The following is a 72,089-nucleotide window of genomic DNA, read 5'->3' on the forward strand; positions in this document are numbered from 1 at the left end:
TAGAAAAAAGGCGCCCTGTGGGGTGGGTGCAGCCCCAGGAGGCATGGCTTGCGAACAGACAGCACTTTTGTATAAAGGAACGGGAGCCCTTTCCTTGAGTGCACCCAGGCACTCAAATTGTCAGGGAAAGTGAAGGGTGGACTTCTGCCTCCTGGTTGGGCATCGCTGTGCACCTGTGACTACGCTGAGCTCATAAGAGAAAGTGCCCCCTCCACATAACAGCAGGTGAGGCAGAGAGACCTGCGGGGCTTCTGAGTTGGGCACAAGTACAATTCAGTCCCAGCTCTGTGACACCACTGACCAGCATTGCAGCTGTGGGCAACCCACCATTCCTGCGTCTGTAGACTAAGGTGGAAAATACCTACTTCATGGGGCTTGGCAAAGATTGAAGAGTAGATGGCTGTTCTTATTATTCCAATGCCACAAGAGTAGAAGCTGAAGGATCCCCAGAGCCTTGGATGTTTTCCTTCCTTCCTCACTTAGAGAAATGCCTTAGTTATTTGTTTCCTGCCAGAGTATAATTACAGTGCAAGGACCTCATTCTCCAGTCCTGTTTTAGTGAAGAAGGAAGGAAGTCCAGGCCTTTTTACCTCGAACTCCCTGCTCAGAGATGCCATCTGGGAGTTTGACTAATCTGCTGTTGCAGCCAACAACTCCTCTGGGTTCCAGATTGAGGTGCTGTGCAGGCCACTCAGGACTGCCCTTGTCGCCATCAGTCAGCCACTGTTCTCAGCCCTGACCTGCAGGACACCCATCTTCTCCCATGGCCCTGCGAGTTCATGGCTGGAGAGGAAGGGAGGTCTATCCACACACTCTGAGAAGCACATCGGGGCATTTTGGCTGACGGCCACTCCCACCATGAGTGTATCTGCGAAAATAGCCATTTTGTGTCTCTCTTTGGAGGGCCAGTGCAGAGCCCTGCACCAGAAAAACACTTGCAAAAGCCTCGGAATGACTGTGAACCCATCGTAACAGGGGGCCCTGAACTTGTCCACCTGCTTTAGAGCCCAGCTTGGTGGCTCACCGTATCCAAGGAGGACCGCCAGCTTTGCTCCAGAGAAGTGCCGGGAGAGTTGTTTTCATCAAGTTGAAGGAAGGACACATAACTCTAAGACCAGCCCTGATCTATGACCTGCAGCAAGTTCCTCTGCACTCTGCAGCAAACTCATCTGTAAAATAAAGGAATAAGAATATGTGACCTCCAAGGGCCGTTTCAGACCTGTGGTCCTGGGAGTTACAAAGGATCCTTGCCTAATCTGTGGTGTGAATTGAAAGAGAATATTATTTGTGAAGACTCAGCTGCTAGGGAAGAAATTTCCTTTTCAGTGAGATGACCACTGGAGTCCTTCAGCTTTTACAGAAAGAGCCATAAAGTTATTTTGCAAACAAAGTTGACCTTTAATGAAGCATCTTCTGCAGGTTCAAAGAAGAGAGCCCTGGTCAGTGCACCATGAGGTTGGATTCATGTGTAAGGTGTGAACAGAGCAGGAAGATCCTGATGAATGTTGTATTTCAGCTAAGATTTAAGAGATTGACTCCCACACTCACAAGGGCCCATGTGCTGTCTGCCAGGCCTGTGCTGAAGACAGAGACACAGACACTCCTGCCCTCTAAAAGGGCCTACTCTAGGGGGAGTCATAATGAAGACTCTCCACACACCTGTTTACCAGGGACCTTTGAGAATATCACAGGCCCATGAGGTAGACTGAGCAAGAATGGTCACCTGTATCTTACCAAATAGTTAACTAAGGCTCAGAGATGCACTCATTTGTCTAAGGCCACACTGCCAGGGAGTGGAAAGTTTGTGAATTCCAATCTTCTGTGTCATAGGCCAACTCTCCTGCAGCCTCTCTCTCCACTGCACCTTGGTGTCTACATGTAACAGAGGACTTAAGACTGAGAGGTTGGCCAAGTATGGTGGCTCATACCTGTAATCCCAGCACTTTGGGAGGCCAGGAGTTCTGGCAAGAATCACTTGAGTCCAGGAGTTCAAGTCCAGCCTGGTTAACATAGCGAGAACCCATCCCTATTTAAAGGAAAAAAGAAAAAAGACTGAGAGGTTATCATCTCTCAGGGTCTCCTACACAGAGTAGGTGCTCAGTGAATACCTGTTGAGTAAAGCCACCAGGTTCTTGGCTCCACTACTCTAGACAAAGACTTGATTTGCATCTTTCCAATCCTTTAATTTGCTTCTCTCTGGCTCTTTCATCTTGAGTTTTTGTTGTAGGGGTGTTTGTTACAGGATTGTGGCTTTTGCAAATGGAAAATTCTGAAAGGTATCAGTCCTGCAATTTTCTTAATCCTGCTGGTATTCCAAGCACAAACTACACAGCATAGTGCTAATTTCCTCTAAAAATGTCACACACTTCTGTCCATCCACAGTGGCAGGAAGAGAAAGCAGAGCCTTAGAATTAGGCAGATCCGAGATCTTGTCCCTGTATCACTGGGGTCAAGTATTGGCCTTTCTGAGCCTCAGTGGTCTATTCTGTAGAATGGAGTGAATCTTCACTTTGAAAAGATATCAGAGGGACAAATGAAATTCCTAAAATCCCCAGTACACCATGGGTTGGGTCGGGTTTTTGGCAATGTGAGCTCCCTTCTCTTTCCCACTCCCTAAGGAAGACTTAGGCAAGTCCCATCTATGGCCTATTTTCTTCTCGGGAAGAGTTTTTCCACCATCAAGTTCTCTGTCTCATTGGTGTTTCAAAGCCATGAGCCTCCAGAATTATTTGGTAATCATCCCTGCCCAATGTGTTCCATGTACGGAGCAGCAGCAGAGCAGTGTACGCGACACACTTGAAAAGATAATTGGTAATGGGGAGTGATTTCTTTATGTGGCTTCCACTTTGCCACTTTGGAGACACAACTATAGAGACTTTGGGGCTCTTCATATCAAGGAAATACCAGCATCATTACAATCAGAATCATCTTATCTGTGAGGCCCTAGAGCTACAGGACCGGGCTATCAGCTCTTTAGAGTCCTGCAAAATTATTTGAGATCTGAAAACAAAAAATAATTGGCCCTGGGCTGGGCGCGGTGGCTCACACTTGTAATCCTAGCACTTTGGGAGGCCTAGGCAGGCGGATCACTTGAGGTCAGGAGTTTGAGACCAGCCTGGCCAACATGGTGAAACCCCGTCTCTACTAAAAATATAAAAATTAGCTGGACGTGGTGGTTGGTGCCTGTAGTCCCAGCTACTCAGGAGGCTGAAGCAGGATAATTATTTGAACCTGGGAGGTGGAGGTTGTAGTGAGCCGAGATGGCACCACTGCACTCCAGCCTGGGTGACAAAGAAAGACTCTACCAAAAAAAAAAAAAAAAGATTGGCCCTACAATACAAAATGAAAACTGCAAGGTCAAAGCAGATGGATGGTAAGTCAAATGTCTGAGAAATGTAAAGTTCTTTCATATGCCACTTCCTGAATTGATGAATTTATAATTCATGAAAATTTCATTACATTCAAAAACAGTTTGTTGATTATATTTCATTACTTTGCATGAGTACCCAAATAGGCTGAGAAAATTTTTTAAACTTTCTGTGAAAGTAAAGTATCTATAGCCAAATAATTTCAAAGGCAAAGTTACAAAATTTCTTTTAAACTTAAAAAAAAAAATAGAGATGATGTCTCTCTCTTGTCACCCAGGAGGCAGCACAGTGGCACAATCATAGCTCACTGCCGCCTCCAACTTCTGGGCTCAAGCGATCCTCCCACTTTAGCCTCTTGAGTAGCTGGGACTAACAGTATGTGCCAACACACCAGGCTTAAGCTTTTTCTAAAGCAAAAATAAATAAATAACATGATGTGCGATGTAAGTATATCATAACATATTTGATGTGATGTTGGTCAGGGTCTCCAAAAATAAGAATGCTAGGCCAGGCACAGTGGCTCAAGCCTGTAATCCCAGCACTTTGGGAGGCCAAGGCAGGTGGATCACCTGAGGTTGGGAGTTTGAGACCAGCTTGACCAACGTGGAGAAACCCCGTCTCTCTCTAATAAAAATACAGAATTATCCGGTGTGGTAGCACATGCAGGTAATCCCAGCTACTTGGAAGGCTGAGGCAGGTGAATCACTTGAACCCTGGAGGTGGAAGTTGCAGTGTGCCAAGATCATGCTATTGCACATGTGTGCATGCTTGTTGCCTGGGCAACAAGAGAAAAACTCCATCTCAAAAAAAAAAAAAAAAAGAATAAAAGAATGCTGAAGGCCTACAGAGGTCTTTAAAGAATCCTGATATGGTTTTGCTGTTTCCCCACCCAAATCTCATCTTGAATTGTAGCTCTCATAATTGGGAGGGACTGGGTTGGGAGATAATTGAATCATGGGGGCAAGCTCCTCCCTGCTGTTCTCATGGTACTGAATAAGTCTCACAAGATCTGATGGTTTTCTAAGGGGAAATCCCTTTCACTTGGTTCTCTCATTCTCTCTTGCTGCTGCCATGTAAGACGTGCCTATCGCCTTCCATCATGATTGTGAGGCCTCCCCAGCCACGTGGAACTGTGAGTTCATTAAACATCTTTTTCTTTATAAATTACCCAGTCTTGGGTATGTCTCTATCAGCAGTGTGAAAATGAACCAATACAAGTCCCGGCCATCATCTGATCTATTCTGAGGGATCGGGGTTACCTGAGGGATTGGGAGATTCCTGATGCTTTCACCAAGAGGTAAATTCCCACCTGGGCTACCCAGCAAGCTGCAAAGCCTTTCAGACATTTGCTGACCCAAGCATCAGGTGCCATCTTCAAATGTGGGGCCAGCCAATTCCCCTCTCCCCAGGCCCTGCTGCAGGGCATTCCACCAGCTCATAAAACACTGGCCATGGAGCCCTGGGTTAATATTTACTCAGTACAAACCATTCTAGAGTCAGAGGCAGAAGGCCAATCTAAAGTTAAAACATTAAAAAGGAAATTTCACCCCCTGCGTCCGTTTTACAATTTCGTAAGACTAGACTGTGGCTCACAGGTGGATTTTGCCCACAACAAGTGGCGTTATCTGGAGTACAGGAGAGAATTCTGGGTTTGAAACAGGCTATTTAGATCTACTTCCAGCTCCATCAGTTGCTGACACTGAAGAAATCTTTGTTAATTCCCTTCTAGACTTGTTTCCATCACTGTAAGATGGGGTTGATGATCTCCACCAGGAAACTGTAAGCCCTGAATGAAATGAGTTCTGCTAAGATTTTTGGAACCTGAGAAACACCATACAATGTAAGATGCTTATACATCGTCTGGCCAAGAATTCTTTTTTGACTTTAGTGCAACAATAAAGGACTCCAGCCAGGCATGGTGGCTCACACCTGTAATCCCAGCACTTTGGGAGGCCGAGGCAGGCAGATCATGAGGTCAAGAGTTCAAGACCAGCATGGCCAACATGATGAAACCCCGTTTCTACTAAAAATACAAAAATGAGCCAGGCACAGTGGTGTGTACCTGTAATCCCAGCTACTCAAGGGGCTAAGGCAGGAGAATCACTTGAACCTGGGAAGCAGAGGTTGCAGTGAGCCGAGATCGCATCACTGCACTCTAGCCTGGGCAATAGAACAAGACACGGTCTCAATAAATAAATAAATAAATAAATAAAGGAATCCTGATTGAAATAACATTGGCTTCAATTAACAATTTAATAGTAAATACTGAGATTTAATTGTGACAAGTAATCTTTTCCAGAGATGAGCACATCAATGTATTTCATATCCCATCCGGTAAACTCTCCTTATACTGGGGTGGATAGTAGGCCTCCATTGAGACATGGGATTCATGCTCCCTCTCCTTGAACCTGGGTGGAACTATCTAACTGCCTCCAGCAATGAAATCTGGCAAAAATGAGTGAGTGACTTCCGTTTCCACCTGGGTCTGTTTACTGAGACCTGGATATTTGGAGCCCTGAGCTGCCACTGAAGGAGTCTGGCTATCCTAAAGCCATGGTGCTGGAGAGACCATGTGGAGGGGCCACATGGAATCAAAAAAAAGTGCACAGGTGGCCCCAGCTACTAATGCACAATACCAGCAGGTGGTGAGATAATCATTTTATTTATTTAACTGATTCTTTTTTTTTTTTTTTTTTTGAGATGGAGTCTTTGTCTGTTGCCCAGGCTGGAATGCAGTGGTGTGATCTCAGCTCACTGCAACCTCCGCCTCCCAGGTTCAAGAGATTCTCCTGCCTCAGCCTCCTGAGTAGCTGGGATTACAGGTGGGAGCCACCATGCCCTGCTAATTTTTTGTATTTTTAGTAGAGATGGGATTTCACCATGTTAGCCAGGCTGGTCTCAACCTCCTTGGCCTCAAGTAATCTGCCTGCCTCAGCCTCCCAAAGTGCTGGGATTACAGGTGTGAGCCACTGTGCCCAGCCTATTTATTTGATCCTTTGTGTATACCCGCATTTCTAAAATTTCTATAGCAAACACATATTACTTTAAAAAAATAGTTGTTTCTGAATTCCATTTGTATTTCCATCTTCTCAAAGCATCACCAGGCTTTGGCTGAGATCTACATGGAATTCCAACAATCTGACTCTTTGCATAATTCAACAAAATAACTGTTTGCCTTAGAACCCTGACAAGCTTCTACTGGCAGGCAGATGCCAGGAGCCACTGCACACCTCAGTTGAGCTCAGGGGATCCAGTGCTCAGATTTACCCATAATTAGAACCACCAGCCCAGCTGCCCCAGCCATGGAGCAAGCTTTCCTGAGCCCTAATGTCTGTTTTTCTACCATTGGAAATCTTTCATTTGTTCATTTCTTCCTTTGCTCATTCATCAAATATTCGTTGAGCCTTCTGTGTGCCAGGCACAATACTAGGTGCTAGGGACACATCTGAGGGCCCATGGGAGATCTCTGTCTTCGTGCAATGAAAAGCACAAGTGAAGCCGTGACCTGAGAGTGGCATAAGCGCTGTGGGAGGGGTGTCCCAAGAGCAGTGAGCAGACAGAGTGGAGGCACCCAGCCCAGATGAGAGATTCAAGACACTTTGCAGATAACAGGATATGCTAGCTCAAGCGTGAAGGGGCGAAGCCTCATGCAGGGACAGGAGAAGAGGAGCTTTCAGGAAGAAGGGACAGGAGAAGAGGAGCTTTCAGGAAGAAGGGACAGCATGGGCCCAGGTGTTTCTCCAGAACCCAGAGGCTCTCCACTCTTCAGCACTGTTAGTGGTAACTCCAAGACGGCTTCCAAGCACTGGATGAAAACATCCAACTCATTGTCCCTGTTTCATTCCCAGCCATTTGGTCCTCAGACCCCAGAATCAGCCCAGGATGCATTCAAGGTGCCCTACCTTAGGGGGCCCTGCCCTCCTGGCATCAGGACTCAGGGAGACACTGGTGGGGAAGGGGACTCTGCCCACCAGCTCACGTTACACCAAGCTCTGAGACGCTTCCACATCTAGTCAATTCAAGAGAGCACTGAAGTTAGAATCAGACTTTGGGTAAGTCCTTGCCCCTCCCTGGAACCTACAGGGTTTCATTGTCTGTAAAATGGGGATAACAAGGAATCCCAGAGTTACAGGGTATTGTGAAGTCAAAGGAGATCGTGTACACATGCACACTTAGCAACATGCAAATGCAAGATGTGGAGCTGCCCCGGCCCCAGCTCCAGCTCTGGCTCTGTGCAGCCTCCGACTGCTTATGTAAACCAGCCGCGATGCTGATGTAGCGTGAGGCTTCTGTTTTCCACATTAGTGAGCACAGAAAACCTCGAACCATGACCCTGACACAGGTCTTTGGTTGCCATAGAGTGTCTTGTACTCCTGTACATTGTTCACTAAACAGGCAGGGCAGAGAGAGCTTTTCTTGCTCTGAGGCCAATGGCCAAGGTCCAAGATGCTGCTGGTGACACATTTCCCCTGCCAGCCGGCCCCACGACGCTGCCGGCCAGGTGGGGCTTGTGAGACAAGTGCCCTTAATTTGTTCTGACGTCCAGCCAGGGGGAGCACCAAGCCTCCAGGGAGCACGAAGAGCTTGTCATGTCGCCCTATTATCCCACTGGAGCCGAGGGCCGAGGCTCTGCCATGAGCCCCAAAGCTGCTGCCCTGGGTGGGTTCTCGTCTCTGTGGATCACAGCCTCAGCCCACGGCTGGCATGCATCCTTCTACACCACAGTCCATCATCACCAGGAGGCTCTAACGGGAAAGCCCTGCCACGCTCCCCGGAGGTCCCTTGATGCCTTTCCTCAGGACCCTGGCCAGGAAGCTCACGCTGCCTCCTGCGGGGCTGGCTTCCTCCTGCTCCCCAGCCTCACCCTCTGCCCCACCATTTGTTCTACCCAGAGCCAATTCTGACCATTTGTTCCATCCAGGCCTCAAATGCAACCCCACACCTCCTCTTCCGTATAGCTTGTGCCAATCCTTTAAATCTCTGTTAAAGTGTCAACTCCTCCAGGAAGCCTACCTACCTGGAAACACAGGGCTCTGTTTCTCCCAAGAGCCCAGAGATATCTGTATTTATCATGCTGTAATGTAATTGCCTGGTACCCGTGCGGTGGGACTACCCACCCCTACCCCAGAGCCCTTGGGTTCACTGGGAAGTCTTCGGTAAAATAGAACAAAAATTCGTTGGCATAGGTATTATGCAATGAGAGGGGATAAATATTAGAAATGAAAGATCCATTCATCTTGTGGGTGCTCGGTTTGGAAGGCTGTGCAAAGGCCCCGAGGTCTTGCTCTGTCTCTCCAGGGTGCAGGTGCCTCAGATCAGAGCCCAGCTGGCTTCTAGCATTCTGTCTGAGTGGAGTCCAGCCCCTGAGGGAGGCAGAGGTGGAAAACGGCAAGGGACTCATAGGTGCACCATAACTCTCCCAAAGAGATAGAACCTGTTTGGTATGTGTGTGTGGAAATTGGAACCAGAAAGAACGTGCCGCATTTCCCAGAAGCACCCTGAGAAAACTAGTTTTTGCCACATGAATTTAGAGATTTCTCCAAATTCTGGCTCTGTGATCAAAAGAGTTTGGAAAATGATTGTTTGAACAAAAGTAAACAGGTATTTTTTTCTGCAGACTTCTCAGAGTCCTCAGTGGACTACATTGCAAATCTCGGAGAGGGGACTAGAGTGTCAGACTTGCCATGCGTATCTGGCAACAATGTCTGCTTTTAAGAAATACCTCTTAGTGTCTCACAGAGTCAATTTTTCAGAAGACACAATTTAGAAAATGTTGTTTGGTCGGGTGTGGTGGCTCACGCCTGTAATCCCAGCACTTTGGGAGGCCAACGCAGGCGGATCACCTGAGGTCAGGAGTTTGAGATCTGCCTGACCAACATGGAGAAAACCCATCTTTACTAAAAATAGAAAAAATTAGCCAGGCATGGTGGTGTATGCCTGTAATTCCAGCTACTCGGGAGGCTGAGGCAGGAGAATCGCTTGAACTCAGGAGGCAGAGGTTACGGTGAGCCGAGATCATGCCATTGCACTCCAGCCTGGGCAACAAGAGCGAAACTCCATCTTAAAAAAAAAAAAAAGAAAAAGAAAATGTTGTTCTAGGCCTGGCATGGTGGCTCACACCTGTAATCCCTGAACTTTGGGAGGCCAAGGTGGGCAATTGCTTGAAGTCAGGAGTTCGAGACCAGCCTGGCCAGCATGGTGAAACCCCATCGCTACTAAAAATACAAAAAATTGGCCAGGCATGGAGGCAGGCACCTGTAATCCCAGCTACTCAGGAGAATAATTTGAACCCAGGAGGTGGAGGTTGCAGTAAGCCGAGATCGCACCAATGCACTCCAGCCTGGGCGACAGAGACAGAGCAAGACTCTGTCTCAAAAAAAAAAAAAAAAAAAAAAAAAAACACCAAACAAACAGAAAATGCTGTTCTAGAGGTAGCTGGGAGTTCCCAAAGGGCCATATCTTCTAATATTCAAATCTATAGAGGTATTTTATTGATAATACATATTTTTGATACATCACACAGTGCTGTCTTTTACTGACACAGCTTGCTTCTTGCTGATGCTGTGAACCATGTGAGTGTTTCCCTCATTAATGTGGCTGCTAGGAAGCTCAGAACTGAGTCCTTGTCCACATCTAGTCATTCCCCAGGCCCTCAGAGGGGAAATGTTAACTTCTAACTTTTTACCTGTTATCATCTTAGTTCTTCTATCCTTATTTTCTCTTGACCATCATTCCTTTATTTAATCATTGTAAACCTGTTTTACTGGTATGTTAAAATCCTTTTGAAAAAGAGGTAAGATGTACATAAATAAATGTAAACAAGTATAATCATATTAGTAGTAGCAATAACGATAACAAAATCACTTTCTTTCCAAAGAATAGGTGAATTTCCTGTAGGTCTGAGCATAAATTCTTTTCTGACAAGGTAGAGAGGATCTCAGATGCATCTTTTTCCGGGGCTTAATTTTCCTGCTTAACCCTTTCATTCTGCTCTTCAAAGTCAGAAGAAATGCCACCCTCTGTCCCCCTCACCCCTTGAAAGACTGAAACAAAACCACCCTCAAGATCAAATAGATTACGTTAATGACAAAGAGAAAAGAGGATGGCCTGTGTCCGCTCTCTGCACTCAGCCACACAAGAGGCTTTTGTGCTCAGGAGAGAGATGGGGGCCGGGCACTTGATAAGCCGTATCCACTGGGCGTGGCCTGCCCCGCTGCTGCTTCAGCCCTTGAAGGCCCAAAAGGCTGGGTGGAGAGAAGGCCGCCGAATCCTGGCCACAGCCCCTGCGGCTCACCTTGGTGGGGCCAGGACTGGCTGAGGACCCTGTCTGCCCAATACCTAGGTAGCCACTTCCGGGTCCCTCTAAAGACCCAAAGGAGGGGTTGAGGGTTCACCAGCATTAGCCTGTTGGAACCTCCTTTCTGTATACAAACCCAGCTGAATCCTCTTCCCTTCGGATGCCTTGACCGTGAAGTGACCCACACATCATAAGAACTCTCCTGCCTGCCTTTCTTCCCTGCACTGGAGTCCTTTGTTGTCACCCAAGAATGGCTCTTGACCCGCTCTCTGGACAAATGTGCTTCCAGGAGTGGAAGGACAGTGGCTGCCATGTCCTATTCCATTTCTCCTTGGAGCCCTGGGTGGTCAGGGAACAGAGGATTAGTGTCTCTCTCTCTCTCTCTCTCTCCCTCTCTTTGTGCACACACCCATTTCCCCCAAATGCCTGAAGGATATTCCTTGCAGGACGGACAATAGGTATGAATAAAACTGTAGACACAAAGCTAGGAAAGGAGTCACCCAGGCCCAGAAGGACAGTGGGAACTGCCAGGTTAGTTGGTCCTCCTCTGAGCCCGTGGACAGCCTGTGTACCCCATCCTTCCATTCACTTGTGCGTTTGCCCCAGGAGATGTTCTCCTTGAGGACTGGAACCTCATGGAATTCAACACGGTCCCCTCGTGTCTAGGGCCTTCCTCTAAGTATAACCTCAATGAATTAAGAAGCAAGAAAAAGGCTGGAAAGATAATTAAAAAGAGGAAAAGGGGGTGAGGGAGGAGGTCATCAGTGTTTGGGGGTAAAAGACATTTTATTCATTATCTCTTTTAATCTTCACAATAACTTTAAGAGTTTAGATGTTAGCATTGGCCCCATCTCAGATATCAAGACCTTGAGCCTCCAGAAGTAGGGCAGCCTTCCTGGCTCACTGTTAAGGTGTACCTGGTCAAGGTTGGGACCAAATTCCAGCCACCTCCACAGCCTGGCTCTTCTGCCTATGGCCACGCTACACTGCTGTCACTCAGACCAGCCTGGGAGTTTCCATTTCATCCCAGAGGCAGCAGACCTTGAAATATTTCTGAAAACGTGTGAGTTAAGTTTGCAAAGTGTGTTAAAATTAAAATAGAAGGCCGGGCATGGTGGCTCATGCCTGTAATACCAGCACTTTGGGAGGCCGAGGGGGGCAGATCACCTGAGGTCGGTAGTTCAAGACCAGCCTGACCAACATGGAGAAACTCCATCTCTACTAAAAACACAAAATTAGCCAGGTTTGGTGGTGCATGCCTGTAATCTCAGCTACTCAGGAGCCTGACACAGGAGAATCAACTGAACCTGGGAGGCGAAGGTTGTGGTGAGCCAAGATCACGCCACTGCACTCCAGCCTGGGCAACAAAAGTGAAACTCCGTCTCAAAAAAAAAAAAAAAATTAAAATAGAAGCCGGGCGCAGTGACTAACACCTATAATCCCAGCACTTTGGGAGGCTAAGGCAGGTGGATTGCTTGAGGTCAGGAGTTCAAGACCAGCCTGGGCAACATGGCAAAACCCCATTTCTACAAAAAATACAAAAAAAAAAAAAAATAGCCAGACCTGGTGGTGCACACCTACTCTGCAGGCTGAGGTAAGAGGATCACCTGATCCTGCAAAGTGGAGGCTGCAGTCAGCTGAGATTGCACCACAGCACTCCAGCCTGGGCGACAGGGCAAGACTTTGTCTCTTTTTTTTTTTTTTTTTTTTTTGAGACGGAGTCTTGCTCTGTAGCCCAGGCTGGAGCGTAGTGGCAAGATCTCAGCTCACTGCAACCTCTGCCTCCTGGGTTCAAGCAATTCCCCTGCCTCAGCCTCCTGAGTAGCTGAGATTACAGGCGCGTGCCAACACGCCCAGCTAATTTTTGTATTTTTAGTAGAGATGGGGTTTCACCGTGTTGGTCAGGCTGGGAACTTGTCTCTAAATAAAAAATAAAAATAAATCGAATAGAGATTTTCTGCCAAGGAATTCCCAGTTTTCCGCTGCAGTCCAAGCTGGTGTAAAGACCTCTTTCCTTAAAAAGATCATATGTTAGCCACTTAAATTAGAAAAGTCACAGGTCTAGAAAACAAAGATCTTCCCCATCCTTCTCTGTGGACTACGTTTAGCTAAGCATCCTTCCAGCAAATCTAGACCCCACACTTGAGGAGTCTAACTTCTCCTGGGGAAAAAAGAAAAGGGAACTTAGGCTTATCGGCCAGCTTGATTCACTTCATTGTAACAAACGAGGCCTTATTTGGCAGCCACAGAGCATGGGGGGCCCTGCAGCCACAAACCCCTTCCCAGGCCCCCTGAATGCCAACATCCAGACAGGAAGTTGTGAGCAGAAATAAAGTGTTCATAGGTTTCCCACGTGCAATGAAGAGCTTATGTGAGGTCTACAAAAGTGTGGCAAATCCTTGGCTTTTAAAATTGCAAGGAAACTTACTGGTGGCTGTCGGCTTGGTGGGTGTCTGCTCCAGAGGAAGAAGCAATCTTTGTAAGTATCCTCTTGGTTCCTGTATGTGGCTTGCTTTGCTTAAAGTATTTTTTATTTTTTTACATTTATTTTATTTTTACTAATTTCTGCTTTTATTGTAGATTCTTAGGGTGTATGTGCAGGTTTCTTACCTGGGTATATTGTGTGATGCTGAGGTTTGGGATACAATTGATCCTGCCACCCAGGTACTAAGCATAGTCTCCAATAGTTTTTCAGCCCTTGCCCCCTCCACCCCTCCTTTTCTCGCTGCTGTAGCAGTCCCCAATGTCTATTGTTCCCGTCTTTATGTCCACGAGTATCCAATGTTTAGCTCCCACTTATAAGTGAGAACATGTGGTATTTGGTTTTCTGTTCAAAAAGATTTCATTTTAAGATTTAAGATATTTGATTGAACTAATTTGTGTTGTCAAAAATGAAACTTAGGCCAGATGCGGTGGCTCACACCTGTAATCCCACCACTTTGGGAGGCTGAGGCAGGCAGATCACTTGAGTTCAAGAGTTTGAGACCAGCCTGGGCAACATGGTGAAACCCCATCTCTACTAAAAGTACAAAAATTAGCCAGGCATGGTGGCGGGCACCTGTAATCCCAGCTACTCAGGGGGCTGAGGTAGGAAAATCACTTGAACCTGGGAGTCAGAGGTTGCAGTGAGCCGAGATTGTGCCACTACACTCCAGCCTGGGTGACAGAGTGAGACTCTGTCTCAAAAAAAAAAAAAAAAAGAAAAGAAAATTTTTTTAAAAAATACGATTTTATGGGTTTTGTTATGTTTTCAGTGGACAAGTATCTCAGCTCCATACTTCTAATTGAAAAATGTCAAACATCTCATTGTTCCAGGCTTCAAAATATAAGTAATACCTAGCATTTGCATGAGGTTCATGATTTACAAAGTATTTTCTATCAGAGACCTTGCCTGCTGCTGTGTAAATCAAGGCTCATTTTGAGGTATTATCTTTTCCATACTTTGTTCAAAAACAGGTTTAAGATAACTAGTAGGTATGTTACCAGAAGACACAGGAATAGAGCCTCTTAGAAACTGAGTTCTATTACAGATAAAACTGCTAAAAACTTGGAGCATTTCAATTTCTAAAATAGCACTTGTGTATCCATCCTGCAGTTATCTTTCATTTTTTATTTTATTTTTTGAGATGGAGTCTCGCTCTGTTGCCCGGGCTGGAGTGCAATGGCGCTATCTTGGCTCGCTGCAACCTCTACCTCACAGGTTCAAGTGATTCTCCTGCCTCAGCCTCCTGAGTAGCTGGGATTATAGGCGCCCACCACCACACCTGGCTAATTTTTGTATTTTTAGTAGAGATGGGGCTTCACCATGTTCGTCAGGCTGGTCTCAAACTCCTGACCTCGTGATCCATCCTCCTCGGCCTCCCAAAGTGCTGGGATTACAGGCGCGAGCCACCATGCCTGGCCCATAGTGCAGTTATCTTTAACAAGGCCTGGACATTCAGTATGTACCCACACCTCTCAGGCCATTGCTGGAGCATGCAGGACTAAAATAGTGAGCTCATCTGAAGACTAATGTGTTGGAACAAACTCTGAACATGGGCAGGGCTGGGATGTCCTAATGTCGTCTTTTCACTGCTTCCCCACTCTATGCATTTGGACGGATCTTCAGAGTCTCTGAGCCTGTTTCCTTGTGGAGAGACTAATGCCTGCCATGCCCAGTTCTCAGCACTACTTTGTAGATGCAGTGTGATAAGGGGTGTGAAATTTACATGCATTGACACTGGTGGTGTTTCATTGTGATTATAGACCCAGTGTTATGAGGCCCTGGTACCAACTGCAGCTCTATTTCTTGCTGTCTAATCATGGACAAGTTACCTCTCTATCAGCCTCAAAGCCCACATCTGTCAAATGAAGAGGGTGAGGCTATATGTTTTATTTCTGTTTTCTTTAATTTTTTTGAGACAGAGTCTTGCTCTGTCACCCAGGCTGGAGTGCAGTGGTGCCATCTTGGCTCACTGCAATCTCCACCTTCCAGGTTCAAGCGATTCTCCTGCCTCAGCCTCACAAGTACCTGGGACTACAGGCATGCATCACCACGCCAGGCTAATTTTTGTATTTTTAGTAAAGACAGGGTTTCACCATGTTGGCCAAGCTGGTTCAAACTCCTGACCTCAAGTGATCCACCTTCCTCAGCCTCCGAAAGTGCTGGGATTACAGACGTGAGCCACGGCGCTGGCCTAGATGTTTTATTTCACTGCGACTCCAAGTGTAACTACCAGTATGTCATGAAATAAGGAGCCTGCATTAGAATATTAAACAATGCCCTGCTTCTTTCATCGAGACAGTCTTGTTATCAAAACAAAACAAAAAACCGCTGAGCTAAACAGCATGCTTAGTGAGTAGCACTACACTGACTGTATTAGCCCTTCCATGACTACATGATAGGATTTCAATGACATTCTTATCCTACTTGCAAGATAAACAAGGATCCAGGAAATTGATTAAATTCAGGATTCACCCAGATGGGGCCACTGTCTCTTCTAATTACTCAACAGGTCTTTACAGGGGGCCTACTATAGCCCAGCCCAGTGGTCCCTGCCCAGGACCCTCCAAATCAAATGGGGAGACAAGACATAAGCAAGGAACATCACAAGAAGGCTAGGCACTAGGCAGTCCTACACAGAACAGAATTGCAGAGAAGTCCATGGAGTCAAGTGTCTCTGAGACAGAGCAAATGGGGAAGCCTTCCTCACGAGGAGGTGGCATTTTCACCAGGGTTGATGAAGTTAACCTGCATTAAGTGAAATTTAGAAAGTTCTAGGAACACAGAGCCTTATACACAGTGTTTTTGTGCTCATTTCTTAGTAATCTAGAAATGGGTTCTGGTGCTCATGGTTGAGATACTAGCCAGTTCTCTCAGGCAGATAATCCAGACTTCTTGCATGTAGCTAGATTCCTGTGAACACTTTGATGCATTTGTATTAGAAAGAAAACATCCAAGTCACAAATAGCATCTATGCAGGGAGAACTCTCACACCTTTTCCTTTCCCTGCAGAGACCAGTGACCTATTGAAGTGGTGCCTCTGGCTCAGTCGGCCTCAGTCTTCCGCTGGGACTCAGACCTGCTCCGGAAGTAAAAAATATTCCTGATACGTCATCAACACTGTCCTCTTTGTGCTTAATTTGCATTGACAACTGAAAAGTTAAGCAGATGCATCATTGGGCCTCCTTGTTCATTTTTTACACTTCACTGTAAAAAACAAGAAATGATTATAGAAAAATATATATATCTGCTGGAAAACTCCTTTCTCCCCTCTAGTTCCGAATCTTGCAATTGGGAATGTTTGTCATATTTTAAATCAGCAGATGATAGTTGGCTGCATCTGCCCGTGTGGCATTTTTTTTTTCTTCTGGGTTCACACATAAACTTCCTTTCCTTCCCTCTAAATTTCTGTCTTTCTTTTTACCTCTCTGTCTTTTGGTAGATCGTCTTTCTTTTTTTCTTCCCATCTTTATGGTTTCTCTACACAATCCTTTAGCCATGTTATTGTTCAAATTTAACTTCCAATTCTCAAGTTACTGTGTGTGTGGTTTTTTCTTATCTACAAAGGAAATATTCCCATGGGAAAAGATAAGTGTGAAACAAGGGCAGCTAGGGTCCTATCTTTGGGGTGTCCAGACTTATACAAAGAACTTTTTAATGAACTGTTTTGTTTTTGTTTTTTGTTTTTGTTTTTGTTTTTTTCCTCAAAAAAGGAAGACATGTGTAGCCTCTGCCCCAGAGGGGGAGAATTCTTGGCTGAGGAGGATAGGTGGAGAGGGTTTCCAAACTCTCCACCTTCAAGTCCTAAGTCTTTGAAAGCTATCCTAAGATAAAGCAACATTCTCTTGTGAATTTTGTAATAAGAATTCTAGACTTGTTGGGTATGAGGCACATCTGAGCATGAATTGCCTTGGGTTTCCACAGGCCATCCTAGAATCCCTGGGAAGGAAGGGCTCCCTTTATTCCTGGACCGCCTTTGATGACACACAACCTTTGACCCTGATCAATGCATCCTCCTCCCAAGCAGTGCAGACAGGAGCAGCTCTCTCAGCACCCAGAGGAAGCGCGGGCATTCGGCTCTGACCTCTCACCCTGCCCCTAACCTTACTGATAATTGAGTTTTCCATTCGTACTCACCAGCAGGCTCTCTACACAAAGAAACAAGCCCCCCTTACTCTGTCTTTACCGAGATGAAACCACGAGCAGGGTCTGTTCAGCCAACACCAGCATCCGGTACCAGAACACACAAGAGGATCGGATCTGGGTCCCGGCTCCCCGATTCCATCCTGGGCCTCCCAGCACCTCCCATGCCGCCAGGACAGAGCACCTGACTCAGACAGCATTTGTTTCTCCTAGTGTGGCACTTGAAGAGAGAACTGTGTCTCTTTGAAAAATGTTCATGTTGCAGAGCAATTTAAAACACACACCTCCTTCCAAGTGCCCTTCCATAAAAGCCTGCTTTCCAGAAGCTCCTGGAATCCTAAAAACTGAATCAAAGACATTTTAAAATGAACTTTCTCTACCTCCCTTTGAATCTTTGTAAAATCTCTTATTGTAGAATAAAGTAAGCTATCAACAAGCCCTTTCAAAACATTTCCACCCTAAGTTTGCCCTATGCGTGGAAAGAATGGATGGCTAGAATCACCCCCTCGACCTCCTGCTGAAGAGGACAAGGTGCTGGTTTGGGAGGCAAGTCCCCAGCCAGTGAGTTGGGGCTCCCGGAACTGCTGTCCACGAGGAGGGGAAGATGGAGTCCTGAGATGCCCGCACTACCCTCGGCAAATGCTTGAGGGCTTCCAACTTAGAAATGGTAATGACCTCATTAGCATCATGCACTTCCCCCTGCAAGTGACACCATCTCCTCCGGCTCTCACATCCCCACTGAGGTAGCTAGATCTTGTGCCAAGAAACCAAAGGGCAGAGGATGTGTCCAAGGTCACCAGAAGAGGTGGAGCCAAGACTTCGAGCCAAGTTTTCGGACTCTGCAGCCATGAAACTTGGGGAGTGCCCCGCTGCTTCTAGAGGAGCACCCCTGGAAGGCAGAAGAACCAGAGGAAGCTTCGAGGGTAGGACAAAGACACAAGAACATGTGAAAGCAGAGACAGAACTGTTCTTGCCAGAGGGAGAGGTGGAGACTTCAGAAGACAGAACAGTCGCCATGGCAGTGGCATTCTGGGGGGTGGAGGTGCTTCCTGGGGAGGAAGGGCCCAGCTGAGCCTTAAGGATGGAGCAGCATTGAGAGTAGTAGAGGGGAGATGGCGAGGTGCTTTAGCAGGGGGACCTGCCTGGGAAGAGGCTTCAAGCAGGAAGCCCTGATGGAGACAATGATGAGGTCCTGGGCTGACAGCCTGTTGGAGAGAGAGGGAGGGCCACACGTGCAAGGCCTTGAAAGTTGAGCCAGGAGTTGGGGCTTTCTGTGTAAGCAGTCTCTTAGAATACCTACTGTAGGGGTGTAGTGTACAGTCTTTAACAACAAGGACATTTTCCCATTTGGAAATTGAAAAGTGGGAAAACTCAGCCAGAATGGCACCCATATATGGGCCAAGCAAAGCAAGACCCATTGGCCTAAAAGCCTCCTCTTCATTCCCCACTGCCTGCCCTCTTGCCCAGACAGTGTGAAGCTCCCTAGGCCCGTGCTCAATCTCCAGCCTTCTGGGCTGCTTTATGGCAGATTCAGATGCAAAAGGTCTGGGAGTGACTCAAGAATCTCTGTTTTTACTGAGTGTCCATAGGTGTTGTTAACCACGAACCAGTTTAGAAAGAAGAAACACCACTGTGAGGATCACCCGGGGCACTAGGAAATAACAGGGCCTCTCCTCTGCAGAGCCTGAGCTAGCAGGTCCATGGGGAGAACCAGGAATCTGGGTCTTTAACAAAAGCAGGGCCAGGTTTTGGTTGAGATGAGCAAGGTGAGCCATCCAAGTGCAGGGTCAACTCCTGTCCTCATTTCAAAGTTTCTTCGCTCCATTGCTCATCATGGACATTTTTGCACTGATTTTTGTTATCATTTATCTTGTAACTGAGTTTTTTTGGCTTCTCCTTAAAATTTGCACCTAAAATGAGTGTCTCACTTGCCTCACCCTTGTCTTGGCCCACAACAAAAGCCCCAGGTGATCCCCAGGATGATGGCTGAGTCCAGGACACTCAGCACAGCCTTCCAGCTCTTTCCTTTGCCTGCATTTCCAGCCTCATCCACCTCATCCCTGAGCACAGGCTCTGCACACCCACCCCAGCCCAGTGACCAGCTCTCCAAACAGCCTCTGCACATACTCTTCCCTCTTCTTGCAATGTCCTTGCTGCCTCTGGGGTCCCCACTCCACCTGGGCAGCCCCTCCTCCAATGCCACCAATGGCCCCCTGTATACATATAGGGCTGGGAGCTCTGCCACACTCTCCCGCTGAAACTACCAGCCTCCCGCAACAACCCCAGGAAAGAATAGTGTCTTCACTTCTACGCTCATTTTGCCCACAGCCCCAAGTCAGGACTGTCTCACCATCCCATTATTGTTCAATGTGCCTGTGAGCCCCTTGAAGAAAAAGGAAATATCTTATTCCAGATCCTCCCACTCCTAGAACATACCCTGGCACTGAAGAGAGGATGGCTGGATGGATGGATGGATGGGTGGGGTGGGTGGGTGGATAGATGGATAGATGAATGAATAAAATTCGAGGCACAATGGGCTGATCACAGGCCTCACAACCCAAACCTGGGCTTGAATCCGACTTCACTACCCACCTCTGAATGCTCCTAACAAGTGACTTAACAACACCAGCTCCATCTCCTCATCTATAAAATGGAACTAAGGGGGCTGCCTTTGCAAGGTTGTTGTGAAAATTAAAAGCAGTTTACTGAGTGCCTGGCACCCGGTAATAGGTGTTGCATAAATTGAAAAAATAACAGGGATCAGATGGCAGACTGCCTTTCCCCTTGGAACCATTGTATGGTGCTGTGTGCTCTGAGAGGCCATGCAATAAAGCACTATGTGGCTTGCTGCTGTGATCCTTGTAGGCTGGCTAAGCTTAGTCTCACAAGTGGTTCATAATGATCAAGGCTTAAGTGAGGCTTGGTCCCTGAATCCACTGGAGGGATTTTACATTCTAAAGTCAGATGGAGGAAAGAAATGATGCGGGTCTTCATTGAGTTTAAAGCCCACTGATTCAACTCAGATTTGAGGAACATCAGCTGGCACTTCCCACGTCTGTGTAGGGTGGCACCTGCTGGGAGTCACTCCTAGATGCTGTCACAGACAGAGTCTCCTGAAGTCCCTTTCAAGTCTTAAATATCATGTGAAAGATCTTACCCTGGAGTAGACTTATCTTGACCCTTCATGTATTAATCAGGATTCTCCAGAGAAACAACCTATACATATCCAGAAAGAAACAGAGAAATATTTACTTTAAGGAATTGCTCATGACTGTGGATACTTGCAAATCTGAAATTTGCGGGAGAGGTGGGCAGGCTGGAGACCCTGGGAAGTGTTGATGTTGCAGTCTTGAGTCCAAAGACAGCTGGAATTGAATCCACCTTTGGATTCATCTTCATGAGGATTTCTTCATCTTCGAGGGACCTCAATGTTTTCTCTTAAGACCTGGAGGATAATATGTTTATTCAGAATCTACTGACTTCAATGTTAATCTAAAAAAAAAAAAAAAAAAAAGCCTTTACAGTGACATCTAGACTGGCATTTGACCAAACAAATGGGCACCTTAGCCTAGCCACACTGACATACAAAATTAGCCATCATGCTCCCCAAGTTTGCAATATGAAAAAGAATCAGCCCACCTAACAGTCAGTCACTTCATAAGAAGCAATAATGGGAAAGCGCTTTGCCAGGGAAAAGACGCCCCACAGAACAGCTGCTGCCAGGATGGGGGCTAAATCTGCTGTTTGGGGACAACCAGGACATACCAAGTGTTCTACTAGGCTGTTTGACAGACAAAAAGGAAGCTGGCAGAGTCCTTTCTGGGAAAACTAATTCATTCACCGGATACTATTGGCTCTACTGAGCACCAGGCTTACCAGATCCCATCCAGTGGACAAATGTTACAACAAGGGGGCATGCCAAGGGGGAAAGCCAGGGGTGTGCAGCATCCACACAGGAAACTCAGGAGGATGCTTGTAGTGAGCAGGAGTTGGGGGCAACTAGCAGCAAACTCAGTGGCCATCACCAGAGGAATGAGTAAGGAAAACTTAGTGATGTACGATGTGAAATTTTTTGCAGCATGTGGAAACAATTAACTAGATGTACACACACCTTAGATTTTAAAAACACAATGCTGAACGGGGAAAAAGTAAGAAACAGAACAGTTGATAGCACAATATCATTTATATAAGTTTAGAGTACATCACACAAGGCAACGTGCTTTAGAGAGATGCATGTAATTTCAAGGATACAAAGCAGATGCGTTGGAGCACTTGCCTATGAGAAGAGGGGGATGGGATGGGAATTTAAACTAAGTGGATAAATGAGAAGAGGAGCCTGGCATGAATCAATGAGGTAATGTTTCATGAACTGCGGAGTAACTCAACCCTCTGCACTGTGGTCCAGAAAGTGGAAGAAAAATCATTGCTGAGAGCCGCCACCAGGTTATCAAGATTTGTTCAAGGTCTATCTTTTCTTCTAGATCAGAAGTCATAGCCCAGGAGCCAAATCCAACCCACCACCAGGTTCTGTAAATAAAGTTTTACTGGCACACAGCCACACTCATTCATTTACATATTGCCTGTGGCTGTTTTTACAGGACAATGGGAGAGTTGAGGAGTTGCAACAGAGACTATATGGTCTGCGAAGCTTAAGACAGTTATGACCTGGCCCTTTACAAAAAAGGTTTGCCAACCCCTGCTCCAGACTAAAAGCTCCATGATGGTAAGGGCTATAGGTAAAGAGAAAAGAGAGAGCTCCATGAATAGTGATGTATCAACACTGGCCGAACACAAAACAAGCCCACGGGCTTCCCACAGCTCTAGGGTATGACTCAGACTGCAAGTGGTGGCCACTCAGTTCTTCAACTGCACCAAGGGCCCTCTGACCCTAGGCCTTTGTGTGTGCTGATCTTCTCTGTGGAATGTTCTCTCTCTACTTCTTCGTCTGACCAACTCTACCATATGTCTTCTAGGAGCCTTCTCTGGTGCCCTGCCCCTAGCCTGGGAAGTCATTTAGACCCTTTCATAGCCTCAGCACTTTCTGATAAAACACAGCACCCTGGTATTGTGTGCTCAACAGGGTGAACACACAGGTCTGCCTTCCTTTCTAGACCAAAACCTATCAAGGGCATGGACCAAGTCCTGCTCGATTCTGAGTTCCCAGCTCCTCTAGCACAGCACATAGTAGGTGCTCAATAAAAATTTTTTAAAAAATAAATCAATGAATTCAAGAATGAGTAAATGAAAAGGTGTGATGCAGGGATGGTAAGCAGGACAACGTGGCAGGAGCAGAGGACATGCAGGGAAAGGGGAAAGAGTAAGATTAGGAAAGATTGGGGGAAATGATAAAAGGCCTGAAACGCCAAGAAGTAGATGCTTTCTTCCAAAGGGCATGTGCTGAAGCCTGACTTCCCAACACAAAGACTGTCTACTGCATGAATAATTGACTTGGAGCTGGAAGGAGTCAGAATCCAGGTCATCCCCCATTCCCCCATGGAGATGGTGCAGCCCCATTTCCAGCCTGGTTCCTCAGCTGACCTGCTTGCTTCCAGCCTCTATTCATCCTCTGGTGGATGCAGGCATGACCTATTCCACACACAGTGAGGGCTCAGAATGGAGCCCCATACTGGGGTCTGCCCTGGCTTTGCCAAGACAGAGCATGTTCAGCTTCTCCCTGGTCCTGGAAGACAGGAGTGTCAGATGGAGTCTTTAGGCTCTATTCTCTGCAGTCCTCTGAGCCCATGGCCTTCTGGCTTGTGAGCATATGATAAACCAAGCACCTTTCCCCTTTGCTGTGGGCTGTAAGAGTAGATGGCATCACAGAGTCCTGAAGACCCCCACAGAGCACTGACCCTCACATCGCAGCTCCTCTCACTGCCTCCAGTCCCCTCGGTCCCTGTGCCCACCTGGGAAGGCTTTCTATGGGACTTTCTCACACACTCACCCATTCTGTGTGTACTAGAAGTTCATTCCCAAGGCAAGGCAGAAGGTGGTGTGTGGCCCAGATGTGCTAAGCTTCCAGTGCAGGGGAGCCCTGTGTCATCTTAAATCTGAGATGGTAGATCCAGGCCTTGAAGTACCAGTGCAGCGTGCCACTTACTATCTAAGACCTGGACTTGCTGGGAGGCAACGTAATAGGGTGGCATGTTGGCTTTCCAGGGCTTCCATCACAAAGACCCACGGACAGAATGACTGAAATAGCAAAACTTTATTTCTTTGCAGTTCTGCCAGCAAGAAGTCCAAGATCAAGGTATCTGCAGAATCAGTTTCTTTTGAGGCCTCTCTTCTTGGCCCATAGATGGCCGTCTTCTCCCTGCCTTCACCTGTTCTTTCCTCTGTGCGTGTCTGTGTCCTAATCTCTTCTTCTTATAAGAATATCAGTCTATTGGATTAGGGTCCACTCTAATAACCTCACTTTAACTTGATTGCCTCTTTTAAAACCCTATCTCCAAATACAGTTACATTCTGAGGCACCAGGGGTGGTTAGGACTGCAACACATGAGCTGGGGAGAGGAGATACAAATCAGTCCGTGACAGCTGGAAAGGGCTTGGCATGGAGGCCAGATGGAAAGGAGCTCAAATCCTAGCCCCTCACCTCACTGAGCCTCAGTTTCCTCATCAACAAAATGAGGGGATTATTTCTCCCTTGGGGGCACCTCTGAGGATGGAGTGAGATAAGACACATGCCTGCACCCAGTGCAGTCCTGGGTACCTGGTAAATGGCGTTTATTATGAACACTGTTCCTGGACTCTGGCTCTCACATATTCCAGCTCCTGGTCATTCTCCATTAACTCCATCTGTATGAACCACAGCTACATGCCAAAGGGTCATATCATGTGTCACATTTGTTCTTTCCCAATTCACCCAAACATCTCACTTTAGCATCTCAGCTCACATTGTTTTGGACATTTTTCTTGCTAAAATCATCTACATTTATTAATCATGAATATAGTCAGATGACCCCATCCAAGGAGGGACTGTCTGGTGGGATGGTTAAGAGTTTATCAAATTCTCTAGTCCAGAGCAAGTATAAAAGGAACAGGGGAAAAAAATTGAACAAAAGAGAAGACTTTATCAAAGTCTTGGTTTGATCCTGGCTCTGCTACTTACATGCTGTGTGAACCTAGGCAAATCATTGAAACACTCAGTGTCCTCCTCTGTAACGTGAGAATCATAAAAGTAGCTCTCTCATGGGGCTGTAGTGACATTTAACTGAGCTTAGATATGAGAAGCTCTTCCAACAGGGCAAAGCACAAAGTAAGCACTACATGTCTGTCAGCCACGATTACGATGTTTCACGGTTGTGGAGCGTCCTCCTGCTCTGTCTATTGACAAAGCCTGCAAGACCCTTCTGTGAGCAGCATTCCTACTACAGAGGTGCCTGATGAACTCTGGGCCCCCTCAGTTCTCATTTGGCCTAAACGCCCAACTGTGTCATACACTTGGCACCAAGCACGCCCGGTTTCATTTCAGGAGTGAGAGTCACACTATGTGTCTCTGAAGGGTGTGAGCACGTGTCCACCCCCTGGTGTTCCACAGCCTGAACACAATGCTAAGTACACAGTAGGTTCTTGGGAAGCAAACAGTTGTGGACTGACTGATAAAACTACATGACGACAACTCAGCAACAACCCACCTACCTGGAGGACTGTACCATAGTCTGAAATCTGCAAAGATGTTGAGGGAAAAGTGCCATTATTCTGAAACGCACATTTTTTTTTTTTTTTTTTTTGAGATGGGGTTTCACTCTTGTTGTCCAGGCTGGAGTACAGTGGTGCGATCTCGGCTCACTGAAACCTCTGCCTCCCGGGTTCAAGAAATTATCCTGCCTCAGCCTCCTGAGTAGCTGGGATTACAGGCACCTACTTTTATGCCTGGCTAATTTTTGTATTTTTAGTAGAGACGGGGTTTCACTATGTTGGCCACGCTGGTCTCGGACTCCTGACCTCAGGTGATCTGCCTGCCTTGGTCTCCCAAAGTGCTGGGATTACAGGCATGAGCCACTGTGCCCAGCCCTGAAATGGAATTTTTGACGTAAATAAAATGTTTTAAAAAATAAATTAGGCCTGGCACGGTGGCTTACGCCTGTAATCCCAGCACTCTGGGAGGCCAAGGCGTGTGGATCACGAGGTCAGGAGATCAAGACCATCCTGGCTAACACGGTGAAACCCTGTGTCTACTAAAAATACAAAAAAATTAGCCAGGCATGGTGGTGGGCACCTGTAGTCCCAGCTACTTGGGAGGCTGAGGCAGGAGAATGGCGTGAACCCGAGAGGCAGAGCTTGCAGTGGGCCGAGATCACACCACTGCACTCCAGCCTAGGTGACAGAAGGAGACTCTGTCTCAAAAGAAAAAAAAAACAAAACAAACAAATAAAAAATAAATTAGAGCTTGGGATTTTTTGTGTGTGTTGTTTTGTCTTTGTTTGTTTTGTTTTGCCTTAAGCTCCTGAGTGACTTTACTCTGATGATGGGCAAATCCTACTAACTAACCAGACTTATTTGTAAAGTTTCTGCAAATAGACCACAGCATGTCCCATTCCTGTGTCCCACAAGGAATGCCGTTGGTGGGATGGGGCAGGACTGCCCTTCAAAGTCAGTATTACGTTTTATATGAAAAAATATTCAACATCATTAATCATCAGAGAAATGAAAATCAAAACCATCTCACACCAGTCAGAATGGCTATAATTGAAGAATCAAAAAATAGCAGATGCTGGAGAGGCTGCGGAGAAAAGGCCACGCATTCTTTGTGGGAATGTAAATTAGTGCAGCCACTGTGGAAAGCAGTCTGACGATTTCTCGAATAACTTAAAACAGCTACCATTTAACCCAGCAATCTCATTACTGGATATATTCGCAAAGGAATATAGATCATTCTACCAAAAAGACATATGCTTTCATATGTTCATCACAGCACAATTTCCAATAGCAAAGACATGGAATCAACCTAGGTACCCATCAACAATGGATTGGATGCAGAAAATGTGGTCTATATACACCATGGAATACTACACAGTCACAGAAAAAGAATAAAATCATGTCCTTTGTAGCAACACGGATGCAGCTGAAAGTCATAATCCTGAGAGAATTAACACAGGAAAAAAAACCAAATACCGTACATTCTCACTTATAAGTGGGAGCTAAACATTGGGTACTCATGGACATAAAGATGGCAACAATCAACACTGGGCACTACTAGAGAAGGGAGGGGGCAAAGGCTGAAAAATTACCTATTGGGCACCGTGCTCACTACCTGGGTGCTGGGGCCATTTGTACCTCCAACCTCAGCATCACACAATATACCCATGTAACGAACCTGCATATGTAACCTCTGGATATAAAATAAAAGTTAATTTTTTTTAAGAAGTCAGTATTACGTTTTGCTTTGTTTTGTTTTGTTTTTTGAGACGGAGTCTCGCTGTCGCCCAGGCTGGAGTGCGGTGGCGTGCTCTCTGCTCACTGCAGGCTCCGCCCCCCGGGGTTCACTCCACTCTCCTGCCTCAACCTCCTGAGTAGCTGGGACTACAGGCGCCCGCCACCTCGCCCAGCTAATTTTTTGTATTTTTAGTAGAGACAGGGTTTCACCATGTTAGCCAGGATGGTCTCGATCTCCTGACCTCGTGATCTGCCCGCCTCGGCCTCCCAAAGTGCTGGGATTACAGGCGTGAGCCACCGCGCCTGGCCGTCAATATTATGTTTTAAAGACTGGTAACGTGAGAAATCTGGAATCAGGGTAAGGGTCCCAAACTTTGGAGCACAGCACACTTCCCTGCCTGAGTGGTTTTATGTAAGTAAGTTTATTCGTTTAATCCTCACAAGAGCCCCCGTGGCGGATAAGGAGTCTGGGGCATGAGGACTCAGTCACTGGCCCCAGATTAGACAACAATCGGCAGCAGAGCCAGCCTCACTCCTGGCAGCCTGGTGACAGGGTAAAGCCCCGACCATCCCTCGACCCTACCTTCCACCTGAGGTTGGTGTTGCACTTCTCATGGTGATGGGCAGGTTCTCACAGGCTCCTCACAGCACGCCATGCGGGTGGCAGACAAGGAGAGGACTCTTCTGCCCGTCTGCCCATCTTGCAGTTGGGAAGTCTGAGCCATGGGTTGTTCTGAGCAGCATCCTGAGCTTCTCTCCTGTCTCTACCTCCACACCCCGAAGGTAGGCGCTCTTAGCAAGATATAAGTCAATCCATTTGTCCATTTGATTTAGGAAATGCCCACTGTGCTCCAGGGTAGGTCAGGTCCTCAGCTGGACACCCAGAGGACCACAGAAGGGACAAGACCAGGCCAGCCCTGCGGAACGTACTAGGCCTGTGTGTGGTGGGGCAGAGAGACACATGCCTGTCCTCATAGGGGAAAGTACAAGTGCAGAGTGAATCCCAGGAGGGCAAGATCATCACCCTCTGGGGTTATCAGAGAGACTTCCTGGAGGGTAATGTACCTGCCAACTTCCTGAACCAAGTCTGACAGTCCCATGTGTGTCCCTCACCCAGTGGCCAACAAAAGAATGGTTTGGGCTTCCTCAGCTATCGAAGGAGGCCATTCACCAGGCTCCCTGGCTTGGGCTTGACGTTGGCTCCCATTCCCAGTTCATCCCAGAGTCTACACAGAGTGTCCACCCAGCAGCTCCATCCCTTTTCCAGCCCTGTGATCTGCCTTGGACCTTTCTGAACTAGGCTCACTGAATTTGACCTTCAGGATGATGTAGGGCCCCCTGGAATTCAGCATCTTCCCTCCCAGCCTCTTCGGGTGCCCATCCTGCCCAGCCCTCCTCGCTGGCCCCAGCAAGAGACAGATTTGAAAAGTCAGAACTGAAGAGAAGGACATTTAGGACATGCCCCAGAGAGTCCTGGCCTTCCTTCTCCTCCGGGAAGTAGACGACCTACTCACCCATCTTCAAAATCCTCATCATCTCATCCTTGAGGCTATTTTCCACAATGAACGTTGGAGATCACGTTTGTCATGAGTTGATGGTTTCTAGGGTGATTTTTCCCTTGAGAAAATCTTGACTTCCTTACACAGGAGCTGGCTGTGTGTGGTGCAAAGGGAAGAGAGAGATGCATTGCTAAAGAGTAGAACGGATATCTTTGACGCAGAAAATGAATCCCTGGCCTGTGCAGGAAAATGAGAAAAGACAGGGAAATGGAAACCTTCCTCCCAAATATCTCAGGACCCCCGAGTATCTGCTAGCAGCCAAGCAGCCATGCGGCCTGTGTCTCCACTGAGCTCTAGGAGAGACCCTCAGGGCTGCTCTAGGGGAGAGATTCCAGCCAAGCTGCCAATAATAGCATTAGTGTCAGCCCTCCCAGCTTTCTCCTCTTTTGTGCAGGTAAAGGAATCACCCATCATCTCTACTACCCTTCACTGAACCCTTTTCTTCCTTATCATGCCACCCTAGGGGCTTAAAATCTCTGCCATAAGAGTCAGAACCCCCTTCTGCGTGTCTCAGAGTCCCTCCCCATTGCCTGTTCCAGCCTGCTGTCCTTTGGCTCAAACCTTTGTGCCCACTGACCTCTGCTGTGCTCGCCAGCTTCCAGCACCTGCCCTACACTTGCTCTGTCTCTATTGCTTTTTTGTACCCATTTAACTGATTGACTGGCCTCTGCCCTTCCTCCAGGACAGGATGGCTTAGCTTTGCGAAGCCTCTGTGGGGAAGGAGCCCACATGAGCCAGATGCACACCTACAGCCTGGGCAGTGCGTCCTGCCTCTGAGGGGCCAGGCCTTCACTCTGCCAGGGCCCTGATCTTAGCTGTGACCAGCCACCCCACAACCTACACCATTGCAGACACATAGTGGCCAGCGTGGACTGCAGCAGCTGCTTAGCAGTAGTCTGGGCCCATTAGACTCCTCCCTCTATCTGAGGCTCTCCAGACTTGGGTCCAGGGCCTGACAGTCTAACCACAGTCATCTGTTCTGCATGTAGCAGAACAAGCACCTTCTAGAAATGTAAAAATATCTTTACCTTCCATTTATTGGACTATTTTCTTGTCTCCAACTACAACAAGGAAAAGAGCCAAAGAGGACCACTCGAGTGACATCCCTGGTGTATACACTGGAAAAGCGATAATAAGCAGAGCGTGGACCACTCCGGATCTCACTGTCGATGGCCCTCTCCCAGCCCTGCACTCCCACAGAAGTTGGGTAAACCTCTGTCAAACACCCATCAGACATTAATGTCACATTAATTTTGCACATGATGGTCTCTCCTTCTAGAATTTAAGTTTTTTGAGGGTAGGGAATGTATCTTCACCCATTCTTGTATTCCTTCAGGCATTCATGTTATCAGTCAACAGCATTTACTGAGCACCTGCTTTATGCCCAGGCCCTGCCCTAGACCCCGGGATGCAAAGATAAATAAGATATAGCCCAGGCTCATGCCTGTCATCCCAGCACTTTGGGAGACTGAGGCAGGTGGATCACAAGGTCAAGAGATCGAGACCATCCTGGACAATATGGTGAAACCCGTCTCTACTAAAAATACGAAAATTAGCTGGGCATGGTGGTGTGCACCTGTAGTCCCAGCTACTCGGGAGGCTGAGGCAGGAGAATCACTTGAAGCCAGGAGGCGGAGGTTGCAGTGAACCAAGATCGCGCCACCACACTCCAGCGTGGCAACAGATAAATAATATACTGTCCCTGTCCTTGAGGCTCCCAGTCCAGTGATTGGTAAATAGATGTTTATGACTCAGCATGACAAATTCAATAATAGAAAAATGCAGAGGACAATGTGAGTTAAAAGGAAGAAGCATTTTCCCCATTTCAGGAGGTCAAAAAACACATCACAGAGAAGGAGGTTTCTAAACTGGGCTTTGAAGGATGACTAGGAGTTCTTTGGGCCAGAAAGACATTGCAGAAGTGAACACGTACCAACACCATTGATAAAACCTCAGCAATTGTTGTGGTTCCTGGCACATAGAAAATGCTCAGGAAAAGTTGCTGAGTTGCACTAAGTGAGGATATCGTGACTGACAGAAACCCAGTCCAAGGACTGGGGAAAGAGGGCCCCATCCTAGCTCCTCTGCCTCAAACCTGGAGACACATTGAAGTCATTTGGAAAGTGTGAGAAAACACTGATGTTCCAGTGTCACTCCCCACCGCCCCCACCCCAGAGATCCTCATATAATTGGCCGGAGAGGCTGCCTGGTCTTTGAGACACTTAAAAGCTCCCCAGGTGATTCCAATAGGCTGCCTTGTTTGAGAACCACTGATTTAGACCAGTGCTTCTCAAACTTAATGTGCAAATAGATGCAGGCAATCTTGTTAAAATGCAGATTCTGACACAGCAAGATGGGCCTGAGAATCTTCATTTCTAACTAGCCCCTGGTAACACCGCTGCTGCTGGTCCTGGGACCACCATTTGAGTAGCGAGGCTCTCTGAGGCTTAATGCCCAAAGGCAATTCAGCTGGCCTCAGCAATGTGCCTGCATGCAGCGGTGATATTCCAAATCCGAAGGGAAGGGTACGTGTGGGGGCACCAAGTGCTCAGAATGGATGTAGCGGCCACAGGTCTGAAGGCTCTGCTGCCCCTGGTGTGAGTTAACTTAGTTGTGGGTGGGGAAGATGTTAGGGGGAGGGCTGGGCAGTCAAGGCCACAGGGGGTGCCTGGGAGAGGTGGGGACAGCAGCCTGTTTACCCACCTCCCTGTTGTAAGAGCTGGCATCGAATACCGGTGTCTACCAGCTGGCTGTCCCCCCACCCACGGCCTGCACCCAAGGCCGAGGAACAGCCAAGAAGGCCTGGCGAGCAGCATCCTACGGAGAGGACAGCGAGGAGGCCGCCTTGGCAGGAGCTGCCTGCTGGATAAACATTGTTCTGTTTTTTTCTTTTTTCTCTTCAAACAAGCCCTTCTCAGCACTGGCCACATCACCCTAAACAAGGCCTCTCAGTGCTGTTGACACAAAGGCAGGGATGGTGTCATTCCAGCCCAGAGATAAAACTCGGATCCTCCCACAGTGGTGGGCACTTCCTCTCGGGAAGAACACCAGTGAATCAGGAAATTCAGCAAGCTGGGTCTAAGCCCTGCCCTCAGGCTAGGCTCAGGTTTTTTGTTGGTTTGGGTGGATCTCTTCCTCCCCAAAGCTCTGCTTGTTTCATGTGCCTGGTCAGCAGATATGTCAGCCCCAGACAATGGCCTCTTTCTGCAGACAATGGTCAGCATGAGGAATGTCACAGGAGGGCAGGGCTTGGGGAGGGACAATCCCGCTTTCAGAAGTCAGTGGCCGAGTGGGTGCTGCAGGGAGGGTCCTGCTGTCACCAGGGCAGCCTCCTCAAAGGCACCATTTATAGGACCTGCAGCCCCAGAAAAGTGGAAGCTTTGGGCAGCAGCGGAATCAGAGAGCAGCTCCCTCGCCCGCTGCTCCCGGCAGACTCGCCCTGCCTGCTTTATCGGCCTCCCGAGGCTCCTGCAACCACAATTCCTACCATGCAGACTTTGTTTAATGAAAAAACAAATAGTTACCCCCAAATTAGACCGAGGCCTGCTGTTCCCTCAGCCGCCCCTCCTGCAGTACTCAGCCTGTGCCTCATTGGCCGGCTCTCCAGAAAAGAAAGGGCTTATTCATCCCCAAAGGTGGAAACTCGCCTTCTCCCAGGGAAATTGTGTAACCGTTTTGTAGTGGAACCGACCACAGGCCTCAAGGTCTTTTGCAAAAAGAAAAACAGATAAGGGGGCGGTGGCGGGAGCCAATGCTGGCTGTCTTAGATTTGCTCATTGCAGAATGATTTTCTGACAGAGATCATAGGCCCACAAGTCACATCAGCTGGTCCCTGGATTTCAAGGATCCTCACTGTGATTGGAAAATTAAGTGATGGCCATGCATGCATGCATTTATTCATTCATTCCTCCAGCACAATGTATGGCACGTAATAGATGCTTAGTAAACATGTGTTGAATGAATGAAATGTTTTGTAATATCTGATTCTATCTCTCCATGCTCAGAAAACCTTCAACAGCTCCCTATTGCCTATATTATCAATTTAATCTCTCTTAGCATAGCTTACCACTTGTAACTGGACCCTCAAATACCTCTCCAACCCTACAACCTCCACATGCTCCCAATCCCACCCCTCCAACACGCACATATGCTGCCTACTGTTTCTTGAACCAAACCATTGTTGTGTGAGCCTCTAGGCCTTAGTCCCAGCTGTCTCTTAACCTCAAGGCCCTTTCCAAGCTTCTTGTAGGGATCTGGTGAGTTCCTTTCCCATGAGACTCAAGCCAGTGTTTACTCCTCCTCTTAAAAGCCATCGCTAAATACAAAAAATTAGCCGGGCGTGGTGGGGAGCGCCTGTAGTCTCAGCTACTCAGGAGGCTGAGGCAGGAGAATGGCGTGAACCCGGGAGGCGGAGCTTGCAGTGAGCTGAGATCAAGCCACTGCACTCCAGCCTGGGGGACAGAGCGAGACTCCATCTCAAAAAAAAAAAAAAGCCATCGCCAAAGTGTCAGGCTCCACAGCCTCACTCTTATTCATGGCCCTATCATGACACTTGCCACTCTTCCTTCTATCTTCCTGTTGCGACCATGCTGTGCACTTCTTGAGAGTGAGAACTGAGTCTGACTTACCTCCATATGCCCAGTGGGGGCCCAGGGTCCAGTCCATCATAGATCCTCAGTAACTACAGAGACCAACTAGTCCTGGTTTGCCCAGGACATTCCTTGTCTTAGCACTGAAAGTCCCATATCCCGGGACACCCTTAGTCCTAGACAAACTGGAACTGTTTGTCCTCATATCAGTAAATGAGTAGTGAATGAATAATGCCTAGGTCTCTATTCATTAGTTCATTCACTTAACACACATGTACTAAAAATCTGTGAGCCAGGTCCCATGCTCATACAGTTAGAGGGTGTTTCTAAACAGCTTCATGGCCCAGCATTGCAAAAAGACAGCTCTTTGGGGTTGAGTTAGCCTTAAGTCCATGGGGCACCTTTCCTAGATCCCTGTTTATCTCCTCCGCTATCTCTTCCAGTATCCACACCACGTTGTTTACAATGCATCTGTTGACATGTGCCTTATCTCCCTGGATTTGCTCTGGGCCTCCCTGGGTCTACTGCCCTCAGAAAGGACGAGCCCTCTAGCCTGACAGAGGAATTCCTAGCTAAGGTTTTATAAGTCAAAAGACCCACACTGGAGCTTGGGTCCCAGGGCAGCCCCCAGCCCTGGGCCCTCAGAACGAGAGCGATTGCAGCCAGGACGCATGTGTCTGCCCAGCCGTCCTCAGACCCTGGGGCTGCTTGGACCCATCTGTTTCCCAGTTCTAGGTCAAATCAAGCTGAGAAAGGATCAGGCTTCATTTGACCTGAGATGACTGGAGCATCTGGCTGCTCCCTCTACCTCCCCCACCCTGGCGAGATGAGCCTAAGTCCCCCATCCCCCTCGGTGGGCTCTCGGAGACGCCATCTTTTCCCTGGTGATTTCAGGGCTTCTGGGAAGTGTGACCCAATAGAGGCCACAAAGACAGACACATGTGGCTTGAATCCCAGCTCAACTACTTAGCTGAGTGGCTCTAGGTAAGTTCCTTAACCTCTCCATGCTGTCTCATTTAAGCAAGGATATTGATAATGCTCACTTTGCAACATTGTTATAAAGACTATAGAAGATTTACCAGGTGTCCAGCTCCCTGTCCAGCGCACAGTAGGCGCTCCAACAAGCAAACAGAATCAACAACCATTTGCAGTTAATTCATTCAGCACCTTAGAACCAGGCCTGTACCTTTTGGCATCTCGCTCTGCTGACCAAAGAAGGGCTAGTATCACTCACCAAGTCCTTCCTTATTTAAGATGTGCTCCCCTCTAAGAGGAAGGCCCAAGCTGCAGAAGCTGCTTCTAACCAAGATGATGAATAAAAGTTGTTCCTTTAAATTGGAAAGTTCCTAAGAATCTTTGGTTAACAAAGGACAAGAAAAACAAATATTAACAGATGGATTTCTTTTTAATCCGTGCGCTAAAACTGCACAATAGAAATGTTGAAAGTCTGCAACTGTTGATTTGAAAGCCCGGCATGAAGGTAAATACGAGGCACCTTGATATGTGACCATTTGGAGGTCACACTTCGAAGAAGCTATAGTCAAAAAGCCCTCTCCTTCCGCATGTTGAAATGATTTTCTTTCATCAAAAAAGCAACTGCCTGGCTCTCCAGGAAGCAGAGCCTGTGAGTTGTGCGCATAATGGACAGTCACCCTTTTAAAATACACATGAATTTAACCAACCTGCTCCATCCACGTTGCCTCCACTGCCTTTGCCTGTCATCTGGACAATCCTTAGCTCACCTTTCAGTTTCCACCTTTCCATATAATCTTAATGTCCCTATTTATTTCTTGCTTGTTTCTATGAACACTTTTTTTATTACATCAAAATTAATAGATTTGCACCACAAGAAGTCAGCACTACTGAACAGCAAAACTATGATATTTTTGGAAAGCCCCTCTAAGTTTTGCCTTGTTTCTCAGCAGTAGCCCTGAATTAATTACTTTAGGGAAATCTTTTGATCACAACTTTGCATGTATGTGTCTGGACTCACATACATTTAAGAATGTGCTGTGCATGAGCACACCCAGGCACATAAAAAGGATGAATATCCTAATGGTCAAGTCATTGTACAGCAGATGTGACATAGGCAACTCTGCACATCAATAGCAGGTTGCTTTCTATTATATTCTATCTTTTTAAAAGTCAGGTTGGAGAAACACTGGAAATTAATTGGGATAGCCATAAAGACAACATTTGAAACATTACTGCACATGCCATACCCATTTTTCCCAATTAGTCTTTTGAAATATATGCTTTTATTCCTAATTTCTGAGTAATTGTCCACTTTGGAACTCCTACAAAGTGGGTAGGTATTTAAGAACCATGATGACCTATGACCTTTGACCCAAGGTGATCTTTACTGGGGGGACCCGTGAAAGATTGATTTGAGCAGAGCTGAGTTAGACAAACAAGCCATTCACATAACTCCAAATCTGGAGGCAAATCAGGTAAAAATGTGAGCAACCTTTGTGGCCTGGAATTTCCTGTCCCCATAGTTAGAAATTAGGACAATACTCCTAGGTTCGGCAAGTATTGATGAAGAAGTTTCTATATCTTCTTCAAATAGCCCCGTAGAATGATCCAATAGGGCATCTAGGTCCCGTCAATGGCTGAGCTGCTTTCCTGCCAAATACCTTTGAAAAGGAACCCAAAGGGGTGCCTTTCACATAATTTAGAGCAACAACTCTTAATATTTCCATCACAAGCACTCCTTTAAAAAAAAAATCTTTTCTCCAAAGAGCCCAGTTTTGGGGAGACTCTATTAAACAAACTACACTAACTTGTTTTCCAAATTTTCTGTCATCAAAACACAGGAAATTGCATGAAAGCTTCTGATGGAGTTGAGGTCACTGGAGCTGCCACATGGTGAGGACATGATTACAACCAGAGAAAAACTGGTCAGTGCTTTGTGCCCCGGTGAGGCTGAGTAAAGGCTTTTTTTTTTTTTTTTTTTTAGATGAAGTCTCTCTCTGTCTCCCAGGCTGGAGTGCAGTGGCACAATCTTGGCTCACTGCAACTTCTGCCTCCTAAGTTCAAGCAATTCTCCTGCCTCAGCCTTCTGAGTAGCTGGGACTACAGGTGCGCACCACCACACCCAGCTAATTTTTTGTATTTTAGTAGAGACAGGGTTTCAACATGTTGCCCAGGCTGGTCTCAAACTCCTGAGCTCAGGCAATCTGCCCGTCTCAGCCTCCCAAAGTGCTAGGATTATAGGTGTGAGCCACTGCGCCCAGCCTAAGGCATGATTTTAGCTACCTTGGGGCAAAATGTTTAACTGTCAATGATCATTCCAGAAGCCTTGGCATGGAGGAGCCCAGGCTGGGAACCCCTAACCCTGAAGCTTCATCGCCTCCATTTCTAAGCCCATGTCATGAGAACAAGGTGGCAGAGAAGGAGGGTGTAAGAGCCAGATGGAGGCTTTGTTTGTTTTCCCTAAAGTGTTATTTATTGTTAAACAAAGGAAAAAATTTGACATTAATGAAAATTTTAAAACAGAGAAGCATCAATAGTAATCCTGTGACCAACGTTTTAATTTTCTTCTACAATGTCTCCAAGCTTTATCCACATGTACACCCTATCTGTGGATTCCATACTTGTGAATTCACCTACTTGCTAAAATGTATTTATAACTCCAAAATCAATACTTGTGGCACTTCTTGGTCGTCCACAGACATGCACAAAGTGGCGGAAATTTTGAGTAGTTCCACACTTATGTTCCCAGCGGAGTTTGAACAGGACAAGTTCTGCCTCCTTGTTTCAGCTCACATACTGTAAATGAGCATCCCTTTCACAGACTATTTAGTGCCCACGTTTTTTGCATTTTTGTGCTTTCTTTTGGAAATCCGTCTGTTTTAAATGGCTCCTAAGCATAGTGCTGAAGTGTTGTCTAGTGTTTCTGAGTGCAAGGAGGCTGGGATGTGCCTTACAGAGAGAATATGTGTTAGATGAGCTTCATTTCAACATGACTTCAAGGGCTATTGGCCATGAGTTTCATTTTAGTGAATCAACAAGATTCTGTCTTTGGATAGAAGCCTGCATAAAATAAAGTCATGAATTAATCAACTAACAAAACATTATAACCAGAGGCTCTCAGGACTCTGTGTTCCTCCTGGAGGCAATGGTTCAGCATTCACTAATTCAGTGTTCATGGCGATATGGTTTGGCTGTGTCCCCACTGAATCTCATCTTGAATTGTAGGTCCCATAATCCCCATGTGTTGTGGGAGGGACAAGGTGGAGATAATTGAATCATGGGTGCAGTTTATCCCATCCTGTTCTCGTGATAGTGTGTTAGCTCTCATGAGATCTGATGGTTTAATAAGGGGCTTCCTCCTTCACTGGGCACTCATTCTTCTCATTCCTGCTGACATGTGAAGAAGAACATGTTTGCTTCCCCTTCTGCCATAATTGTACATTTCTTGAGGCCTCCCCAGCCCTGCAGAACTGTAAATCAATTAAACCTCTTTTCTTTATAAATTACCTAGTCTAGGGTATGTCTTTATTAGCAGAATGAAAACAGACTAATACAGTAAATTGGTACTCAGAATGGGGCACTGCTGTAAAGATACCCAAAAATGTGGATAACGGGCTGAAGTTGGAACAATTTGGAGGGCTCAGAAGACAGGAAAATGTGGGAAAGTCTGGAATTCTCTAGAGACTTGGAGGGCTCAGAAGACAGGAAGATGCGGGAAAGTTTAGAACTTCCTAGAGACTTGAATGGCTTTGACCAAAATGCTGATAGTGATATGAACAATGACGTCCAGGCTGAGGTGGTCTCAGACGGAGATGAGGAACTTGTTGGGGACTGGAGTAAAGGTCACTTTTGCTATGCAAAGGGACTGGCTGCATTTTGCCCCTGCCCTAGAGATCTGTGGAACTTTGAACTTGAATTTAGACTATGTGGCAGAAGAAATTTCTAAGTGGAAAAGTGTTCAAGAAGCAGAGCATAGAAGTTTGGAAAATTTGCAGCCTGATGATGTGACAGAAAAGAAAAATCCATTTTCTGGGGAGAAATTCAAGCTGGCTGCAGAAATTTGCATAAGTAATGAGAAGCCAAATGTTAATCACTAAGACAATGCGGAAAATGTCTCCAGGGCATGTCAGAGATCTTCACTGCGGCCCCTCCCATCACAAGCCTGGAGGCCTAGGAGGAAAAAATGGTTTTCTGGGCTAGGCCCAGGGCCCCTCTGCTCTATGCAGCCTCGGGACATGATGCCCTAAGTCCCAGCTGCTTCAGCTCCAGCCATGGCTAAAAGGAGCCAACATACAGCACAGGCCATTGACTCAGAGGGTGCAGGCCCCAAGCATTGGTAGCTTACATGTGGTGTAGAGCCTGTGGGTACACAGAAGTCAAGAATGGAGGTTTCAGAACCTCCACCTAGATTTCAGAAGATGCGTGGAACTTCCTTTCATGTCTGGGCAGAAGTTTGTTGCAGGGGCGGAGCCCTCACGTAGAACCTCTGCTAGTAGGGCAGTGCAGAAGGAAAATGTGGGGTCATAGCCCCCACAGAGTCCCCACTAGAGCAACTGCCTAGTGGAGCTGTGAGAAGACAGCTACAGTCCTCCAGACCCCAGAATGGTAGATCCACCAACAACTTTCACTATGCTCCTGAAAAAGCCACAGGCACTGAACACCAGCCCATGAAAGCAGCTGGGAGGGGGGATGTACCCTGCAAAGCCACAGGGGCAGAGCTGCCCAAAGCCATGGGAGCTCACCCCTTGCATCAGCATAACCTGGATGTGAGACATCCAGGAGATCATTTTGGAACTTTAAGTTTAATGACTGCACTATTGGATTTCATACTTGCAAGGGGCCTGTAACTCCTTTGTTTGGGCCAATTTCTCCCACTTGAAATGGGTGTATTTATCCAATGCCTGTACTCCCATTGTATCTAGTAAGTAACTAACTTGCTTTTGATTTTACAGGCTCACAGGAAGAAGGGCCCAGATGAGACTTTGGGCTTGGACTTTTGAGTTAATGCTGGAATGAGTTAAGCTTTGGGGGATGGTTGGAAGGGGATAATTGTGTTTTGAATCATGAGGACAAGATATTTGGGAGGGACCAGGGGCAAAATGATAGGGTTTGGCTGTTTCCCCACCCAATCTCACCTTAATTATAGTTCCCATTATCCCCACATGTCCTGGGAGGGACCAGGTGGAGATAATTAAATCATAGGGGCAGTTTCCCCCATCTTGTTCTTGTGATAGTGAGTTAGTTCTCACAAGAGCTGATGTTTTTATAAGGGGCTTCCCCCTTTGCTGGGCACTCATTCTTCTCCTTCCTGCTGCCATGTGAAGAAGGATATGTTTGCTTCTTCTGCCATGATTGTAAGTTTCCTGAGGCATTCCCAGCCCTGCAGAACTGTGAGTCAATTAAACCTCTTTCCTTTATAAGTTACTTAGTCTCAGGTATGTCTTTGTTAGTAATGTAAGAACAGACTAATAAACTTATAAAACATAACTATTGTGAATAACGAAGCTTAATTGTACTTAGAATTTCTTTTCCTGCTTATTTCAGTTAATATATGATAAGCAATTGTCAGTGTTGCCATACATGAATACTCCTTTGAGTGGACAAGCCATCGTCTACTTTACTATTCCCTTGTTGTTGGGCCTCCAGGTTATTTCCAACGTTTCAATTTTATAGACGAGGCTGCAAAAAGAATCTTCATGGATATAGTGTGTGAGCTCCACAAAGACACCTATTATCTACAAGTCTGCAGCCTCAGAGCATATTTCAGTGCTTGACATATAGTTTATCTCAATAAATGTTTATCAAGTGAGTGAATGACATAAGTTTGGACAATGATGATCAGGGGCAGTCAGTCCAACAGGTAAGACTCTTGGTAGGTGTTCAATAAATGTCTGTCCCTTGATGCCTGAACATCTACTGATTACCACCTGCTATGTCTCTGTAGCTAATACTGTGCCTGCATCTTTACTTTCATTATATTGTTTAATCCCCACTACCTTTGGAGGTAAATTTTATTAGCCTCATTTTACCAGTAAAGAAATTAAGATTTATATAAGTCATCTGTGAACAGTCATGCAGCTGACTAGAGCCCCTGCTGTGACTGTAGCTCAGCTCTTGGTGATTTCAAATACTCTGCTTTTTCTACTGCACCAGGCTGGAGCCATCTGCGGTCCTAAGCCTTGCTGGCACAGCTCCTGTGGTCACCAGATCAGAGGAAGCAGGATCAGCCAGCCTCCTACAAAGGCCATTGGGACACATAATCCCTAAGGCTCTGCTTTCTCCTCCCCTCCCCATAATTCTCCCACCTGAATTCCTCTTTTCTCCTATAATCACACATGCCTGACATGATGGCTGTTTCTTTTCTCTGGTCCTGGGCTCTGCCTCTATGGAGGTAATTGGCAGGCACTCAGCCTTCAATACCTTGTCCCAGGTTAACTGAAACTCACACCTGACTTGACTGTGATGTGGGGATGGATGCAATGATGCAAGGAGGGCAGAGGCTATTGGATTCCAGAAGCTTTTCAAGGTGGGGGATTTGATCTCCTCTTTTGATTTGAATGGATCTGAGTTGGCGGTGGGGATGTGAGCAATGTTGGGCCTTTCTTGACATTTATAAAAAACGAGGTAAAGATGGAAATGAGGTTTATTTCCTCTACATTTCAGAAACACAGGGATCATCTTGACTGGTATCCCCTCAGGGAGGGGATGTCTGATATTAGGCATAAACCCTCAGCTTTGAGATCATTAACAGCAGACCTCAGACATGCTGGTTGCTCCTAAAACCAGGGCCAGCAGCTTCTTGCAAAGTCAGAGGCACACTTGTTGGCTTGTCGATAACCCTTCTCATCTGCTATTTTGCAAAGCACTTAAACTGCCATCATGGTCTCAGTCTTACAATGCCATCAGGGAGGAAGAGAGAAGATGGTGTTTCCTCCTCTGGGAATGTCCTTCTCCTCTTACCTGCCTGAGGCACTCCCACTTCTCTTTTGGAACCCAGGACTAGTGTTTTCTTTCTTGGAAGACTTCTCAGTCAGAATTCCCCAGAAGTAGTCACAGAACCCCCTTTGCCCACACTGCACCTGATAGGTTCGTTGTACCCAATATCATATCCTAAAAACATAGGCTTGTATGTCTGTCTCTCTTGAGGGCAAAAGTTGCATCCCATCTAACTCTGGTCCCAAGTGCCTATATAGTGTCTGTCACATAGAAGGTATTCTGAAAGCATTGAATGACCAAGTGGGAGAAGATAAAGATCAACTTCTTTAAAAGAAGTTGCAATGCCTTCTTGCCCTTTTTATTATATATATATATTAGAGCTAGGGTCTCACTCTATAGCCTAGGCTGGAGTGCAGTGATACAATCATAGCTCACAGTAACCTCAAATTCCTAGGCTCAAGTGATCCTCACACCCCAGCCTCCTGAGTAGCTAGGACTATAGGCACATAACACCATGCCCAGTTAATTCTTTTTTTAACTTTTTGTAGAGATGAGGGTCTTGCTATGTTGCCCAAGCTGGTCTCAAACTCCTGGCCCCAAGCATTGGGATTATAGGCATGAGCCACTGTGCCCAGCCCCTTACCCATTTGTTTAAGTACCCGAAAAATTCAGTGTTATTTTTGAAACATAGAGTCTTTGAAGGGGAAATTAGGTCTAAGTTATCCTTTCATGCAAGAGTCCTCTTGTTAACATCTCAGAAAAAATAATTGTTCAGTATCTCCCTGGACATCCCCATTAATGGTGAGCTGGGGGGATTTTTCATCAATCCTAACTTTCTTTAGGAATCTGCCTTCATCATCACTTACAGCCCCTGAGACTCTGGAAGATGGAACAACAATTATAATAATAACACTCATGGTTTGTCCATAATAATGTTTATCATAGCAGCTAACATTTATTGAGAACTTATGTGCCAGGCACTGTTCTTGGTGGTTTACTTATTTGATCCTCATATTGACCCTCTGAGGTGATGCGATTATTATCCTCATTTTATAGACAAGACATTTGAGGACCAGAGAGGTAAAATAACTCACCTAAGGTCACACAGCTAATAAAGTGCAGAGCTAGGATCAGAACCCAGATGGTGTAGCTCCAGAACCCACCTCCTAACTACCATGTCTGCTACCCTTTGGAAATGAATGAATGGTGTGTCTTAATGCACCAGATCCAATCATAGCCCTTTTCCATACACCAGCTCACTTACCACTGGGGAGAGTCCTGTGACATAGACAAGCGAATACCCCCATTTTACGGAAGACCAACCTGGGAGATAAGCCACACACCACATCCCTCACATGGTACAGGCTCCACGTACCATAACTGGACCAGGATAGCACCAAGGACATTGCCTCCTGAATAAGGATGCTGTGACTCAGAAAATGCTTATTTCTCTCTATGCCGAAATTCAATTTCTACAAATTCATTTTGGATCTATCAGTACACACCTAGAATGCCCAAGAGGTCTCTTGCCTGTTTCCCCACTCTGGGCCTCAGTTTCCTCAACTATAAAACACAAAGATCCTCTCTTACCCTGGCATAGCGTTGAATTTTTAGCTGAGGTCTAGGGAAGAGGAGGAGGGAAGAGGGGGAGCAAGAGGAGGAAGAGGATGGAGGTCATCGCTTCCCAGGGAAGTCATTCAGCAGCAGGATCCTGTATTTTAGAAATGGGCCAAATGAGGAGAACCTAGAAAGAGTAGCAAAAGCAAAACCAAGAGAAAGCTACCAGTCTCCTAGTGATGTCCTCAAGACTCTGTTTTCTGTTTCTAACTTAGAAGGTAAAAAATACGCAGTAGAACATCACCCTTCTTAGATATTCTAATAGTAACCTGGCCTAGCTTCATTTTCAGGCAGTGGAAGGGGCTGGTGCAGACATACATATCTTAAAATCCCTCAAATGGGCTGGGCGCCATGGCTCATGCCTGTAATCCCAGCATTTTGGAAGGCCAAGGCAGGCAGATTGCCTGAGGTGAGGAGTTTGAAACCAGCCTGACCAACACGGTGAAACCCTGTTTCTACTAAAAATACAAAAATTAGCCAGGCAACTTGGCATCTGCCTGTAATCCCAGCTACTAGGGAGACTGAGGCAGGAGAATCGCTTGAACCCAGGAGGCAGAGGTTGTAGTGAGCCAAGATCGCACCATTGCACTCCAGCCTGGGCAACAAGAGCGAAACTCCATGTCAAACACAACAGAACAAAACAAAAAAACCTCTCAAATGAGCGATTCTAACACTCTCCTCCCACCCTCACCTCACCCCACCCCGTGCTCCCGCTCTCCAAGGCTCCTTCGCCAGCTGCCCTAAGATTAATTGTCCAAAAGAACACCAGGTGGGGACCCAGTGGGCGTGTCCCATTGACAAGCCATTTTGCAAGAGTTGAGGCTTGAAAGTCCACCTGGAGAGCAGGTGGGGCCAGCTGCTCTCGGGACAAACTGCTGCACCTGCTGGGCGGGCTCCCCAATGCCACAGCCCTGGACAGCAGTGAAGAATCAGCTCTTTGTGAGTTGACTTGTGGTTTGGGCTTCTTCCACCACAGCTCAAGTCAGCACCATGGGCCATGCAGTCTACACTGCTGGGGCACCCCGTGTGCACAGGTCACATGGCATGAGGCCCCTCAGCTTAGGGTAAACTAAAGGCAAAATGAGAGGCTGCCCCCTACTTGGTGGCCATTGGGGGAACCTGTGCATTCTCTCCCAAAAGGGAAAAACGAGGAGGTGAGACACTGGGGCCCTCTGCCACTCGCCACTCATGCTAAGGAAGGAGCCAGGCTTACCTGACTGTGAGGCAGGCTGAGTGGCTCGGCCCTCCGGGGGCCTGCCTGGCCAGCTAGGGTGGTCTATCTACCCACGCACCTGTAGGATGAGCATTCAAAGGTCAGGGCCTGGCCCACCTGCTGCACATAGAACGGGAGCTTCATCCCTCATGCTTCCAACAAATGGGCTAGACTGGGTGAGGCAGAAACCAAGGGAAAACAGTACAGCTCGGTGACCCCCGGCACTTCCTCGGGCAGGTTGTCTCAAAGTATAAACTTGGAAGGTGGGGGATGAGGAAGCCAGGCTCCAGCAACGCCACCGTCATCAGCAGCAAAGCTGAGACCGAACCTCCGTCTGCTGGCTTCTGTGTCTGCTGTTCAGCTGGCCTCAACTCAGAGGGAATCATAGGGTATAAGCAGAACCATGGCTTCTGTGATAACGTCAGGGAGAAAAGCCTGGCCCAAATGTGCCTGCCCATCCCAAACTCAGCACGCTCTGCAGGGGGAGCCTGGGCTTAGGACACACACCCTCTTCCTATACCATCGAAGGAAGGGATCTGGTACAAAGGACAGATCACCCACCCTGACAGGAAAGGGTCCTAGTGCAGTATGACCACTTCTCCTCTCAGGGCCTTGTTTATCTGTAAAACAAGGATGAGACAACAGCAAAGACATGGCATCAACCCAGGTGCCCATCAATGGTAAATTGGATAAAGAAAATGTGATACACATACACCATGGAATAGTATGCATCTGTAAAAAGGAATGAAATCATGTCCTTTGCAGCAATATGGATACAGCTGGAGGCCATTATCCTAAGAGAATTAATACAGGAACAGAAAACCAAGTACCCCGTATTCTCACTTATAAGTGGGAGCTAAACATTGAGTACACATGGACATAAAAATAGGAACAATAGACACTGGAGGATACAAGGGGTGAGAGGGAGGGAGGAGGGCAAGGGTTGAAAAAAAACTACTAGAGGCCGGGTATGGTGGCTCACGCCTGTGATCCCAGCACTTTGGGAGGCCAAGACGGGAGGATCACGAGGTCAGGAGATCGAGACCATCCTGGCTAAAGCGGTGAAACCCCATCTCTACTAAAAATACAAAAAATTAGCCAGGTATGGTGGCGGGCCCCTGTAGTCCCAGCTACTCGGGAGGCTGAGGCAGGAGAATGACGTGAACCCGGGAGGCGGAGCTTGCAGTGAGCCGAGATCGTGCCACTGCACTCCAGCCTGGGTGACAGAGCAAGACTCCATCTCAAAAAAACAAAAAAACTACCAGAGTGACGGATTCATTTGTACTCCAAACTTCAGCCTCACACAATATACCTTTGCAACAAATCTGCACATGTACCACCTGATTCTAAAATAAAAATTGAAAGTGGAAAAAGAAAAGTGGGGAGGAGGCGAGAATACCTGGTTAAATGAAACAATTTGCAAACCCTAATGTGAAGAATATTGACCACCATCAGAGGGAATCAGGTCTGGGAGTTCTGGGCCTGGCCTGGCCTTCCTCGGACCCTCTGTCCTGGGAACCCTGCAAGGCCTGCAAGTGTATATCATCGTGCTTTCTAGATCTGGGGCCCCAGGCATTGCTGGACCCATGGTGGGTGCTCACTCTGAGCTGGTGAGGGGAGAACTCAGTTCCATTTATGAAACTGGCAGGTCTCAGTGTGGCCTCTCTCCTCTCCCACCTGCCAGCTGCTATGCAGGCAAGGCTTGTTAAGACTTTCAGAACTCTGCAAGGGCAAAAGTACAGACACTATGTTGCATATGTGAGGCTGGAGACCTTCATTTCCCATTTAGAAAAGCTGACGTTGAGCACTCCCATTGGGAGGAACGAGGAGCCAGCTAGAGCTTTCTCCCAACTAAAACTGCTGCCAACCAGAGAAGAGAGTTCCCTGAGGACCAAGAGAGAGTGCACGGGGCTCAGGTGAGCTCCTGGGCATTGCTGTTTAGCCAGGCCGGGAAATAGAAAGAGGGGGGTGTAGGGGCTCCAGCCCTCAGAATCTGCAATTGTCTCTTGCCCCACTCCCTCACAGATGTGGCAGGCAGAGATAAATGAACAGCAATCAACAATGAAACTTCCACTTTCTAATGAACTTGGTGAAGTGCACCTTCTATTTTTAACTGGCCCAATTTCTCAGTCACATCACATGACTCCTATTGTCTTGTCTGAGAATTATGAACAAGAAAGAGAGTGAGAAATTGGGCCATATTTTCTAGTGCAGTAAGGTGATGAACTCTCTAGTCGCATGTATATTTCCTCTTCCATTTGCAATTTGCTAAGTAACCTTAGAGAAAAAATGCGCCTTTTTACAACTTTGGTGCTCTATTTAAAGAAACTAAGAGCCATAAAATGACCTTATTGAGGTCACATATAAAGTTCTGAGCTAAATAAGAAATTGCTTTGGAAAATATGTCAATGTTCTAGGTTCATTTAACTTTGGGAGTTGCAGAAACTACTTTGCTGTGGAGGTTGGGTGGGTTTATCCTAATTGTTTCCAGTTCATGTAAAATTTCATCTTATATTGGGTAGCACTCTAGGATACTAGGAAGGTTTTTGGTTTTTTTTTTTTTGAGACAGAGTCTTACTCTGTCACCAGGGCTGGTGTGCAATGGCGCAATCTCGGCTCACTGCAACCTCCACCTCCCGGGTTCAAGTGATTCTCCTGCCTTAGCCTCCCAAGTAGCTGGGATTACAGGTATGCGCCACCATGCCCAGCTAATTTTTGTATTTTTAGTAGAGACGGGGTTTCACCATGTTGGCCAGGCTGGTCTCGAACTCTTGACCTCAGGTGATCCACCTGCGTCTACCTCCCTACGTGTTGGGATTACAGGCGTGAGCCACCATGCCCAGCGATAGTGGGAAGGTTCTTGAGGTAAGCTGGGAATGAAACATTGCTCTGTTTTTTTCTACCCATGTTACCTGGCTTGGGCAATTTTCTCAACCTATATATGCTTCGCATTTCCCCTCCTATCTTTCCCTCAGTCTCTATGTGTGACATTTTTCAGGGCAATTGTCAATTTCTTAAAGACAGTATATAACTCATAGCTTCCTTCCCTGAGATAAGGGGAGGAGATTGTTGTCTCTTACCTGTTATATATGAAAGCCAAGGCAGTTCCTAAAAATTCATCAATTTGGACAAATCAGCTTCACTGCCCTCGACTCTGAATTATCCAAGTTCAATATATCCTAGACATGTGAAATCTGAATAACCTTGTTAGGAAGTTTGGTATGTGTTAGGAAACGATCACTTTGGCACATTAAATAGTCCCTCATTCTGGATCTACTATGTTTAAACCCACACTTCTCAAACTGTGTGATGAGGTACCCTGAGGCCCACAGCAAACTCACAAGAGCACTAAAGAGCTGGGTTTTTTTCCATTTTGTTTTGTTTTGTTGAGACAGTTTCGCCCTTGTTGCCCAGGCTGGAGTGCAGTGGTGCGATCTCAGCCCACTGCAACCCCTACCTCCTGGGTTCAAGCGATTCTCCTGCCTCAGCCTCCCAAGTAGCTGGGATACAGGCATGGACCACCATGCCCAGCTAATTTTGTATTTTTAGTAGAGATGGGGTTCACCATGTTGGCCAGGCTGGTCTTGAACTCCCGACCTCAGGTGATCCACTCATCTCAGACTCCCAAAATGCTGGGATTACAGGCATGAGCCACCATGCCCAACCTGAAGAGTATTTTAAATGTAGAAGCCATACCCAACACCCACAGGGCAACACACAGCTCTGAGCTCCAGGCTGCTCACCGTTTCAGCATTAGATTGTGCTGCATCCCTTTCAAGGACATCATATCCTTGCAAAGCTGAGTTTGAGGTGGTTGCAGGGATAACAGGCACGTGCAGTGTGAAAACCAATGTGGAACGGGCGGTGAAGGTGGTAGTGGCCCATCAGATTCCAAGATCTGAGAAGGTGCATAGTGCCCAACTGGCTCACACATCCTATGAGTTGTAGTTATTTGTGAAAGAAATAAAGACAGTACTTTTTCTTTCCATTTATCAGTATTATTTCAAATACCTACTAATTCATTAGGAGATACTTTATATATATATAATATATAAAATATATATATATTATATATATATTATATATATATATATAAAACCACTTAAACAGAACAGTTACGTATTTTTTTGGCCTAGGAGCACCATGATCCAAAAAGTCTGGGAAACCTGTGGCTTAAGCCTACAACCCTAGGAGGTAGTCTTTCAGCCTCTTACATATTAGAACACGAGCTTAAGGATTTTGAATATTGTTTTAGGATGTATTTTCCCAAAAAGGCCTCAGCGATACTTCTGGTTCCATGTGTGTTTCTAGAACCTTGCCACTCCTCTCATCAAAAGATTGAGTTTAGGGCTATTTATATTCTTTATTGCCTTTGTAATCTGGATTCTGCCTCTGCCATTTCACTGGCATCAAGGATGCTCAGTCAACCATGACTGCTCGCTCTATATGCCCATCACCTTTCCCAAGCCTTACTCTCTTTGAGATGTCTATGACACCTGGAACCGTAGCCACCCTCTCCGAATCTCTTCCCCTCTGCTCTGGGCCTGCATGCTCTTGCTTCTGTCTTCCCAAACCTGGCTGTTCTTTGCCTATTGCTTTGAGTGGCTTCTCTGCTTAGCTCCTAAACATAGTGATTTCTGACAGCTCAGTCCAAATACATCCCACTCATCTCTCTCCCCAAAACTGAGCTTCCATCCCTGACTTGCCTCGAGCTGATAATGGGTGATTCTCCCAAAAACTCACACTTGAAATCCCCAGGCACCTTTTGCTCCTCTTTCTCCTTTGCCCCAATCACAATCCAGTCACTAACCCTAATGAATCTTCCTTGAAAGTGTCTCTTGAATTCATCCATTCCTCTTTAATTTTTTCTGTTCCCCTAAAGCAGTCCCCTATTATCTTCAGACTTGACTATGACAAGCCAACATTGAAGGTATTCATATATTTGTTAAATAATTATGCTAACCCCTAGGTAGTCTCCTGGACTTCAGTTTCTCTCCCTCTAATTACTGCTGCCACCAAAGTGATCTTTCCAAAATACCACTTTAATCATGTCATACGACTACTTAGAATAGTTTGATGGTTAATATTGAGTGTCAACTTGATTGGATTGAAGGATGCAAAGTATCGTTCCTGGGTGTGTCTGTGAGGGTGTTACCAAAGGAGATTAACATTTCAGTCAGTGGACTGGGAGAGGCAGTCCCACCCTCGATCTGGGTGGGCAGCATCTAATCAGCTGCCAGCGCAGCTAGAATAAACAGGCAGGAGAAGATGGAAAGAGCAGACTTGCTGAGTCTTCCGGCCTTCATCTTTCTCCTCTGCTGGATGCTTCCTGCCCTTGAACATCAGACTCCAAGTTCTTCAGCTTTTGGACTCTTGGACTTTACACCAGTGGTTTTCCAGGGGCTCTCAGGCCTTCGCCACAGACTGAAGGTTGCACTGTCGGCTTCCCTACTTTTGAGGTTTTGGGACTCAGACTGGCTTCCTTGTTCCTCAGCTTCCAGATGGCCTATTGTGGGACTTCACCTTGTGATCGTGTGAGTCAACACTATTTAATAAACTCCTCTTCATATATACTTCAATCCTATTAGTTCTGTGCCTCTAGAGAACCCTAATACAAATAGTAATATTCAAAAAAAATAGTAATATACAAAAAGCAACAAGAAAATGACACATATTGATGATTCTTTCATTTGGAAATTTAGCATAAGGGTGTCATACGCTCTACATTACAATGTTTGGAGTTTTTGCCTTACTCATGCATTACTTTTATAATCAGAAAAATTGTTTAAAGGTATTATCATAAAAACAAAACAAAAAAAAGATTGAGTTTAATTTCCCTCCCCTTGGAACATGAGGCAGGTTTAGTGACTTGCTTCTAATGAATGCTATCTAATACCAATGTGCAGAAGTGACACTGTGTGACTTTCAAGAATAGACTGAAAAAGTGTTCCAACTTTATGTTCTGTCTTGGGACGCTCACCCTTGGAACCCAGCCACCATGCTGTGAGGAAGCCCAAGCAACCCACATGGAGAGTCCACACACTGAAGTCCATGTGGAGAGGAACCGAGACCTCCAGCCAACAGCCAGCATTCACCACCAGGCATGTGACGCAGCAAGCCTTCAGTGATCTCAGTCCCCAAACTTTGAGTCTCATAGCTAAGGCCTCAGACATCAGGGAGCAAAAATAAGCCATCCCCCATGTGCCCTGAAAAAGAGGTGGGGGCAGAGGGGACAATGGAAGGAGCATGGACATAGAAAGATCTGGGTTCAAATCCTGTGTCTGCCTCATATTAGTTTTGGTACCTTACATAAGTCACTTACTTCTAAACCTTGGTTTCCTCATCTCTTATGAACTGAGATGTTGCAGAGCTCAGAGCAAGGTCCCCAGCATAAAGTCTGAGACATAGTAGGTGCTTAATAAAGTATAAGTGAGCTCATCTGACAGCCCATCCAATCTTCAGACAGTTTTAATTGTTAGAAACGCTTTCTTCTGTGTGGATGAAGTGAATTCTGCCTGCCTGGAATGCCCACCACAGACTCAGTCTTTCCCTGGCAAGGAGGGACGGGGGAGGACCACCTCTCCTCCCTCAGCAGCCTTCAGACACCACTCCTTCCTGCCTCCACCCTCTGCCTGGTCCCTTTCCTACTCCCCACCAGGAGGCTTCTGAAGATGCAGAGGGCCCGTGTGTCGCTGGTGAGCCTGGACACATTGAAAGCCTTGTTTGCATGATAACTCCTCTTTGAGTCAGTTCAGCTGCTTCCGTCAATACAGCCCTCAGATAAGATGCTGTAACTCAGAATGTCTGGCTCAAAAGCAAACTGCTACAACTGAATCATACATGCTGCGTTAAAGTCCACCCCCTTCTCTCCCATGCCTGGCCTCGCCACTGCACAAACAGAAGCCGAAGGGAAAGGTCCAATTATTCCATGGAGATTTAGCTACTGTATTGACAAAACTCAGCGTTAATTCCCAGAAAGCATTCAAGCCCTGAGGTGGGGGTGGGGGCGGAGGGAGGCAGGGAGAGAGGAAGAGCTGGCTATATAACTGGGTGAGAGTCATAGCCGCTTTTCAGCTGAGTCTGACCTAGTTTAATGAAATCAGGTCATCTGTGAGCTCTTCATTACCCTCAGACTAAACAGGACCCAACAGAGCAGCCAATGTCCCTGGCCTTTCAGAATTCTGCTCATTCGCATTATGACATTTTGATGTTGGGTCTTAATGCATGTTGACTTAGTGGCCTGGCCCCTCCAAAGGTAGTAAACAGCCTGGGTAAAGGCTGGGAAGTAAACAAGAGGGCTGATTTAAAAACCACACACACAAAGGCAGTGTAAATACCCCAGGTCCCTAGCCTGCATCCTCAGGGAAACCAGCAGACAAAAGGCGTGGAGTGTCCGCGACCATTATGGCTGATGGATGGATGGAACTCACCTATTATCCTCCTGCCTTCTCACATGGAACTCGCAGCTTCAGCAGATCTTCAGGGCAGGGGGCGGGATTGGAAGGAAATGAAATTGTCAATTTAGGGACAGTATGGAAGATTCAAGGGCAAATTGCTCCCCAGCAACAATTGTAGAGGACAGGGACAGTTAACCCCCTTGAGACTGTCCTATGGGCTGGTGATGGCTTTATTTGATCTGCTGCCCAGTCTGCATTGTCCTGAAACCAAAGCCTGTGGTCAGGGAGGCTGAAAATGATCCTTCTTCTCCCGGTGGATGCTCATTAATTGAATGAATTTTACGGAAGTAGATGATATCTGTGGGTTCCCTGCTCCTATCAGACAGCCAGACTATCAGGCTCAGAAAGGGCAGAGTACCGTATCAGTGCTAAACACCATGTAGGTGCTTCAGTGCATAGGTGTCTCAAGGACTCTATTTGGCGTGTGCTGGTGGTAGAAGCAGTATTTTTAACTCAAGATAAATTTACCAATGGGCCCAGGCTGGTGAGGGCTGAGAATCACAGGAGGCAGGAGGGAATTCTTATGTACACTGACTGCTCTTTGCAGTCCTTAGACAGGTGTGGGGTCTAGAGTCTCACAATCTGATGAATTTGGTCTGGGTTTAACTAATGATGTGTTGGCTTCTGCCTCTCAAGCAATGGCACAAGGTCGAAAAATTCCCTCACCTTCCCTTCTCAAAAAAACCTCCTTGCCAGTTACCTAATTTAAGTACCCAGTCCCTGTTCAGAGATATGTGAGGACTGCACAAGTGTGGACTGGGAGGAATAAAACATTAATTGTGGGTGACCACAGGCAAGAGGTGTCCCTTCTATAGGTTTTAGTTTTTCCATGTGTAAGATAAGGAGGTTTAATCACATAATCTCTAAGGGCTTTCTAGGAAGGGCATTCTAATTCTAAGGCGAATGCGATTCATCTTGAAGCGAATCTCTGCCTCCCCCACCCCAGGTAGCAGACGTGCCCTAACCAAGCCATTTCTCTGGGCCTCCGAAGGATCCACTGCTGACCTTGACTTCCTTAATCCCAGGCTCCGACACTGATCTGCTCACTCTCAACCCCCTCATCTGATACCAGCATTTGGCCTACATCTATTGTTTCCTTTAAATGATTAGTAAACATGGTTGAACAGAGCAGAAAACCAGTTTCCTTCCCAAGGGCAAGGGACTACAAGCTGGTCTCTTCTGTCCCTCTCCTCAGCCAAGGGAACAAAGTCTGACATCCAGACTTTGATTCTCCGTGGAGGGAAGCAGGACCCCGACAGCAGAATGTCAGCTAAGACTCTACTTTAGCCTGTCTCTACTATCTAATCAGGAAAATGGCAGGATCCAGCCTGTCTCTACTATCTAATCAAGAAAATGGCAGGATCCAGTTTCCCATTGTGTTGGCATTGATAATATGTATTGAGTGACAGTGTCTGCAGTGAGACTATTGATTTGAAAGACAGTTTAAGAATTGACTAGTATTCATAATCCCAGCACTTTGGGAGGCTGAGGTGGGCAGATCACTTTAGCTCAGTAGTTCAAGACCAGCCTGGGCAACATGGCAAAATGCCCATCTCTACAAAAAAATACAAAAATTAGCCAGGCGTGGTGGCATGTACCTGTAGTCCCAACTACTCAGGAGGCTGAGGTAGGAGGATCGCTTGAGCCCAGGAGGCAGAGGTTGCAGTGAGCAGAGATCATGCCACTACACTCCAGCCTTGGTTACAGAGCCAGACCCTGTCTCAGAAAAGTAAATAAATAAAATAAATAAAATAATAAAAAAAGAATTGACCAGGATTCCAGGGCTTAGAATTCCAGAATGGTAATTACCTCCACATGCATCCTAATTTATAGGAACGCCAGAGAGCTTGATGGCTTATAAGTTTCAGCCAGTCAAAGCTGAGAGCCTAAAAGAACATCTCTAATCAGAGTACCGGAAAAGCACAATGCCAAAAGAAAACCTACAGAAGGTTGGTCAAGTGATTCCCAAACATTTAGTCACAAAACCTTTTTTAGCAACAAAAGCCTACATGAAAACCAAATACATAAAACGGGACTAAGTGGAACTGTTCAGGTGAAGCTGAGCAAGGACCCAGAGCCCTACCTCCCTTTCCCTCATTCCACCCCTCCCCAAACCCTTAAGGCCCTAGGCACCCCATGGAACCTCAAGAGTTTGAAGAGCAAAGACCTACTCCCACCTCCTCAATTTATAGATGAAGAAACCAATGTCTAAAAAAATGAAACAACTCGACAGATTCCGTGTGAGTCAGAGCCAGAGAGGCATTGGATTTTCATCTCAGCCCCAAGTGATGCTAGCTCACCACCACATAAGTGCCTGCTTTTCTTTTTTCTTTTGTTTTTTTTTGTTTTTGTTTTTGTTTTTTTTTTGAGATGGAGTCTTGTTCTGTCACCAGGCTGGAGTGCAGTGGTGCGATCTTGGCTCACTGCACCTCCACCTCCCAGGTTCAAGCAATTCCCCTGCCTCAGCCTCCCAAGTAGCTGGGACTACAGGTGCCCACCACCATGCCCAGCTAATTTTTTGTATTTTAGTAGAGGCAGGGTTTCACAATGTTGGCCAGGACGGTCTTGATCTCCTGACCTTGTGATCTGCTCGCCTCGGCCTCCCAAAGTGCTGGGATTACAGGCGTGAGCCACCACACCCGGCCAAGTGCCTGCTTTTCAATGATGCCCTAACCAATCTTCATTGCTTCCTTCCATTCAGAAGCTAATTTTAAAAGTGTCCTTTATTAGAATTGAAATAAAGTTTCAGCTACAGTAAGACGAAAAGGCACAACATTGGGGGTGGAAAGAAGCTGACCTGGAATTAGGGGGACGTGCTATTACTTTAAGTCATTTTCTTTTCTGGAAATTATCATTCTCATCTGTGAACTGCGGGGTGGTATTGCGAAGTGGAAGACACCAACATCAGCAATTTCAAGGTTTATGCAAATTTTAAATCTAAACGTCATAAATTAAATTCCCAAAGTCATCTCCTCTGTATTCTCTTGTAAATTCCTATGAATTAGACGACACAGCTAAAATAGAAAACTTAATAGAAAGATCAGAAAATAAGGAATCTTCAAATATCCTTTTTTTTAAAATAACAGAGTTGGAACATAGGAAAGAAAAGATGAAATATCAGGATCAATCCAGAATATCTAACATCTGACTAATGCTAATTACAGAAAGATAAAACAGAGAGGAGAAATTATCAAAGACATAATCATTATTTTTGAAAAAATTTTCTAGAAGGAAAGAACACGAGTTCCAGGATTGAAAGTATACAGGAAAAAAAATGATGAGAAAACAGCCATAGAAAGTTATATCAGAGTAAAATTTCAACTCATTGGGATAAGGAAAAAATTTAAAGCCTCTATGGAAAAAAATTAAAATTCTCTTCCAAGGATTGGATCAAAATGGCATCAGACTTCTCAACAGCAACACAGAATATTAGAAAACAAAGAAGCCACACCTTCAAAATTCTAAAAGTAATTTTAACATAGACCACTATACCCAACCAAACTAGCCAAATAATGTGAAGATAGAAGAAAGGAAATTTTAGTTAAGCAAGAACTCACAAGTTTTATGTTCTGTGCACCATTTCTTAGGAAGCTGGAATAGGTTATGCTCCATCAAAACAATAGATTAAACAATAAGCAAGCAAGCAAGCTAGGAACAGACCAGCTGTCCTAGTATGTTAGGGCCTTGATAACAAAATGCCTTAGACTGGTAAGTTATAAACAATAGAAATTTGTTGCTCACAGTTCTGGAGGCTGAGAAGTCCAAGATCAAGGTACCAACAGACTCAATGGGTGGTAAGGTCCCATTGCTCATAGATGGTGCCTTCTATGTATACTTACATGGTGAAAGGGACAAACTAGCTCCTTTGGACCTTTTATAAGGGCACTAATCCCATTCCTGAGAGCTCTGCCCTCATGATCTAATCACCTGCTAAGGGCCCCACTTCTTAACCCCATTGTATTGGGAATTAGATTTCAACATACAAGTTATGGAGGGACACAAACATTCAGAACACAGCAACTGCCAAAGCAGGAAGGCTATAATCAATCATCAATTGTGTGGCCTAAACGAGATAGGCCAGTTCAGGCTGTAGCATACAACTACAGAGGCTCTCTTCTTGTTACATGTCCATTGTGGGTTGGCTACAGCTCTGCTCCATGTCCTCTTTACCCCAGATCTGACTTGACGCAGCATTCTCTATCTGAAACATTGACAACTGTCATAGCAGAAAATAAAAGAGACCATGATAAACCATTTCCTGGTTCTAAAGTTCCTTCTCCAGAGTGATACACACTACTTACACTTCTACTTACATTTCATTGGCCGAAGCAAATTACGTGACAAAGCCAGGTATCAATGGGACACAGAAATATAATCCCCATGCAAGAAGGTGCAGTGAATGTGTTTAACAAGCAGTCTACCACATCCCAGGATGACAGCTGCATATTAGGCTCAAAAAACAGTCATTCAGAACCGGAGCAGAAGATGGAGCACTACGGGAGGGAGTTTTACAGGTGGGAAAATGCAACTGGCAGATTATCTGCTTTATATAAGCACTGGCAAAAGAAAATGATTAACAAGCTTAATTAAACAGAAAAATATGTACGTAGTACTATTCAAGTCAAAAGAGAAAAAAATGAAAAAATTATTAGCTCCAAAAGAAACAAAAATATTCTATTTAAAAAGGGAGGTACTCATACAGTACTTGGTTCTTCAGTGAACAATATTTTCATAGTAAAAATGTAAATACTATCAATTTAACTTCAAATTGTAAAGTGAGCATTACGGGGAGAATAGAAAGAGAGAAATTGAAGGGAATAGTTATGAGAGATTGAACTCCTCAAGTCTACTCAAGTCGTGTGATGGTTAACTATTCTTTCCTGGATTCTAGTTCTGTAATATCTCACTCTGTATTCTGGTGCTCCATCAGGAATCTGTAATACAGCCAGGCACAGTGGCACATGCCTGTAATTCCAACACTTTAGGAGGCCAAGGTGGGAGGATTGCTCTAGCCTAGGAGTTTGACATCAGCCTGGGCAACATAGCAAAACCCGTCTCTTCAAAAAATTTAAAAAATAAAAAACTTAGCCCTTCATGGTGGCATGCACCTGTGGTCCCAACTATTCCGGAGGCTGAGGCAGGAGGATCACTTGTGTCCAAGAGGTCAAGGCTGCAGTGAGCCATGATTGTACCACCACACTCCAGCCTGGGTGACAGAGCAAGACTCTGTCTCAAAAAACAAAAAGAATCAGTAACACATGTAATCCACCAGCAGCGCACCTGCAGTCAATATGCACAATGCCTGGCATTAATAAACCTAAAAATACCAATAGAAGCATGTAGAAAATGGAAAAACCAACTTAAAGTGCAAAAATGTGTTGCCTTTAAGGAGGTGGGGAGGGATAGAGCAGGGGAGTAGAGTATGGGTCATAAATAAATAATGTTTTTTCTTAAATGATTAATTTTCAAGGCATCCAGACATCATAAACAGAACCTGACATTATAACCACCCTGGCAGCAATGCAATTTTTCTCTGATGATTCGGAGGTGCTTTCAGGCCTGGCCATGACTGAGGTCATCTTTCTGAACACCATTCCTTATTCTTTCCCAATTTGTTAGTCTTGTAGGAATCGATTTTATGTTAGCCCTTCTAAATCCCAAAGAATCTATGTCCTCTTTGGTCAATGCCCAACTCTTTCGGAGATTCCGCTACTGATGCTGGATAAGTCAGTGGCTTTCCCCTTGCTCCTCAGCTGAGTGAGGAAGCACTGAGTGCTTCCAGCCCAGACAGCAAGCCAAGCCGTGGTTGTGGAAATAAAGCTGTGGGAAGACATTGGCCGAAAGTATCGAAATAATGGAAGCTACTCCCTGGAATTCAGAAGCTACAGGTCATCGTCTCAAATATCACTATATGGAAGGTGAGCCGAGCTTTCAGAGCTGGAAAATTTTCCTGGGGTTGTTTCCCCCAGAAGGCTGGGCAGATGTGCATGTCTTTAAACAGATTTTACCTGGGGATAAAAGGCAGCCAATCCTTCCAATAGTTTATTATATGATATATCCTTATGGTAATATCTTTTTTTTTTTTTTTTTTTTTGAGACAGAGTCTCTCTCTGTCTCCCAGGCTGGAGTGCAGTGGCACGATCTTGGCTCACTGCAACCTCTGCCTCCCATGTTCAAGCAATTCTCCTGCCTCAGCCTCTCTAGTAGCTAGGACTACAGGTGCCTGCCACTATGCCTGGCTAATTTTTGTATTTTTAGTAGAGACGGGGTTTCACCATGTTAGCCAGGCTGGTCTCGAACTCCTAACCTCAAGTGATCCACCAGCCTCGGCCTACCAAAGTGCTAGGATTACAGGCATGAGCCACTACACCCAGCAATACCTGATATAAATATTAAAAATCACAGTCAAAGAAAAATGTGTAACAATATGAGAAACTATGATATAATGTTAAGTCAAGAAAAGCAAAAATAAATGGATATATAACCTATAAATTGTGTTTGCGTTTGTGTGTGTCTGAATGTTAATAGGACCTACCTCTGAATCATGAGATTGGCCAATGTTTAGTGGATTTAATAAGAATCAAACCTTAAATAATAGATTTTCTTGAAGACTCATAAAATGACTATAGATAGAAAAGCAGGCAGAAGACTCAGAATTTAGTACCAGTTCACCCACCAATTAACTGAATGACATTGAGCAAATGTATTCACCTCTTTGGCCTCAGTTACCCCATCTGTGAAATGAAGTGGCTAAATGAGAAAAGTGACTTACACTTTTTCGTGAAGCCCTATACCAGTATGGGGGCAGATGGGATTGTTGAAGCCAGTGGGGCTCCTTGTCCTCCATACCAACCCTTTTGTCTAAATATACAATTATACAGTCTCTAAAATCATTGCTGATTGTATTTATGTAATTTCAATATAGACAATTATACAACCAGCTCGTTTTCCTTCTTGCCTTGGGATCAAGAAGCTCAACAAAGGTAGTTCTCACCTGCAATTCTACCTTATCCCAACTACTTGTGATGCTTTTCTCTCTCCCCACACAGGATATTCCCATGTCTCTTTTCTCTAGTCTTGAATGGTCTTGTTTCATTGACGTGACAATTCAAACTCCTCTGATTTTTTTTAGAAGAGCAGAATTTTAATGAAAAGGTTTAAGCGCCATTTGGGTCCAAGTCAAAACTGGCTCTCCAGCCACCCCACCATGGACACTCATAGGAAACTATTAAATGAGTAAAAATCTGGAAATAATCTGTGGAAAACACACATACCCTTTATCTGTCTGGTTCCTAAATGGCTTATTACACAAACAAGCAGAAATATGTATAACATACCCCACATGTCTATCTGGGGCGCATCTTTGCCATTTATTTTTCTCATCCAAAGAATAAATGCAAGGTCCTCATCTAACCCAAGGTTTAGAGATCACACATACAAGATTTGCCAGTGGATTTATTCAAGAAAAGAAGAAATGAAACTGCTTAGCTCAGTCTTCCCATCAGGAAGGAGATCTTGTTAGAGAGTTTAAAAATAACGGCCGGGCATGGTGGCTCACGCCTGTAATCCCAGCACTTTGGGAGGCCGAGGTGGGAGGATCACAAGATCAGGAGATTGAGACCATCCTGGCTAACAGGGTGAAACCCCATCTCTACTAAAAATACAAAAAATTCACCGGGTGCGGTGGCAGGTGCCTGTAGTCCCAGCTACTGGGGAGGCTGAGGCCGGAGAATGGCATGAACCCAGGAGGCAGAGCTTGCAGTGAGCCTGAGATCGCGCCACTGCACTCCAGCCAGGGGGACAGAGCGAGACTCTGTCTGAAAAAAATTAATTAATTAATTAATTAATTAATTTAAAAAAAATTTAAAACTCTGTGGACTGTGGGCCTTATCTTTGAATCCTGGTTCTGCAATATCTCATTCTGGTGACTCTCCACCTAGAAAGAGCAGCAAACATTGGGCACTGGATGCTCATAAATGTGTACACCAGTCAGAGTGGGGAGAAAAAACATTCACCAGGGTATAGAGTTGTCAAGAAGAAGAAATGGACACTATTTCCTCATCAGTCAAACTGGCTTGGCCTCAGCTTGGGCTGGAATCCATCCCCTGGCCTGCTAGGTCAGCTCTTCCATGGGTCTCTAGGAGCTAGGATTGCAGATTGGTATCCTCTGTTCATCCCAAGGCCAGAGAGAGTGTCTGTATGACATGAAAGTTGGCTCCCAAAGGTGCACTGCTCTACCGAATTCTGGTGTTCACTCTCCACCACATTGCCTGACCCAATGGGCTTCACCAGTCTTTTCCTTCCTAGACTTTCCTGCTGCATTAGACACATTGACCATCACCTCCTTCTTGAAATCAACTTTCTCTCCTTGAGAGCAGGTCCTCCTATGTCTCTGGGTTCTCCTTTGCAGACACCTTTACGTGTCCCCCCCACATGTTGGTGTTCCTCGGGGTTCTGCCCTCAAGCTTCTTCTGTTGTTGCACAAGCCCCTGACGGATACCATTCCTTTTCTATGACTTCGACAACCATCTACACCTCCAATTTCTCTCTTCTGTATTTAAAAACCTTCAGTTCAACTGCTTGCTGAATATTTTTCTTAGATTTCTCACCCATGTCCACCTATGTCAAATGCTGGGAGCTCAAACCTGAACCTACCCTTTTTCCCCAAAAACCTCTCTCATCATCTCTTGTGTCCTCCATTCCAGTGAATGGCATCACCATCCAGGCAAATACCTGGATGGTCAGGACCCTGGGAGTCAGCCTAGGCCCTCCCTCTCCCACCCTCCTCCAGCCAACCACAGGGTGATGCACCTCTTGGACCAAGGTATTTCTCAAATCTTCCCTTTCTTCACATTTCCCTGCCACTGTCCTGCTGGTTCAAGCTGATGTCTTCTCTCACCTGGAGAAGTACGAGAGCCTCCTCCCTGATCTCCCTGCCTCCAGACCCTTTCCTCCCAGCTGTCCTGGCATCTTCTGTCAACAGTGCGTATAATGGAAGTCTGGCCATATTCGTTTGGGCTGAGTTGATTCATCCTTCATGATCAAATTCAATTATCACTTCCTCTGGGAGCCCCCCCCCACCTTGATTCCTAATCTAAATTAATTCCCCCTTCTCCATTTTCCCAAAGTCCTTTGCATAAGTTCGTCCCATCACAGCATTCCACACTTCTGTAATTATTTGTTTACTTGTGGCCTCCCAGCCAAACTCTCAGCTCCTCTGACACAGAGTCTGGTCTTCTGTCTTTTTACTTATTTATTTATTTAGAGACAGAGTCTCACTCTGTCACCCTGGCTAGAGTGCAATGGCACCGTCTCAGCTCACTGCAACCTCCACCTCCCAGGTTCAAGCAATGCTCCTGCCTCAGCCTCCCAAGTAGCTGGGATTACAGGCATCCGCCACCATTCCCGACTAATGTTTGTATTTTTAGTAGAAATGGGGTTTCTCCACGTTGGCCAGGCTGGTCTCAAACTCCTGACATCAGATGATCCACCCACCTCAGCCTCCCAAAATGCTGGGATTACAGGTGTGAGCCACCACGCCCAGCCTCTTCTGCCTTTTTACTCCTTAGCATCTTACACAGTACCTGGCACAGGTTTGTGCTGAATGAATCAATAGAAGAGGTGCAGGGAGTAGAGGAGTCAGGGGATCTGGGCTGCTCTACCAGCCCCACCATGAACCTGCTGCATGACCCGGGACATGCCAGTTTAATTCTTTGAGTTTCAGTTTACTTATTTGCAAAATGAGCTGTTTGATTTATTGAAGACAAATTCGGTTTGAGCACCCACTTTTGTGCCAAGCACGATGCTCCATCCAGGGCCTGTCATAAATGTAAACTGGTCCTTCCCTGTTCTGAGAGCTTGTGGTTGAATCACATTTTCACGGCTCAGTTCTGCAGCAGGGACAGATGGCTCACTTCTAATGCATTTGCCATATCTCCTCTATTATTTATGTGTCCCCTGCCCACCTCTCCTGGGTCTCCTGAGCCCTGAGAAAAGTGCATTTCTAATCTCAACTAGGTTTCTCTATCACACAGTATTGCAGGGTTAGAAAGGTGGAGAAAGACACACTTTACCAACACACAGGTTTTCCAAGAATTCCCTGCCTTATGGAATACATCGCATTGCTTTGGGGTCTGCATGCACCAGTCAGCCTTTTCGTGGGTAATTTTAGCTCCTAACTCCACATTTTCCACATTCACTGAGAAATAGTTTTATCCTCACTTGGCTGCAAGTGTCTGGGCTCCATTCTATTGCTTGAGCCCCTTTGCTCTTCCCTGCCCAGAGTTGTGATGTGAGGGCCATTGTCAGGAGAACTGCAATGTTTACATCAATAGAAATTTACTGTAATGGGCACATTTTTTTAATTAAAAAAAAAAATCATGCTCCCAAACCCAGAGTCCAGAGTTGAACAGAGTGAAAGCCCTTGCTTTCCTTACTTTAGAGTTAGCAAGAAAAGTAGGTGCTTTGAGCACGACTAGGGACTCCCTCCTCCCACTTGCATCTCCAGCTCCCTGGACACTTTTCTGAGTCATTTAGTTGTAGTAGGTGAACTGGGAATCCTATCAGTGGGAAAGCACTACAGGCAACAGAAAGGTGATTGGTGTCCACCAGTTAAACAGACCTGGGCAGAAAAGGAAACAATCAGTAACCCTAACACCGACCTTCATGATGAAACCGGGTCTGAGAAGTTGCAAAACTAGTTCAGGATCAGGCACTGGCGCTGGCGCCAGTGGTATTGAGACAGGGACCGATATAAAAGAAGCTAAATGTTCATCTTCCATGGTGCAAAGTGTACAGATTGTTCCTAAAGCTGTCACATCAAGAAACAATATGTTGCTGAAAGGGGAGGAAGAAAATAACAAGATTCAACCAGGAGAGTTAAAAGTCACTGCCTCTGGGGAAAAGGAAACAAGAAGAAAGAGGGTGGGGGAAACTGCTGCTTTTCACAAGAAGCCTTGGGGAAGTTTTAAATAGTGTGCCTGTATAACTTTAATCAAAGTTTAAAAAGGAAGGAAGGAAGGAAGGAAGGAAGGAAGGGAGGGAGGAAGGAAGGAAGGAAGGAAGGAAGGAAGGAAGGAAGGAAGGAAGGAAGGAAGAGAAAAAGAAAGAAAGAAAGAAAGAAAGAAAGAAAGAAAGAAAGAAAGAAAGAAAGAAAGAAAGAGAGGGAAGGGAAGGGAAGGGAAGGGGTGGAAGAAAGAAAGGAAGGAGGGAGAGAGGAAGACAGGAAGGAGGGAGGGAGACAGGGAGGAGGGAGGGAGACAGGGAGGAGGGAGGGAGACAGGGAGGAGGGAGGGAGACAGGGAGGAGGGAGGGAGACAGGGAGGAGGGAGGGAGACAGGGAGGAGGGAGGGAGACAGGGAGGAGGGAGGAAGGAAGGAAGGAAGGAAGGGAGGGAGGAAGGGAGTGAGGGAAGCCTCACTGGACTTTAGCAATGGTCAGTGCGGCAATGTCAACACCCTGAGCCACTGGCTGTGGCAGGCAGGTGGAAATCCCTTCCAGTCCCACCCTCCAGTCCTGTGAGAATGATCCCTGCCCTCTCACTCTGCTCTTGCCCCCTCCCAGATGCAGCACCTAGATTGGGATTCACCTTGAGAAACCCAGGTGACTTTGAACTTCAGCAACACTGTACACTGCAGATGGTATCAAGCTTGGGCCAGTTCACCCCCAGCTAGAATACAGAGCAAAGCCCCATGTTCTTGCAAGAGTCCTTGGTGACTTTCTCATGGCTACAGCCCACTCCTCATCGACTTACAGGAATCTAAACAAGAGAGTGCCTCCCCTGTTGGAAGCAGCAAATCTTCCTTTATGGGTGAAATCAGCCATACCCAGCAGCAGAGAACAATTTCTCTCATTACACCAATTCCTGGAGCTCTTGCCGGTGGCAGCTGTTGCCCCATTAGGAAGGCATTTTCCACGGTGTAACCCACCCTGCCACCCGCCAGGCTGCCGACAGCTTCAGCGCTGCCGCCAGAAACAGCTGGAATGGGTCACTGAACTCCATGGGCTGTGGTACTTGGGGAAACATTAGTCCTCCAGATAGGGTGTCTCCTGCCTCCCATGGGAATAGCAGGAAGGGCAAAGCGGCCTGGACATGGTAGTGGCTGAGCTGCACCGATCGGAATCCTTCAGAAGTCCATGTACTCACCCACTCTCCTGCTCTCTCACACACATGTGCTCACATAAATACACCCAGCGTCCGTGAAGAAGAGCTGGAGTGCTCAGTGGCACTGGGACAGAGCCCAGCCTCTGGTCTTGATATGTCCAACAAGACGCACTGCACTTCGCCACAATATCCACGGACCCAAGGGAAACACCACTGAGCAGACCTTAGATTCCTCCAGCACTTTTACTCACAAATAGAACAAAGAATTTTTTTTAATCTCGTGTCTAGGAAAAGGATGGAAGTGTGCTTCTGTTGGCTTAAACTGTGAGATTTGGGAGGCACCATAGTCTTCTTTTACAAACGCTCACCATCTCCCTCCCTCCTCCCCTGACAGAGTCATTCCTGGAAACCCCACTGGTTCCTAAGAGTATCACTTAAATTTTGGTCAAAGATTACAAATATTTGATTTGAACATCCCAGTCTTGAACAGACGGCTTGTTCTTGCCCCGGCAGACTGCCCACCAGGCTCGGAGTGCTCGACTGCATTTTTAAAATCCCCCGGAAAGCTCCCTGCATTGTGAGCAGGTCCTGCTGACCAGGCTGAGTTTTACAGCCCAGCTCTCCAACAATGCCATTTACTGCACACGAAAGATCACAGCCAGCAGATGCGGCGGCCTCGCTCTGGCCTCTTGAAATTGCATCTGTTTTGAAATGTGACTCGACTTCAATCCAGAACTGACCATAACATCCATGGCATGGACGGGAGGTGTTTACTAGATAAGCTTTTGATATTTGATGTTTGCTAATCATATTAAAGGCTTGAAACAAAATCCCAGCTACAATAAATCCTCACAATTGTACACATGAGGCAGGAAACGCCTAAGAGCCCTGCCTGGGGGGAGTGATCCAAGACTCAGGGCACAAAAAGGAGATAGAGGGTCTAGAAACCAAGAAAACAGGGGCCTGGTGACTGGGGTGAATTATTTCTGTGACTCATAGTGGGGAAGTCACTTCCCCTCTCCACCTCACTTTCCCCATCTGAAAAAGTATGGCCCAGACATGCTATGGTCCTTTTCCTACTTACAGTCCAGGCACAGGGACGTTAGGAGTCCTCACATGACAGCATTTAATGTGAATGTATGAAATGTATGAATAGCCACGTGGGCATGAATCCGATTTTGTGTCAGCTCCCAGTTCACTTTCCTCAGTCGATCCTGACTCCATGACAACCCCAATGCTTGGGTATCAACCAGAGATCAACAAATCAGAAGGAACTTCTCTGCTGCATTAAGAATGGAAGGCAAATATTTGGGCTTGAAAGTGACTCTGGAGGGTCATCTCAGCCACCCCTCAGGTCCTAGTTGAACAGCCAAGCCCTCGATGTCCCCTGCCTGTGCATCATGCACCAATGTCACTCACTATCTCCCTGACACCATCCCATACCCACCCCACCCCCATGCAAGATGGTTCCCTAGATTCTCTCCTACCTTAATCATTATCATGCTTTAGGCTTAACTTCAAACTACACTTAAAAACAGATGGAATCTAAATCCCAGGGGATCAGAGAGGGCTGGTCTGTGTTGTCTCCACTGCTGTTCTCCTGTCTGGTTTGACTTTTGCCTGGCCCTGCTTCTCAGGACCTAGCCAGCACTCTATCCTTACTAATTCCTATTAACCTGACCTAATGACAGCTACCAGTAATGGTATAGGACGTGACCTTCCCAAGATGGTCTACCTTGGAAAAAGAGACCTGAGACCTAAGTGCCTTCAAGGCTCTGCAGAGTTGGGGCTGGCATGGTGGAATAGCAGGCATCAATTAGCAGGCCTTTCTAGACAACATAGTCTCTCCTGCAACCCCAAAAATCCTAGCCATCTAAGCCCCTAGCTTATTCGGTCATCTTGGGGCTCTCAGGGTTTCCCTGAACCATTTGGTCAGAAAATAAGTGTCATCAACCTTTGTGAAATCTCCATTTAGCAACAATGGGAAGATTTTGCTCATAGCCATGGAACCTAAAAGTGTTCACTAAACTGGTGCCAAGCAGGTGGAAGACATGTCAGAAGGGCACACAAGCTCACCTCCCCAGGAGCCAAGCCAGCCCCTGTAAAAGCCAGCTTTGCCTCCAGGTCTCAGACATGTAAAACCCTTCGGCAGCGTGGAGCAATTGGCCACCTGCTTTATCCTGGGGAGAGAAGAAGATTCTCATTGGTACCAGTACAGGACATTAGTGAAGCAATTTCCTTTGTGGGACTAATTTAGTGCTCATCACACAATGAGGACTGCCTGCTAGGCCATGTCATTAACCAAACTGGCCAATTTAAAACTGGATGGTCACAGCCACTGCTCACAACCAGGAAAACGCCTCTCACCAACAAAGAAAGAAGCAGTGAAGTCAGGTTACCCGTTAGCTAAGAAGAGTACTGCAAACGTGAGCTACCGGGTGCTGAGCCCTCCTCTGTTTCAGGCACTTTGCAGACAAGACCTCCTTTAAATTCCTGTGCCTACCTCTTTGGAGCCTGGGTTATAATTCCCTCTTTGACAGACAAAACCCAAGAATTTAGGAGGAATAAGAAGTAGAAGCAGGATTTGGGCCTGATTCTCTGAGCTTACAGTCTAAACTCGACCGTCAAACCACTTGGCCTCCCACTGTGTCCTAAGAAGTTTAAAGACAGAAATTAGGCCATTTTAACATTTTGCAAAACCCTAGATAGACTCACAACTTTCTCCATGTCAGCTCAGGCACTGCAGGTGCTGACAGACCCCTGAGATTCAGTGCGACCTGACGGCTCCAGTCAGAGCCTCAGGGGAGTTGAACTCACTAAGAAACCTGCCTTTCGGTCTGAGGTCCCCCATCACCCCCACCTCCAAAGCTTCCTTACATGGTTGTCTGTTTCCAAGGTCTCTTCTATGGCCTGAGGCTGTCTCCTGCCAAGGCATGGACCAGTCATAGTCCGCAGCTGCCAGAGAGGAATGAGAATTGTCCAGCCCTTGTCCTAGAGTTTTTGTCCTGTTTTTGTTGCTCCTATTTTGTGTTTTAACTTTTTTTAACATATTAATACAGTTTATCTTTTCTTTTTTTCTTTTGAGACAGGGTCTCACTCCGTCACCCAGGCTGGAGTGCAGTGACACAATCACAGCTCACTGCAGCCTCTGCCTCCTGGGCTCAAGCAATCCTCCCACCTTAGCCTCTCGAGTAGCTGGGACTACAAATGCACATCACCACACCCGACTAATTTTTGTATTTTTTGTAGACACAGGGTTTCACCATGTTGCCCGGGCTGGTCTTGAACTCTTCGATCCGCTCTCCTCAGCCTCCCGAAGTGCTGGGATTATGAATGTGAGCCACCCTGGCAAGCCAAGTTTGTCCTTTTTATTAGCAAAGTAAAATAGTTTTTAAATTCCCTGTAGTTTCATCAACCAAAGACAAATACCATTAATACTTCTTTCTAGCTTTTCCGTATGCATAGTTCCATGTCTGTTGCTCTATGAGACTGTGTGTGTTCACCATTGTGACTAAATGCATCATTTGACCTCTTGGTGTCTCTCCCTCATAGTATTATGATATAACCATTTCCATTTGTTTTTATAAAGTCTTCACAAACATCCTTTCAACTACTGTCTGAAAACCTGTTGTCAGGATGTAATAGAGTTTACGCAGTGAATCCCCTCGTGTTGGATCTTTAGGTTATTCCCAATTTTTCCCTGTTATAAACAATGCTGTAACAAACATCCTTGTTTATATGTCTATTTTCTTCAGAAAGATTTCCTGAAGTTGAATTACTAAGTCAAAGGGTATGAATAGTTTAACATCCTTGATCAATGTGTCCAAACAGCATTCTAACTATTTAAGCATATTTTAAATATTGACTTACAGAGTGTCAAATAGGAAGGAACCTTTGCAGTCAGCTCCACCCCTTCCAGATGAGAACTCACAGTGGTGCCATGTGATCCGGGCCAGTAGTCACCACTCACTCAACAAAACACTCCCCTCCACCCCACTTCCCCCCAAACCCTCCATCTCCACTCCACCCCCGCCAGTTTGACCCACTTCCAGTATTTGGCCTTTGCTCAATTCTTTGCTCTTCTCTTTCTTCTGCCTGGAACATCCTCATACTGTCTCCTGGCCCATCTCTCCTTGTGGAGAAAACCACAGACTTTAAAGCCAGCTGGCCCTCCTCTGTAGAGCGCTGCCTCCCTGTCTGTGTTGGGATGGGATGGGCCCCCAGGGATGGAAGCGCCCCTGGTGAGACACACTCACCCCCTCTGGGCTGGGCACTGCTGCCCTCCACCCCCCAGGACCACACCTGGGATCCCACCCTCCCTGCCAGGGCATGCCAGTAGGAGCTCAACCACACTGCAAATATTCCCCCTACCTGGCCCGGCCCACTGAGAAGCACATTCCTCATTCTGTCCCTGGCCGTCCACATGGGGCACTGTGACAGCTAAGTCAAACATCCCATGGCGAGGCTGTCATGGAGAAAGGGGGAAGCTTTCCAGCCAGAGAGACCCAGGTTCCAATCCCAGCTTCAATTCCTACAGGGAGAGGAGAGACCCCGAGCGAGTGGCACAGGCTCCCTGAGCACCAGCTCTCCCCTCTGTGTGAGTGGCCTGGTAACTCCCCTACAAGGGACAGTGAGGAGCCGACGGCTGTAGGCACTGCTCCCTGGTCCTGTTACCTGGGCATCTGACTCAGTTTACCCACCCCAAGGGGTCATCAGTGAGGGGCAGACAATGGCGTAGGGGAACAGGAGAGAATCAGAAATGGCCGCCCCAGGTAACTGGACGTCTTTGCCAGGAAGCAATGTGTACCAAGACGCTAAGCCTAACTGTGTAATTACGCTAGGATTCCTTCTAGTAATTAGCTTTTCCTTATGAGAAAGGAAAATAATTATATTTCTGCCTCAGATCCAGACAGTGCATTCAGCGGCATCTGTCCACATATCCGGGGAGTGGGGTGGGGGAGAAGACGCCGCTCAACTAAATGTAGGACTGTCCAGAGGCAGTGAGTGTTCTAGAAAGCTACTTGCGGCCGGGTGCGGTGGCTCATGCCTGTAATCCCAGCATTTTGGGAGGCCAAGGCAGCTGGATCACCTGAGGTCAGCCGTTCGAGACCAGCCTGGCCAACATGGTAAAACCCTGTCTCTACTAAAAATACAAAAATTAGCTGGATGTGGTGGTGCACGCCTGTAATCCCAGCTACTCAGGAGGCTGAAGCAAGAGAATCGCTTGAACCCGGGAGGCGGGGGTTGCAGTGAGCCGAGATGGCGCCATTGCACTCCAGCCTGGGCCACAGAGTGAAACTCCGTCTCCAAAAAATAAAAACAGAAAGAAAGAAAGCTACTTGCACAGACCAGGCAAACCATTCTGGAGGATGGTGGAGCTTCCCCATGCTGCTAGGGAGTTTATGAGGGACAAAGGTAGGTCCTGCTAAAGAGTGGTATGGGCAAATCTGGTGTCCAGAGCTGCAGTCTATCAGGAGGTCATGGTCAAACTGTGGCCCATGCCCAGGACACAGTGGGATGTTCCAGCAGAGGCCATGCTGATGGGGCTGGGCACGGAGGCTCACGCCTGTAACCCCAGCATTTTGGGAGACTGAGGCGGGTGGATCACCTGGGGTCAGGAGTTCAAGACCAGCCTGGCCAACATGGCGAAGCCCAGTCTCTATTAAAAATGCAAAAAATTAACCTTTGACGGAGGTGCGCACCTGGAGTCCCAGCTACTTGGGAGGCTGAGGCAGGAGGATTGCAAGAACCCAGGAGGCGGAGGTTGTAATGAGCCGAGATTGGGCGACTGCACTCCAGCCTGGGTGACAGAGCGAGACTTCGTCTCCAAAAAAAAAAAGAAACCACACTGATGGGATGCACAATCCCCACCCTGAAGGGGCGCTGCGGAAACGAGGGCCAGGGCCTACTTGGGGTCCAGCCTGGATTCCTATGCCAACCTCCTCCCTGTTTCCAAGGTCTCCCCGATTAATCCACCTGCCTTCTGACCTTAAACACAACTCTCCACCCCTCCCCTTTTCCTCACCTGATAGTTCTTTAACTTTTAAGACACATTCAAGGAGCCAGGCATGGTGGTGTACACCTGTAATCCCAGCACTTTGGGAGGGCAAGGCAGGAGGATCACTGGAGCCCAGTTGAAGACCAGCCTGGGCAACATAGCAAGAGTCCATCTCTTAAAACACTTTTCAAAAAATACAAAGGAAAGCTTTCAGTGTAGTCTTGTCCAGCAAAGCTTTTGCCTTCTTGGCTATCCCCAAATAGAGTTAAGGCCCCTCCCAAAGGTTTCCCTAATATGTTTCTCTCCCTCAGCACAGCACTTCCCAGGTGGCCTCATCAGAGACCCTCACTAAAATAATTTTTTTTCAGAGCAGAGACCACCCTGTATTCATTTTTATAACTCCTAAACCTAGCATGGTGCCAAGCACTTAGCAAAGCACTTGTGTAATGAAGAAATGAAAATAACTCATTAACTGAGAAAGAATTAATTATAGATTGGAAATGAATGAATGAAGGAGAATGTACTAATGAGAAAACGTAAGTTTACCTTTTGGACAGTGTTAAATCTGCGCTGAAAAGGAGTAGCTAATCGACCCATAATAGACTCCACCCTGCTGGAGAGGGGACTCTAGGTAGATTCCTGAAGGGCTGGCACAGAGCACAGGCAGTGCTGGCTGGCTGCCGATGGGCGAGCCCAAATTTCCTGAAGAGGCATAGAGACAAATGTCAATAAAGTGCATCCGGCTGTCGAGAGGCAAACAGAAAAGGCTGTATTTAATTTGCTGTTTGATGCTTCAGTGTAGTTTCCTCAAAGCCATTAATTGGAATTTGAATTGAGATTATTCACTTTGGAGGAAATAGATTAATTCTCCCAAGCTATACAATATTGCCTAATAAATTTGGTGTGGTGGACATTTTACATCTGTCTCAGTAAGTTTAACCTTTTCTTTAAGGTCCAGCTCCTTCTCCCTCTGTGTAGAATTAAACATGCATAAGGGCTGAGCTGTCAGGAGACCTCCTGGTGGGTCGTGAGTTCCTCTCTGTGTACCTGTCACCACTACCAGACTACGAACCCAGCACGGGCAGGACTAGAGTCTTTTACCGTCTGCTTTCCCAGTGCTAAGAGCAATTTAACAGTCATCCAGAGAAGGGGTTCCATTCCTGTTTGTACAAATAAGTGAGCAAATAAATCGATCCTTTCATGTTTTAAAAACTCACCAAGCCCTTTCCAGTACCTCTACCACCTCTCAACATCTTAGACGCCTATCAGAAGAATTTGGGTCATAAACCTTATTCTTTCCTGTCTAGTCTATAAAGCTCCTTCTAAAAACATCCGAAGTCACCCTATTCCTGGCTCAAAGTGACTGAACACTACCCTTCATTGTTCCAGGCTGTGGGGCGGGGAGGGAGGCTCCAACAATACAGAAAGCAAGGCATCTGTCCCCAGGAGCTGGCGGTCACAGTGGACCCCAAGGTAAGGGGAAGTAGCTGGGCTGTCGGCAGCTGGCCACCAAAGTGTTGTCATAGACCCCGTGCTACAGGGATAGGGCAGTGTTACATTAATGTGGAGTGTGGGGGAGAACTTGTGGAAGACGGAGTGAGGGGGGCAGGGCTGAACATCCAGGGACAACAAGACTGTCCTGCAAGCAAACAGAAAGTCCTAGGAAATGCACTGGGGCCAAGAGTGGGAAACAGACAGGCCCGGCTGGCTGGGCAGCTATGGAGGGCTGGAGGCCTTAGAGAGAGCTCCTCCTGGCTCTTCCCCGAGGGAAGAAGGCCCCAGGCCCTGGGCCTTTGATTTCCAGGAGGAGAGGAGATTCTGATGGAGAGAAAGACTGAAATGCCTCCCGCTGGAGCCCACCCCACCCTGGTCTCCAATCCCCCCAACACCGCCCCCGCTTAGGTAACCCCTCCTCATGCCCGGGGCCCAATCCTGCCCATAGGCTCACCCTCTGGGTGGTGGGTCCGCAGGGCAGCTGGGAAACTGGGCTGGAGTTAGGCAAGATCAAAAGGCCTGAATAACCTCTGGGGTCACAGTGACAAAATGCTTATGGGCTGGAAGAGGATGGAGCCATTAGAGTAAGGAAATGAACGCAGGCTTTTTCCCCCTGAGTAGGCACAATGGGAGCCAATGGGAAGCTAACAAAGCTGGCCCACTTGGGCGGGAGGCAGGGCTGTGGGGAGCAGGCCCTGTTCTTTGGCCCGGGAGTTAATGTCGACCGGTCACACAATGGGAGCACTGACCCAGCTGCGGCTTCGGAGTGAGAACACTGCGAGGTCAGCGTGGCCTGACCCCCAGCGAGGTTAACCAGATCAAAGCCTCGGCTGATTGCCCAGCCCACGGGTGCCCCTAATTGCCGTAAAATTGAAGTTTCCCCCAGCATTTGCCCAGCTACCTTTTCAGGTAGCCCAGGAGCAGGGGTGGGAACCACCAAGGTGGGGACCCCCCAGCCCTTCATCACGCCAACTCTGTGACCTCATTCCTCTGCCTGGATGGCTCCGCTGGGACCTTTACCCACCCACCCTTCCCAGCGCACTCATCACCCGTCATGGCTTTCATGTTGGGTTTTAGGTGGCAAAAATAACATTCTACTTTTAACTCGTGAAAATGTTGAGTCAGGATCTAAAGAAGCGCAATAGCCACCCTTTCCATGACTTTTGCTCTGCCTATTATAAAAGTCAGGCATACCCATTTTAGAAAGCAGAGAAAAGCAAAAGGAAGAAAATAACAAGCATCTCACAGACAAGCACTTACTGACATTTGTGGTGTATTTCTTGCCAGGCTTTTTATATGCATTTGTTTTTACATAGTTGGGGTCATTTTGTGTTTATAATTTCACACCCTGAATGTTTTGCGTTAACAGTATGTCCTAAGAATATCTCACATGATGAAAAACTCTGTGTAGGGCCAGGCATGTGCCTCATGCCTATAATCCCAGCACTTTGGGAGGCCAAGGCGGGAGGATTGCTTGAGC

The 72,089-nt window shown here is 46.6% G+C and overlaps 1 long non-coding RNA gene across 1 annotated transcript; it reads right to left on the reverse strand.

Moving 5' to 3' along the window:
- Positions 1–15,846: 15,846 nt before the first annotated feature.
- Positions 15,847–51,238, reverse strand: LOC130541241 (uncharacterized). Its single transcript, XR_008955286.1, has 4 exons — positions 50,988–51,238; positions 28,183–28,321; positions 20,543–20,735; positions 15,847–16,354 (listed from the first exon to the last, which is right to left on the reverse strand). It is a non-coding gene; the product is annotated as an uncharacterized LOC130541241 (long non-coding RNA).
- Positions 51,239–72,089: the final 20,851 nt, after the last annotated feature.

The sequence above is a fragment of the Pan paniscus genome, chromosome 12, assembly GCF_029289425.2.
Source record: "Pan paniscus chromosome 12, NHGRI_mPanPan1-v2.0_pri, whole genome shotgun sequence".
Lineage (NCBI taxonomy): Eukaryota > Metazoa > Chordata > Mammalia > Primates > Hominidae > Pan > Pan paniscus.